Genomic DNA, 72,089 nt, shown 5'->3' on the forward strand with positions numbered 1-72,089 from the left:
TTAAAGGAGATTGTCATATTTGCTCCCAGATTATTACTCCATATTAGTGATTATTCAGAGCTCTGAACCTGTAGATGAGAATTTTTGCACGCATATCTTAGCATATTTAAGCCTGGATATTCAAATGTGGGACATTGTAAATCGCTCTGAATATTTATGCCTCCTTGATGTTGATCTTGTGATGTTTGTGACACCGCCTCGCACATGTACTTGTGAGGTTGCTGAGGGCGATGTAAGAGTCCTCAGAACTCTGGTGCCCGTGTTGGTGTGGGAAATGTTGTACACACATACACACACACACACACGCACACACACACATGCATACATAAATTCTTCTACGTATGCATACGCACGTACAAACAGCCACATACCGTCTTTTAGACAAATGCACACTGGCACACATGCATTTGAATATAAATAGAGGCAGACTCACAAGCACACTCACACATCTAATTACACACACACACACACACACACACACACACACACACACACACACACACACACACACACACACACACACACACACACACACACACACGACTCTTGGTGTAACATGCACTGCCATACTAACATTTTATTAATGTTGCAGCTGTCTGATGCCACAGGACATGAAAAATCATGTAGAGGCAAATTCATGCATGCACACACACGCACACACACACACACACACACACACACACATTCACACATACTAAAAATAACACATAAAAACACCACAGAAAAATGCAGTCACACCAGCACAATGAGACACAACACACACTTTACACAAATACATGAATACTCAACACACACACACACACACACACACACACACACACACACACACACACACACACACACACACACACACACACACACACACACACAAACTTATATAAACAGACTTACCAAAAGCTTACTGATGTCATTGGGGTCTTAGAAGGAATTTAAAGCATGAAAAATCACCGTGGCCCCAATTTTTCCCCACATATTCATTCCTACAAATAATGATTTATTGAACACACTATTTACCGGTTTTGATCAATAATTAAGCACTTTCAAGTAACACAGCTCATATCGCAAATTGCAGATTTTCTTAATCCCAGCAAAGAATTCCCAATGTGGAAAATACATGCAAGGGAGGTTTAGTACGGCACTTAAGAGTTTCATGAGAAGTCTGGATGAGTGACAAGCCCTGACGGCCTCAAGCGCCTTTCATTAGTGGTCCTACTCATCCTTGCCACCCGCGGGGTTGGCATTCAGGGAGAAGTTCCGCTCCAACTCAAATGAGCTTTTTATTCCCACTTCCATATCTACCTCTATCCATTCTGGAAAACCCGGATATGAGCTTCGGTTGAAAGGTTCATTGCAACTGCATCTCCCTTTGTCTCTCATTAGCCTCTATTGGTGGTGAAAACACATGATAGGTGATGTATTATCACATGTGAATATATACTAAGGAGGAGTGTGGTTCCTGTGCAGCTCAATGGGCAGAGCATGGCAGTAAAAATGCTACAGTAAGAGGTTAAATTCCATTTGAAGCCCAATGGCTAAGGCACTGCTCTAACAAAGCCAAGGCTAGCAGTTCGACTTGTTCAGTAAATAAGGAAAAGAAGAAGAAACACACTTTATTTTGTCATGTACGGTCGTTTGATTACAACGAATTTGTGTTCTGCATTTAATCCATCCTATTGTATAGCAGCAGTGGGTAGATGCAGCACCCGGGGACCAACTCCAGTTCTTCTTTCCATTGCCTTGCTCAGCGGCACAGACAGGAGTATTAACCCTAACATGCATGTCTTTTTGTTGGTGGGAGGAAACCAGAGCACCCGGAGGAAACCCACACAGACACGGGGAGAACATGAAAACTCCACACAGAAAGGACCTGGGACGGCTTGGGGTTCCTTCTTGCTGTGAGGCAACAGTGCTAACCACTGGGCCAGCCTGCTGTCTTTTATTGAAATGAATTGAATTGACTTGGACTGAATTGAATTGAATTGGTGGGTCCATCTCCGTGGCAATGCATTGATGGCCCAATTATATTCATATTACAATGGCACTATTGGGCTGTTTGGGTTAAAGTGTGAGCTGGACTTGCATGTGGTATTATGTGATCAGGGGTCGATTTTAAGGATCCCCCCCTTTTTTTCTCCCCAGTTGTACCCACCCAATTACCCCACTCTTCCGAGCTGTCCTGATATCTGCTCCACCCCCTCTGCTGATCCAGGGAGGGCTGCAGACTACCACATGCCTCCTCCGATACATGTGGCGTCGCCAGCCGCTTCTTTTCGCCTGAAAGTGAGGAATTTCCCCCGGGGGACATAGTGCGTGGAAGGATCACACTATTCACCCCAGTCCCCCCCCCCAAACAGGCGCCCCGGCTGACCAGAGGAGGCGCTAGTGCAGCGACCGGGACACATACCCACATCCAACTTCCCACCTGCAGACAAGGACATTTGTGTCTGTAGGGGCGCCTGACCAAGCCAGAGGTATAGTAACATGGGGATTCAAACCGGTGATCCCTGTGTTGGAAGGCACTAGAATAGACCGCTAAGCTACCCGGACTTAAGGAAAATGTCTAGTTATATACTACATGGGGTCGTCCCACACAAAACTGAGCTAAACCACTACAGTGGGTGCTTCATACTTTTATTTACTGCAATAAACAGAGTTTTGAGTATTCTTTGTGTTGCTCAGGCATTTTGTAATGGAATCAAGCAATGAGGTAAAGATCAATACATATGTACATGATATATGTGAAAAGAAGTGTACAAGTGCAAGCACTGGTCGAATGACTCGACTGAAATGATCAGAATGACTGGAACGCAAGGCTGGATGTTTTCAGAAACCATCTCAATTCAAAAACACAGTGCACATCAGCAAGTTGTTTCCACAACTAGAATAATTACATAATTTAGGGTGTAACTTAGCCACTTTCTTGTCCAACAATTGGCTGAAATTATTTCATAAGTTCGAAATTTGGTGATCGAAGCTTAAGACGTGACATGAAAAGCGATTGGACAAAAATCCGGAAGTTGAATTGACACCCCACAATCGGTGACAGTCCATCAAAAAATTGCTGAAAGCTGAGCAAACATGCGGTAGCAGCTACTGATTTTTTTTATATGCCAAACAAATATGTTCTGTCTTTCAAATGAATAATTAAATGAACATTCATTTTGAATAACTCACAGATCTGATGCTGAATATAACTTTGCTTATATTACTTAGTGTTAACAGCTTGTTTGTAGATGTTCAAGGATGCCAAAAGGGAGGTGAGCGGGCGACTGTAAAAGTCAAGCCCTGGTGAGCCACATGTTAAGCCTATCACCTTTATATACTGACTGAGAAATTATAAACACAGTCCTTCACACATGCATTCTGAATATCGTAAGCCTCAGCAAAGCCACAGAGACCCGCATCAAGACAAATCTGTAAAGAGCTCGATAGCCTATTCATGATGTAAGCAGGCAGCTATCAGCTCTTCACCCCGGACCTGATTCAGGAATCTAATAAGCCATGCCAGGGTAAAATGAGAACACTAAGATCAAGGATTTATACATTGCAGCACCATGAGAGCCTACCCCTCACTCACATGCGCACACACACACACACACACACACACACACACACACACACACACATACACACACTCACTCTATGCTAGACTGATAGTGGGGAAGTGTCCTCACAACACTTGATGTTACTGCTGATGAGATGGGGCTCAAGGAGGAAGAAACCCAGGTTCTTTTCAAGCATGAATGGGCACAGGAGCGCCTTATAAATATTTCCTTTGATCCGGCCAAGCTGGCACAAGTTGACTGAAATCCAGGGAGGAATTAGACAACAAAGGGATCTGAATGCGGACAAGCCACATTCATGCCAAGCTTTTGGAGCAGCTGATCGCTCCATCTGGCCTCCTTGAAGAAACGCTCGGTTGATCTACCAGGACGTGAGGAGGCCCATCATTACTTGCCACGTAATGATGGTTGTTACTCTAATGTGGCTGTAGGGACTGGTAGAGACCAGTTGGCTGCTCAAACCTTTAGTTTGGTGAGTTTACACATTCCAAGGATTATCTCGGCTGGAAGGTACCTTAATCTGAACAAAGACTTGTAGGACCAGATCTACTAAGACTTTACAATACAATCCCTCATTGAGCATTAAAAAGCTGCTGTTGATATTTACTATGAAGATGCACTGGGCATTTTGTGCAAAACATGGAAATAAACACTGATGTTTCAAGGCTGTAAGTGGATAAGATCTTGGTGACTATGCAACACGCATCGTCACCAAGTCATTCAGTGTATGTGAAAAGCATGTTTTAACTCACCGCACATCTGATGTGACTGTGATTGTTGTTGCTCAGAGAAGGCACTGTATAGAGGACAGAGACAGCATGTCAGAAAGGACCGTTTTTTCAGCATGTGTAAGATAAAATGTGTGACTATTTTTAAAAAAAAAATTTTTACATGGTGATGAAGATCATGTGGCTCGGGTCCTGTGCTGTTCTGGTGGCATCTAGAAACTGCTTGGCATCCTCCTCATCATATTCTTCATATATCTTATAATTCCATTATAATTCTGTTATCCTCTTTCAGTGTTGTATTCTGTAAACTGTGTTTTTTTTTCTGTACACACAACATCCATTGCATATTGTCTGCGTTGGGAGAGAGATCCCTCCTTTGTTGCTCTCCCTGAGGTTTATTCCTATTTTTTATCCCTGTTAAAGGGTTTTTCTTTTTTTTGTGATTTGTTCCTCATCCAATGCGAGGGTCTAAGGACAGGATGTTGTGTTGCTCTAAAGCCCCCTGAGGCACATTTGTAATTTGTGATATTGGGCTATACAAATAAAATTGACCTGACTTGACTTGACTTGACTTACTCACAGTGGCAAACAAAAACATTGTGAGAACATATCGCCTGCCAAGTCACTCGATTTGCTGGAGGAAATCACAGAAGATCTGTCGCCACAAACCAAAAGGGGTCATCCAATTCCAGCAATAAGTAAACTCTGCCACATTCTTTTATTTGCCTCTGGTTCATTTCGGGGAATAGTGGCTTCTGTAGCTGGTTTGTGACAGTCAGCAATATGAGCCATGCTGTTGCAAGCCTTTAATGCACTAATGGAAATATGTGTAGATTCATATATGGTTCCCGATGTCCATGACGCTCTTGATGCTACCAAACAGGCTTTATAAAAAGCAGACTTCCTAAATGCACTTGGAGCAATTGAAGGGGCACAACCGCAAAACGCTGGTCACATTTACATCAACAATGATTAGCCTGTGTTAATTATCCAGTTCATTTTAAGTGGAGACCCTGCTAAATTGACCACTCCAATCAGTGCCAAACGGCGGCAACCTTACGCTAATTTGCACTTCTCTTGGTAGAGCTGGGTCATAGTGTCATAGATGCAAAGCACAACTGTTTGTTTTGGGGGGTTTTTGGGGGGAGGGGGTTACCCCTTATTCTCCCCAGTTGTACTTGGCCTATTACCCCATTCTTCCGAGCCATCCCGGTCACTGCTTCACCCCCTCTGCCGATCCGGGGAGGGCTGCAGACTACAACATGCCTCCTCTGATACATGGGGAGTCGCCAGCCACTTCTTTTCACCTGACAGTGAGGAGTTTCGCCAGGGGGACGTAGCGCGTGGGAGGATCACGCTATTCCTCCCAGTTCCCCCTCCCCCAAACAGGTGCCCCGACCAACCAGAGGAGGCACTAGTGCGGCGACTAGGACACATACGCCTTCCCATCCGCAGACACAGCCAATTGTGCCTGAATGGATGCCCGACCAAGCCGGAGGTAACACAAGGATTTGAACCAGAGATCCCCGTGTTGGTAGGCAAAAGGAATAGACCATTACACTACCTGGACACCCACTAATTACTTTTTTTATGAAGTGAAGTTTTTTATTATTAAGTTTTACGGTTTTTAACTGTTGGAGAAAGCCAGGTCAAAGTCAGAGTGTCAACCTCAGCATCAAAACTGTATAGTAACTATAAGTGGCAACAAAGAGACATTTGGGGAGCCGAGGTGATATACTAACATAAAATAAAAACGGTTTAATGGGGAACTTGGTGTCAAAGTGGACAGAAACTGAATATTACAAGTGTAATAATGAAGTTATCATTGCATGTAGCTGTGAGGGTAGCATAGTTGCAAGTGTAAACAGGATTTGATTGTGAGTATAATGTTTTCTTTTAACTCTCCAGTCAGATCACAAGTTCAAATTTGATAAAAATCTGAAGTATCTGAAGCATACAGGTCATTCGCACTATCACTCCAACTTTTACAGACGCGCTGGGACACTTAGCACTGATGCTAGTAATTATCCAGAGAGCTAATAAGTCCCCCGTGCAGCCTGGCAGAGTTCTAATATAGTATGTGGACTGAGAAACTGGAGCATTTGATGCATTGGAGTTTTTTTTTTTTTATCACACAGCCCAGAGTGAGCCTTCCAAGCGTGGGTGTCTGCTGGAGGCAGAGTAATCCTCCTCAGCCCCAGAATCCAAACAGACCCTAACATGAAAGGAAAGTGCAATTACCGAACTGTATTCCAGATCAATTGGACGCCACCACCAATAACTGGAAAATCGTGTCCTCATTGGTCCCCGACTGGCCAAGTTATCGTGCATGTGGGTGTAGGGCTCTGTGGGATTCTGAGGACGCAGTGGGAGAAGGCAAAGGAAGGAAACTGAAGTGTGAAACATGTGCCAGCTGCATAACATACCATTACGGCTTTGGTAGGTGTTTCTATCTGAAGTGCCTCTCATCATTAGTTTTTTTATTTCATTTGTTGGTTTGATTTTAGACTGACTGATGTACGATTGTATACAGTCTTGACATGCAAATGAAATGTTTGTGATCTTGTTTCAGTCACCGCTTCACATGACTGATTGCATTGCCTTACCAAGAAGTGTTTCCATTTCCTTTTCTGGTCCATTGCCTTTGTTTACAACTCAGCGTTAAACGTCTCATGGTGAATGAAAGCGACAAAGCTGCAGCCAATCCACAACCATTTGTATGGACCGTTTTCGAATCTTTGATTATACTGACGGCCTCAAGCCCTCCGCAGCACTCCTGTGCAACATTTGTCTCAGCTGTCAATCATCTGGTCAGTCTTTGTATTGGTTGGCTATCGGCCTTTGATTATTTATTTTTTTTGCTTTGATGCAAGCTAGCAGGGTATACGTTTAGCAGTTGCTCCAATTACTTGCCTGAAAAATGTCAGCAATAAAAAAATGGAAAACGACAACAAAAACTGTCAGCGGAGAGTGAAGATCCAAGAGTCAGTTGGGGATTTGCTGTAGAGGCTCTGCATCCTCAGGACAAAACTAAACCTTTTCAAATCAAACCCACGGGCAAAATAATCGACGCAGCTCCCACAGCTCTGCGGAGTCATGGCCAAATCACCGAGAGAAGACGTTACATCTGACCTGACAGAATTTCTTGAAAAAAGTGACTGAGATCACAAGGCCTTACTATACCCATGGAGCGTTCTTTCTCAGTAAAACCTGAGACAGAGCAGCTTTTCAGGAAAGGCTGATCTGTATTGATGAAAGTTCTTTATAGATGAAATTGGTTGATACGTAACCCTCATTTGCACTTACGTAATACCTGTGGGCTGGTGGTCTGTTCGACTTTTGGGCTAATGGGATTAGCCAGTATCTGTTCCCAAGAGTGAAGTAATTAGCCATGCTAATCACAATGTGTAGCTCAGCATAAACTTGTCACTAAAGCTTCTTGTGGAAGTGTATAGTTAACTATGCATATTCAAATTTTAATGCAATTAAAATTTTTCATTTACATTTTCCTCTTCCGTGTGCAATTTTTGGGGGAAAAAAGTTAAAGCGCTATTGAATTATGTTTACATTTTCTACATTCCTCCTCTTCTTTTCTCCCCAATTGTATCCGGCCAAATACCCCACTCTTCCAAGCCATCCGGGTCGCAGCTCCACCCCATCTGCCAATCTGGGGAGGGCTGCAGACTACCACATGCTTCCTCCAATATATGTGGAGTCGTGGGCCTGACAGTGAGGAGTTTCACCAAAGGGACATAGCGCGTGGGAGGATCACACTATTCCCCCCAGTTCTCCCTCCCCCCTGAACAGGTGTCCCGACCGACCAGAGGAGGCACTAGTGCAGCAACCAGGACACATACCAACATCTGGCTTTCCACCCGCAGACACGGCCAGTTGTATCTGGAGGGACACCCAACCAAGCTGGAGGTAACGGGGATTCAAACTGGCAATCCCCGTGTTGACAGGCAACAGAATAGACCGCCACGCCACCCGGACGCGCCACATTTTCGATATTTTTGGCACATAATTTAATAAATAATAGATTTGTTTTTGCATTTTTATTTCAAGACATGCCACACTTTATGGTTCACAAAATTCAAATGTAATTCCCTACATTGATACTATCCTATTTTACCTGTCTTGTGCTTCCTGGTTAACAAAATTCAACAAAATGAATTAACACAAGACAGCTACCACTAGGCCCGAAGTGATTCTTTATAATTAGGCTTGTAACTCACTTATAATTACGTGTCTTGCCTTTGCAACTTATAGGCTATGCATGTCATTTGCTGTGCCTGTGTGTCATTCCCACAAGCGTCACTTTTAAACATCAAATGGTGACAAATTTGAAATGAGCATTAATGCGTTTCAACAACACTCCTGAGTCTCACTATATAATAGATAAAATAAAACCACGAGGTCCAGAAATGGTTTTTACTTTTGCCCATCTTGATAGGAGGGGTATCAAACTGAACACAGATACAGTATGGTGACTGTTGGCAAAAGCTACGTCACCATTTCTTGGATTACTCCACACGAACATCTAAGAATGTATTTTAACCAAGTTTACCATTACATGACAACAGAAGAGTACAACGTAAAGTTTTCGTAGTCAAGGTGCAACCAAAAAAAAAAAAAAAGAAGAAGAAGCACTACTAAATGGAGATGAGGTTATAACTGGCCACAGTTACTTTAACATGTCCTTGTTGGGGCATCCAGGTAGCGTAGTGGTCTATTCCATTGCCTGCCAACACAGGGATTGCCGGTTCGAATCCCCGTGTTACCGCCGGCTTGGTCGGGCGTCCCTACAGACACAATTGACCGTGTCTGCGGGTGGGAAGCCGGACGTGGGTATGTGTCCTGGTCGCTGCGCTAGCACCTCCTCTCGTTGGTCGGGGCGCATGTTCAGGGGGGAGGGGGAACTGGGGGGAATAGCATGATCCTTCCATGCGCTAAGTCCCCCTGGCGAAACTCCTCACTGTCAGGTGAAAAGAAGCGGATGGTGACTCCACATGTATCGGAGGAGACATGTGATAGTCTGCAGCCCTCCTCGGATCAGCAGAGGGGGTGGAGCAGTGACCGGCATGGCTCAGAAGACTGGGATGATTGGCCAAGTACAACTGGGGAGAAAAAGGGGGCAAAAAAGCTACAACAAAAAAAAATCTCCTTCTTAAGCATTTGTTTATTGTGGAAATTGCAGAGAGTAGAGATGGACAATTTGTCTCATTGACTACACGAACGTGTGTATCATTTATTCTTCCATACAAAATCACCATCATCAACAACATGGTGCTGCGCCAACCCACCTAGTCCCCACTCCCTTTCTTAAAGGGCCCGTGTCTACCAATTACGGTGAATTGTGCCCATGTAGTCCGCTACATACATCCCTCCAGAATTCACCATAATAAAAAAAGTCAACAAAAAGTCAACGTGGAGGGGGGCGGACGGCCCGGCCACAACGGCTTCGCCGAAAAAGTGCAGAGGCCGGATTGCCTACTGGAGGGGCCTTGAGGACCCTGCAACAGCGATGGGGTAGGGTGGGTGGTAGACAAACATTAGGGGCCTTGTTGGGGAGTGGGGGCAGGGTAGGAGGGTGCCCCCATCACGTTGACTTTTTTATTATGGTGAATTCTAGGGGGAAGTATGTAGTCGACTATATGAGCACAATTCACCATAATTGGTAGACACAAGCCTTTAAGAACTGTTTCTGGGTTGTGAGGGCGGAGTGAGGACTAGGTGGGTTGGAGCGGCGCCATGTTGTTGATGATGATGATTTTGTACAGAAGAATTTCCACATTGACTGCATGAACACGTGTATCATTTATTCTTCTGTACAAAATCACCATCATCAACAACATGGCGCCACTCCAACCCGCCTAGTCCTCGCTCCGCCCTCACAACCCGGAAACCCTTTATTAAAGGGCTTGTCCACCAATTATGGTGAATAGTGCCAATATAGTCTGCTACAGTATCTTTAAATAAACAGCTTGCAGTCTAAAATTCAACCAAAAACTCCAGTTGAGATTTTGAGTCAGAAATATGGCATATTTACAATAATCAGGGTCGTCAAGTTTGGCCCCATCTAGGTCTACAAACAACAGTCTCTTTTTTTAGATACTATATTGCCTTTGTTTGGCGTCCATGATATTAGCATCTTGAAATGTTCAACCCTGTCAAGGCACGCAGAACCCAAATCTCTCCAAAAACAGCAGCAGTCCATTTCCATTGCTCATTTCTCCTGAGCTGTCACCGTTTTCTTAATATAGCGCTGGGTTCCTCTCCACGGAGATGTGTCTGACAGGTGAGGAAGGCATATTCTCTCCTCTTCAATCAAATGACACTCACTGACGACTTTCTTTTATACCTCACAGGGGTTGCTCTGTACTGAATATGCATTTTTTCCCATAAATGCAGCATATAAATACATATTCTGCTCTAAAGGAACAAAAAGTAAGACAACTTAAGAATAACGCCGCTAACACGAGCTGAACATGGTGAGGCGCATCTAAGTGGACCCAGAAACCGCCTACATTATTTATTCCACAGTTGTATTCAAAACCCAGGAAGACTCCAGAAAGACAAGAATGAGGAATTTTTTCAAGTTTCAAGTTTCCCACTCAAGAACAAACGGCAATCTCCATGCTACATTCTCCTCCAGCGCGCGAGACCTCAAAAACGCAATCAACCCACACGCTGCTCCATTTATGACAAATCATCACCATGCATGTTGAATTCTCCCATCCTTAGAGGCCCTGAAAGGCTGGCGGCTATGTGATCTATCAGCAAAAAACAAAAAAACAAAACCTCTTTATCTCTTACCGAGCCACGATTCCATAGATTCGCCGACGCACATTTGCTCATTTGTGTTTCCTTGCCTGTTTTTTATCCATTTCCTCTCTTGGACACAACACTGCTGCATGAATGCATTACAAGACATAGCACATCACACAAAAGCCAGTGTTGACACGTTACACATGTGACAGTGACATCCATGTACTGCCTCCTCAGGTAACATACTTTAGGTATGTGGATTTGAAACGCTCCATCTTGCAGATGCTTCCTGCTTAACATGAAGGTCTGAGACTCAACGGTGTCTGCAGGATTCATGCTCCTGTATCTCCGTCACCTATGCTGCTTGGTGAAAGGGAGCAGCAAGGCTTTACCGGCAAGACCGTCATGGTTGTGATCATTTTCCCATGGACTTTGGTGTGAGGAAGTGGGATTTTGCCTTCACTGAAATTTGACGAGGAATGACCAGGTAGGATGCTAAAGCAGGCTACATTACATGTAACAAAACAAAATAAAGATAGTATATAAAAATATAAATGTAAAAAAAAAGTGCAAGTAAGATTGAGAGCAGGCAATGAAAAATATAAATTTATAAAATACAGTGTTTCATTCACTCGCTAAGTCTGTTTTTTTTTAATATATATACAATTCAAGGTTGTGGGGGTCCAGAGCCTATCCCAGCATGTGGGAGGCAGGGAGACCCTTTGGACAGGTTGCAAGTCCAAAGTGGACCCTCCACACACACACACACACACACACACACACACACACACACACAAAACCTACTGGCAATTTAGTGACTCTAATTCACCTAAAATGTATGTTGTTGGACTGTGGGAGGGAACAGGGGGACCCAGAGGATGCCTGTCAAACACAGAGAGAACAACTGAACTCCACACAGACAGACTGGAAGCGAACCCAGTATCTCATGCTATGAGATGATAGTGCTAACCACTAAGCCACTTCAATGCCCCAGAATAGAATAGAATAGAAAAGAATTGAGGTTGTTGATTTATTTTATTTATTTAAAAATCTAAGCCGCTGTGCAATATGGCAAATGTGAGCATAAATAATTAGCATGAAGGTAGAGATCCATTGTGGGAGGAGGATGACTGGAGATCAAAGCCTCAGCATGCATGCACTGCTTGGATCCTACATCTTATGCAAATCACCATGCAGGAAAATAACTTGTACATTCTGCAGAAGATACTCACAGAGAGAATCAAGGAACGCACAGGCGGGGACCCAAGTTATATGATGCAACTCTTAAGCCAACACAGCTTGGCTTTTTGGAGACAAAAATTCAAAATTCTCCACTGAAAAAGACATCTTTCATGTCAATAAAACAAACTCAACAATGAATAAAAGTGTGACCTATTTCAACAGCCAGGTGGCTGGCAGTTTTTTTTCTTTTTTTTTGGCTTTGATCAAAAAGACTTGACACCTCTAGGAAGGGTTTTGAGGCCCACTTAGGCACTCGAGGGAGGTGATGCAATGATAATGACTTACTGAAGCCGTAACACGCGTGCTATCGGATGCTGAAGAACACTCCATGACACGACTGTCCCCGGAGGCATGCTCTGCCATTCGTTCATCGTTGTAAAGTATTGCGTTACATTAGCAGGGATGAACAGTATGGATTTGAAAGTGGCTTTTGGTGCATTGTCTACTGTGGCTGCACTGTCATAAAGGGATGTGATGACATTTTGAGAACTTGATATCAAAATTCCCCTGCTAGTATTCTTTGGTTATTTTATAAACTCTTCATCATTGCAGAAATAAACAGAGAATAACCCCTGTTTGTGTGACTGTTTGTTTGTAGAGAACAAAAAGAATCTATCCAGCTTCTACAAAAGAGGGTGAGGCCATTGTGTGGGATTATGTTTAGTTAAATTGAACTGAGGCTGGTTTCTTTTCGAAGGAATATCATTCAGAAAATTTTTAATAAATGACCTTATATGACAGCAAAATATTCATCCTCTTTTCACTGCACATAGTGTGGGGTCTTCTAATGGGGGAGGACATTTTGAAGAAATGTAATAGACATGCTGCTAGCGAATAACAAGGAAATCAAAGCAGGTTACACTGGGTACAGTGCCAATCTGTTGAAGCTATTTCAAATGAGTCCAGTGGAGCTTGATTTCCATCTTTCTCTCCCCAAATCTTTTTTTTTTAGCTTTCAGCTGTAAAAGAACCTTGCACACCCACAATCTCTCATTAATTTTTACTACTTTTCAACATACAGGGATGAGAGTGCATGCTGCAAAAGCGATACCACAGAGAAGTTGAATGTCTACCGAGACACCAGTTTTCAAACTGAGGTCTGAGGGAAATACCCCCAAGGGTGCTTGAGGGGATTTAAGGGGACATCAGCAAAATGGGTTTGCGGATTTGTTCAGTAATTCATTCTCCAGCCCCACTTAGTCCAAGTCAGGGCTGTGAGGATGCTGAATCCTGTCCCAGCATGTACTGGGCAGAAGGCAGGTAGGCACCCTAGACAGCTCATCATGAGTCCACCACTTGATCCACACACATATTCAATAAAGAATGAGTCCAACACCCTCCAAACTATCTTGAGCAGAGCATTTACAGCTCTCCTTTAGTCCAGATCATGTCCTTAAAAATGACAAGTGGTTGCGTTAAGATGCATCCCTGCTTGCCTGAGATTAAAAACTGACCAGACTTCTCTCCTGTGTCTCGACTGTTCTGTCCCCTCTTCACCTTTCCGTCTGTCTGAGTGTGTGTGTGTGTGGGGGGGGGGGGGGGTCTAAGTTGAGCAAGACATTTACATCCCATCTGCCCCAGTGGATCTGCTAACCGCCGAGCAGCAGAAGACCATAGCAGTACAGGCCAGCTCCCAGGTGTAACTGTATGCACTATATGAATGTCAAGCAGGATGAGGCTGAAAAAGCACATATGTGCTCAGAACAAACACTTCCATGAATAAATAAAGAGTAGGAGGAGGCGTCTGGGTTTTGCCAGAGGTAGATAGCACTACTAAACCACCACGAGAACATTCAGTCTCTGTTTAAGGAGCCTTTCCTTGGGCCCTCTGTAGGGGAATATCTCCCATTGGCCTCTCCACCAGTGACTGACCTTTGGCTTGACTGGTGAGCCAGTGTGAATTCACACAGATGCTGCTGATTAAACATAGTCCTCTACAGTTCCCCTTTTACCACTGATAACTTGTCTTCAAGAAAGTGATAACTCTCAAATGATACCTTCAGTAATAAGCTGGGATTCACTACTGTACATCCACGTCTATCACAGAACTTGAGCAAATCTATGTTGTACTTGTATGTCCACAATGGGTGGACTGAATATTCACAGTAGTTATGCAGGAAAGATGGAGGATAAAAGCATGGTGACCACTCCGCCATTGACAGTACTTATATGATTCTAGTAGTACTGCAAACGTTACCAGATGGAAATTAAGAGGAACTTATATGTGGTTCTGATGTGGTTGGGAGGGACCTCGACAGTGCCAATCATTAGTGCTCCTGCAGATGCTGTATCTTTAATTGTTGTATCAAATGCAAGCTTTGTGTTTTCTTTACATAAAGACAAAGTAAGATTATTAGCACTGGAACAATTTGTTTCATTTTCTCGTACGAACCTCTTCCCACTGACAAGAATCATGCTCTTTTGTACATTTCACTCCATCTTCTTATGCTCTTTTATCCAGTCCATTAGCTGAATACCTTGGGTGAGTTTTGGCTTATTGTATTCAGTATGCAGACTGGAACTTCTTCCCTGGAGACAAACAACAGACATGTATAAATAATTGATATTTTTTCCCCAAAACAATTATCGCACTCAGCGCATATTTTATTGTCTGTTTAGCAAACTATTTGAGAATTAATGAAATATTCATTACAAACGGGAAGTATTTTGCTCATCACATAAAGTACTGAAAGCACTTTAAATTGAGAATCAATTCTATTGCCATGCACAGTGACTGTGTCTTACTTGACTTTGATGTAAACACATGCTGACAACTCAGTCTCATGGTGCATACTGACAAACGGCACAAGGACAACAGGACCTAGTAGAGACAGTGCCAACGTGAAGTAAAAGTAAGACATGCTATTCCTTTCTTTCTATCTATCTCTATCCATCTATCTGTCTGTCTGTCTTTCTAATAATGGACAGTAGACAGAACATAACACCCTACACACAAACTACACACACAGCTGTTCGTATAAACAGTCACGACAGTGAGATGATACATAAAGACAACAAAGACAGTGGAATACGGGGCATCCAGGTGGCGTGGCGGTCTATTCCATTTCTGCCAGCACAGGGATCGCCGGTTTGAATCCCTGTGTTGCCTCCGGCTTGGTCGGGCTTCCCTACAGACACAATTGGCCATGTCTGCAGGTGGGAATGTGGGTATGTGCCCTGGTCACCGTACTAGCGCCTCCTCTGGTTGGTTGGGGCACCTGTTCAGGTGGGAAGGAGAACTGGGGGGAATAGCGTGACCCTCCCACGCACTATGTACCCCTGGCAAAACTCCTCACTGTCAGGTGAAAAGGTGCGGCTGGCGACTCCACATGTATCGGAGGAAGCATGTGGTAGTCTGCAGCCCTCCTCAGATCTGCAGAGAGGGTGGAGCAGTGACCGGGACGACTCGGAAGAGTGGTGTAATTGGCCGGATACAACTGAGGAGAAAAAGGGGGGGGAAATCCATAAAAACAACAAAAACAAAACAGGGGATTGTACATATCCTTCACCATTAAACATTCAATAATCCATAGCTTTGTGTGCCTCAGGCGATGGTTTCTCTCGCTGCTCTGTTGTATTCAGAAAGACTCCCTTGTGTGTGAATGTTGACAGAATTTTATACTAAATAGGATCCCCCCCCCCCAAGGGAGAAGAAAATTGAAAATAAGATAACATCCTACCAAACCTCTCCTGAATGTAACCGAGTTCTTATCACCAGTCTAAGATTTAGGAAATGTCTTATACTTGAATTATGTGCCTGTGAAATAACATATTAATTGTCTCACATAAATGAAAACATCTCCAAATGGTCTTGATTTAGTGTTGCTCGGCACGGTTTATTGGTTGAAAATGGTTCATGAGAAGAGAACAAAATCTGAAAATAAACTGAAAATAAACAGATGAGACATTGCAATACTGCAAATATCTCTTACTTCTAAGTGAAGAGGTAATAGGACCAGAACTTCCTGCTGGGCATTCTGGATTTATCATGGACGTGACTCATCGAAAAAATCTCTCATAGGACGTGACCGCTCAAATATATTGATCCATTTGTTATCTGCTGCTCACTGTTTGTTAGCTTCAATTACAGACGGAATATGAGACAATAAACCCCTGTGCAAGGATGCTGTAAAAGAAAAGTTAATAACAGCGACTTTACACAGAGGCTCTGGCTTTATATGCCCCATAGATGATCCTTTGGGCCCCTGGGCCTGCTCCTGGTAGGGCCATTTTAAACAACGCAATGGACATGAATATCTTCAAGGTACAAAGTACAGTCACAGCTTTTGGAAGATGCATACTCCAGCGACCGATAGTACAGTGTCACACAGTTTAATGAAAAAGTTATATTAAATAGAATTAGATGCAGGGGGGAAACAGACAAGCGTTTGAGACACTACAGTCCTGTAACTAAGACGTACCAGAGTGCTAGGTCTGAAGGTTACAGGGTAGAGGGCACGTAATTGCACTTTTACAGGTCAATACAAAAGAACTTGCGGCCATTAATCTTTCTCCAGACTCAAGAACATTTTAATTGTATGTCTGTGTTTCCATACCACTGTGACAAAGGAAGCCGCCACACTTTAGACGCTGCAGCTGCAGTAAACTCCTGCAGCGAACCACCCCTAGAGAGTCACATAAGGTAAGTGCAGTAATACATTACTCAACCAAGAAGTCAATTTGAAAAGTCAGGAGTGTGAATCTATCCGCACACCAGACATAATTTGTCAAATCTCTGAATCTCAGGGAGAACTGTATTGCAAATACAGCAAAAGGAATAAACAAGGGTTGTGATGATAAGTATTTTTCTAGGATGGAAAACCCTTAAAGGAGACATGAAGTGGCTTAGCGCACCAAAAACTTTCCAACTGCCGTAAATAAATTCCCACAAACATGCCTAGAATGCATATTGAAAGATAAATTTAGATACTAACATAGTTACCACATGCTTGGCAGTACGTCTTTATGCATGCTCAATAATCCAGGTAAGAAAATCACAGAAAGTTGAATCAGTCTGTCTGGACACAACGTTTGTTCACAGAAACGTTTCATCACTTATCTAAGTGACCTCTTCAGTCTCAACTGACTGCAGGTATCCCCACACTTATACACAATACAGTGGCACAACGACCGAAGCCAACAATTGGCTTCATATGCAAATTACTGTGACCATTAACTAGAGTTACAATGGTCCTGTGTACAATTCACAGAGGATTGGGGAATGGTTGCAATCACAGCATTGTAAGATGGTGACAGATATACTCTTACCCCCACATCCCACCCCCACCCCCAGTTCAGGGATGGTCGTTCCCTCTTCACATAGATGGCCTCTTTCACACCCCGTTCAAACCAGCGTTCCTCCCTATCAAGGATGTGCACATCCTCATCCTTGAAAGAGTGGTCACTGGCCTGTAGATGGGTGTAGACTGTGGAGTCCTGGCCTGATGTGTTAGCTCTCCTGTGTTGTGCCATCCTCTTGGCCAGCATTTGTTTGGTTTCCTTGATGCACAAGTCATGGCAATCCTCCAGGTACTTAACAGCGTACACTATATTGCTCTGTTTGTGCCAGGGGACTCGATCCTTGGGGTGGACCAACTTCTGGCACAGTGTGTTTTGGGGTTTGAAAGCAACTGAGACGCAGTGTTTGGGAAATACATGTCTCAACTGTTTCGACTCTTCTGACATACAGAACCACCACTGGTTTACGCTTAGGCAGCTGTTGTCCTTCTCCTCTCTTTGGTCAGCTGGTGCACTGTTTGGGTGTCTTCCTGGCTTTGACAAACGCCCAGTTAGGATAACCACACTTAAACAGGGCCTGTTTAATGTGGGATTTCTCCCCTTCCCCAGCCACTGTGTTGGAGAGGATGTTGTCAGCTCGGTAGTAGTGTCCTGATGACTCCTAGTTTGTGCTCCAGTGGATGATGAAAGTCAAACCTTAAGTACTGATCAATATGTGTTGGTTTATCATTAACATCAACAATCAAATGTCCCCCATCACCAATTGCAATTTCATAGTCTACGAAGGCTAGCCCGTCATTTTTCACATCCTCCCTGGTGAACTTGATATGGTTGTCCACAGAGTTAACGTGGTCGGTGAAATGTGGTACATCCTGACATTTAATTTAATTAATGCAAAGGCACCGCCGTCCAACATCAGTAGAGATGAGAGGAAATCTCTCATGGCTCTCAGTAAGGACAATAATATCATCAGCCTTCCGGCAGACAAAGGCAGATGCACTGTTTTATTAAAGCAGACAGACTATCATGAGAAAGTTATGGCGTTACTTAGCGACATGAATACTTATGAGCCCCTGAAATGAGATCCAGGCAGTGGTTACAAGAAAAAGGTGATAGACTGTCTGAAGCGTTTAGAACAGGGCAATGCTATTGACAAAATTTTGTACCATAGATTATACCAACGGGAAGCTACACCTACTCTGATACATAAACAGGATGTGCCATTACCGCCTTTTGTTTTTGCATGATTAACTCAGTGACCTATAACATCTCCAAGTTGCTTAGAGATGTCTCAGTTGCTTTTAAACCCCAAAACATGTTGCGCCAGAAATTGGTCCACCCCAAGGATCAGATCCACCAGCACACACAGAACAATATAGTGTACGCTGTTAAGTGCAAGGATTGCCATGACTAGTACATCGGCGAAACCAAACAGACACTGGCCAAGGGGATGGCACAACACAGAAGAGTTAACACATCAGGCCAGGACTCCACAGTCTACACCCATCTACAGGCCAGTGGCCACTCTTTCAAGGATGATGATGTGCACATCCTTGATAGGGAGGAACGCTGGTTTGAATGGGGAGTCAAAGAGGCCATCTATGTGAAGAGGGAACGACCATCCCTGAACTGAGGGGGGGCTAAGAGTACATCTTTCGCCATCTTACAATGCTGTGATTGCAACCATTCCCAAAACCTCTATGAATAGTACACATGGCCATTTTAACTCTAGTTAATGGTCATGGCAATTTGCATATGAAACAGATCAGGTGCCGCAGCATGGTGGCCTAGTGGTTAGCACTGTTTCCTCGGAGCAAGAAGGTCTTGGGCTCAAACCCAAGGCCGCCCCATGTCCTTTCTATGTGGAGTTTGCATGTTCTCCCCATGTCTGTGTGGGTTTACTCTGGGTGCTCCAGTTTCCTCCCACCATCAAAAGACATGCATGTTAGGGTTAACACTCCTGTCTGTGCCCCTGACCAAGGCAATGGAAAGAAGAACTGGAGTTGGTTCCTGGGTGCCGCAGCTGCCCATTTGTCCTATACAATAGGATGGGTTACAAGCAGAGATCAAATTCATAGAAAGAATACAATTAGTTGTAAGAATACAATGTCAAATAAATTGTCTTCATTTCTTTTTCTTCTTCTTATGCCACTGTAATGTTTATAAGGGTGGGGATACCTGCAGTCAGTTGAGACTGAAGAGGTCACTTAGACGAGTGATGAAACGTTTCTCTCTCAATAAATGTTATGTCCAGATGAACTGATTCAACCTTCTGTGAAGGTTGGCAGTAGTTGTGCTTTTGACTGAAGCTGTAATTTGTTGGCTGCAAAAGCAGCAAAGAGCTTGTTGGTAGCACTTTTCAAGGTGTTGAGATGACAGACATCTTCTTGCTCTAAAGCAAAAGGTGACGGCTCAGTTGTGTTTTGACATCATTCCTCAATGCCAAACTGGATTGTCTTATACTTATGCAGTTGTAAAAAGCCCAAATTATGGATACCCTGCTGATTGTGTTAATACAAAAGTTTTGAGACATTTATTTTACTCTAAAAATTATTGTTTTGACTTTTGATGCCAAGCTTGTCAGTATGTGATAAAAAGATTAATTTCTACATGAGCTTTGTGCAATGTAATTATTACATGTAATTGTTTAAAATTTTGAAGAAACCAAGATTTTTACTTTATGGTGAGTTTGTATCTGGTGATTTTTCCAACAAAGGTTTGAAAAGTTCAATCATCATGTGCAAATGAAACCCTCTGACAGCAAGTGTCAATAAACCAAAGGTTTGTCGATTGAGTCATTTCCGATTCCAAATGGAGAATAGCTTTGACTGACGGGAGAGAGAGGAAAGTACATGCACAAATAAATAACACACCCTGGCCTGTAAATCCACCTACCACAGAATATCCGGTGTATTTGTCAGATACGTGACTCGCCTCGAAGAAATTATTTACCATGCAGCATTGCACCAAAGAGCTCCCTCCATCCATTTCCCAGTCCAGTCGGGCGGTGGGTATTTGAGGGTTTATGCTGGCCAGTCTGAGGCTCATGGTTCCAAAAGGGTGTGCAGGTCAATTTATTTTTCATTGCAAGGCAGTTGCTACGCAACTATTCCAGCAGAAGGGATGACCCAAAGGCCCAGAGTAAACAGACTTTATTCTGCTTTAGCGCTGATAAATCTGTAACAACGTGTGAAAGCCAAATGCGGCTGAGGGCTTCATTCAGCACACGGGGAGCTTTCAAATGGGATGTCCTCCCTGTTTATCTGTAGCAGGATCCAAACGTCTCCCAACGTGATAAGACCATCAAGTGTGGGGTGAAATTCATACAAATTCACGTTTATTCCAGCCTTCCTGTCTCCTGTCTGTCTGTAGTAAGGGCAAGGGGATTGGCAGGAGATATGCCTCTGTCGTTCAAATAAATCAAAGTGGGCCTTTGAATGGTTTGATTTTAACATATATAGTCGCTTGAATTCAAACATAATATTAACGCTCTTTAAGACCTTAATGTTAGTTTTTAAGCACACACCCCCCACCACCATTACTCTTTAAGGAACAAATTTCATGATTAAACCATCCCTTTTTGCTGCCTGTTGATCCAGGAGGCACCTCAATTTTCGATCATTCAAGACCAGATTTATGTGCGAGTATAAGAAAAAAAAATCTATAGATTAGGGCTTTAAATTGTCACACGGGTTATCAGCATAACAAAGATCAATACTACTTCAACTTGTGTGCAAAGTCAATGATGCAAAGCATGGAAATAAGCGAGTGAGATGGTAAAATATCCGATAGTGGAGGAGGAGGAGGCCCTGAATGCCTGCAGGTGCAATTGAATGACATGCCATCAACAACCCTTCCTATGCTGCCAAGAAACCAAATTCACTAATAACAATCTATTTCCTACCCTCCCATGGCATTCAAGCCCTCCAATAGCACCATTTCCCGTGTGTATCTCAGGACTGTTCATAAAGCGATAAGATGCACTCCTTCAAAGATTGAATGAATCTACATGGACTGAAGCACCACAGGAAACAAGGCAGAGATGAGGACGGTGCTCACTGTGGAGAAGAGGCATAGGACAAGGGGTGGAAAAACACTGCACGTAGAGGATTGCAACTAGGAGCATGTAACACTCGGAGAAAGATTTGATTCATTGGAGCTGCACACGGTCTGTGTAGAAGTCAATTGTGTATAGCCTTTGTCCTCTCTGAATTCAATATGGCCTCATTCTACCTAGCAACACATTGTTTAGACCAGTCTACCGGAAAGAAATCTATCTGATGACTTGAGCTGTGAATACTATTGACCCATCTTACTTCATTTACTTCCTTTCAAAGTGACCCGAGTAATTCTGTATCTGTGTATATCTTTATCCACCTTTATCGTGAAAGAGCTTGTTTGCCACTTTTTGACTAGGTGGAATGTAAAGATCCTGTCTTATGGCTAAAAAGGAGAGATTGTGATAAAACCAACATCCTGCTTTCTTTCTTTTTTCTGATTTTCCCCCTTTTTTCTCCGCAACTGTACTTGGCCTATTACCCCACTCTTCCAAGCTGTCCCAGTCGCTGCTCCACCCCCTCTGCTGATCCAAGGAAGGCTGCAGAATATCATATGCCTCCTCCGATACAAGTGGAGTCACCAGCCGCTTCTTTTCACCTGATAGTGAGGAGTTTCGCCAGGGGGGCGTAGCACGTGAGAGGATCATGCTATTCCCCCCAGTTCCCCCTCCCCCCCGAACAGGTGCCCCAAGCGAGCATAAGAGACACTAGTACAGTGACCAGGACACATACCCACATCCGGCTTCCCACCCGCAGACACAGCCAATTGTGTCTGCAGCAACGCCCGACCAAGCCGGAGGTAAGACGGGGATTCGAACTGGCGATCCTCGTGTTGGTAGGCAACAGAATAGACCGCCACGCCACCTGGACGCCCCAATCCTGCTTTCTAATGTTTGAAAAGAATGTGAATTTCTAACATCTATTTTCTACAAATGTTGTCTTTATTGTTCAAGCAAATTTAATCTTGGGGTCTACGATGTTGAGGTTTAACAGGAATTTCACTGACAGTTCACTCATCACAATTTAAGCTCAGTGGCTAAAGGGCTAATCTTTTATACATGGCGCTGCAGAGTGAAAACAGCAATGTTATCTCGTGTGTTATGCTGTCAGCACCTCTACGATTTTGTACAGGGGGATATGGGAGCTTTGAATTAATCTTTTGTTGAGCAATTATGCTCCTCTTCTCTTTTTCAGCACCCTGCAAAGATGTATTTTGTTATTTTTAGTCTTTATTAGACAGGGTAGGAGAGCGAGATAAGAAACACAGGGGGAAGAGAGCAGGGAAAGACATGCATTAAAGGTTCTGAGCCAGATTTGAACCCGGCACACTGTGATCAGGCCTGAGCCTACACAGATACACGCTTAGCTGGTTTAGCCACCGGGATGCCCCCCCCCCCCCCGCACCCATTTTCACATGCTGACAGCTTGGAGCTGGGCGATCCAACCACCGCCTTCTCATGTTGCAAGCGGCGGGTTAAATGTTGGTTATTTCTTGTCTCCATCAATCCCATCATTTCCCAGCTAATGCTACGATTTGTACCAGTGAACATTTTGGTCTCAATCCCCCTCCCCCCTCCCCCGAGCTTTCCAGCTGTGGAAAATGCCTCGTTGCACACAGCTGTGATACTATATCTAATTGTTAGCATCCAAGGATGCCCTAGATGTTGAAGGCCAATTCACTGAAAGAGACAATTAAGCAACAGCGTGCAGCATGTATAGAAACCAAAGCATGCTGGTGGACACCTAAATCCAAAGCCATGAATACAGATCTTTACGAGCACATAAAATTTTCTGGTGTTAATGATTGCTGTGTGAATCAAACACATAAACTTATTCAATGCATCAGTGGGGATGGGGATTATTCCCCAGAATTCAATAGGATTCCTGAGTCAAAAGCTAGGGCAAGATTACTGCCGTATAAGGAGAAATAAAGGATTTTTTTTCTTCTCTTCCACTCCGGCCCAGAGTGTTTGCTCCCTTCGCCTTGTGAACTACGGCAAAGAAAATTGCCTCAGTCGCTTTTCTCGGAAACCATTTGATCAAAATCTTGAATCGATGTGCCAACAGCTGCAAAGCCCAGGGCAAGGGAGAGAAGCGGGCCAGAGAAAGGAACCGGCCAGAGTAATCCCCTCACTTTTAGGAGTTATTTAGTTCAGCACGTTTAACCTTTTTCTTTTGAAATACATCACTCAATCGATTTGAAGGGCCAGTCCATCGCGCCTGCCCGTTCTTGTGGTGACACATTCATGCTAGTGTTATGAAATGGAGGATACTGGACCTGTTCAACCAGCATGATCTTTACTTATCCAGGGAAGATCAACACACAGGCTTTTATCAGCTGTACCATATGAATCTTTAACGATCCCCATGGGGAAATTTGATTGTCACAGCCATGCAGGCTGCAATCTATTAGATGCCATGAGGCTTTTGATAAGGATGGTATAGACTAACAAAGGTGGTAGCACAAGTGGTCATATAAAACAAATGTGTTGATCACGTACAGGTAAGCTACAACCTCTTCACGTACAAGGTTATTGTGGAAGTAGTGATGTGTATCTGCACTGTTGTCACTCACATGCAGCAAGGAGTCAGTGCACATGCACACGTTAGTTTATATAAATACACATCAGTGGAGGACATGCAGGCAGTGCAGCTGCTGCACCAGGGCCCGTGGTCAGAGAGAATCCATGTCCTCATCGTGGAGAGCGGGTCCTTCAGAATTTACTCTGTTCTTGCACAGGGCAGGCTCTTATGTTTTGAGAGGCTTGCAAATATCAGCGAAAACAGAAAAGCTCACAATTTTTACAATACCAATTACTAGCCTGTTTTATTTATCCTCCAATAAGCAAACTCATCTCCATCATGGTTATTATCTTTTTTCTTTGAACAATATCCTTTGATCATATAAAACAGCCTATGGGTCAATTCTACAGAAAATGTAAGAACTATCCATCCATCCATTATCCAAACCACGTATCCTGCTCTCAGGGTCGTGGGATGCTGGAGCTTATCCCAGCAGTCATTGGGCAGCAGGTGGGGAGACACCCTGGACAGGCTGCCAGGCCATCACAGGGCCCACACACACACACATTCTCACCTAGGGACAATTTAGTACGGCCAATTCACCTGACCTACATGTCTCTGGACTGTGGGAGGAAACCGGAGCCCCTGGAGGAAACCCACGCAGACACGGGGAGAACATGCAAACTCCACACACAGGACGACCCGGGATGACCCCAAGGATGGACTACCCCGGGGCTTGACCCCCGGACCTTCTTGCTGTGAGGTGACCATGCTAACCACTGTGCCACTCTGCTGCCACCGTAAAAACTATCAATTTAAATAATTATGGTAATTTCTTTTGTTTGGCATACGTGTTATCTTCTGATATGCAAAGAAATTCAGGGTACTCAGTCTCTCAACTTGCAAAGATGCTTATTGTGGATCATCATTGGGTAACATCTACCTTCAGTGAGGTGTGCACTGTCCTGCGGTTGTCTATGGCATTACCTTTCAGTCACAACAGAAGATCAAAACTAATAAAGAATTACCTGAGGAGCAACGCAGAGCTGGCTATTCGGTCTATTGAGACTCCCAGAGCCCGGGATTTTGATATAAAGGACACTGGAAGAATTTGCACTACACAGGTTTGTCGAATGCCATTCAAATAGCTGAAATTAAGGGCTTTTCTGAGGGGTTTTTAATGGGCAGCCATGGCACAATGTCATAATTTCTGAGATGGAACACCACCAAGTGCCTTTGTCATTGTGTCTTTGATATGATGTGGGCAAAACCGCTGCACAAAACAATATGAGTCTTTTTTGTTTTCGGTTTGATGTGTTGCGCTGTGCTATTCTTCTGTTACTATAGGCCTAGGCTATAGTTATGTTGCCTAAACCTATCAACTATAGTCAGTTGCTTTGTTGACTTATTTGATTTGTGACAGTCTATGTTTCCGGGCAATATGTGTGACCGAACACTATCCGGCATTCAAATGCAGCCTTTCCTTGACCTACCTTGTTTCCCACTAATCTAATGGGTCTATAAAAATCCAATGTACTGGGCATCCAGGTAGTGTAGCAGTCTATTCCATTGCCTACCAAGATGGGGATCGCCGGTTCAAATCCCCGTGTTACCTCTGGCTTGGTCGGACAGCCCTACAGACACAATTGGCCGTGTCTGTGGGTGGGAAGCCGGATGTGGTGGTGTGTCCTGGTCGCTGCATTAGCACCTCCTCTGGTCGGTCACGGTGCCTGTTCAGGGGGAAGGGGGAACTGGGGGGAATAGCGTGATCCTCCCATGCGCTCCGTCCCCCTGGCGAAACTCCTCACTGTCAGGTGAAAAGACGCCGCTGGTGACTCCACATGTATCAGAGGAGGCATGTGGTAGTCTGCAGCCCTCCCGGGTCGGCAGAGGGGCTGGAGCAACAAACGGGACAGCTCGGAAGAGTGGGGTAATTGGCCGGGTACAATTGGGGGGAAAAAGGGGGGAAAAAATCCAATGCGTTGTGTATGCAACCGTCTGGGAGCAGTGAGCGAGGGTCCATGAAAAAAATGCACTGGAGTCCATCATAATTAGCTGTCGTGAGTGATGCACATATCTGTGAGTGTGTGTATGTGTGTGTGTTTGTGTCTACACTTGTAAGGACGGACCTAATGTCCTTATAAGGATTGTAAAAGTCTGAACCGCCATAAAGGTTATATCTGGGCAAGGGTTAGATTGAGGACTAGTATTACAGTCGGGGATATGTTTAGCCTCAGGTCTAGTATTAAAGTTGGGAATTAGACTCAGCATTTCAAGTTTAGGGGTTAAGTTTTGGTTAAATTTGAGTTTTGGGGGGGTCATCTTAGGGTTAAGGTTAATTTTCAGGTTAGGAAAAAAGGGTTTTGAAAATTCTTGGCGTCATGAGTATGTATATAGTATGTGCCCTGTGATGGCCTGGCGGCCTGTCCAGGGTGTCTCCCCACCTGCCGCCCAGTGACTGCTGGGATAGGCTCCAGCATCCCTGAGACCCTGAGAGCAGGATAAGCGGTTTTGGATAGTGTGTGTGTGTGTGTGTGTGTGTGTGTGTGTGTGTGTGTGTGTGTGTGTGTGTGTGTGTGTGTGTGTGTGTGTGTATATATATATATATATATGTAACCCCTTCTTCACTGGCGGGCAATGCCAAGCACATTTGAACAAGACAACATCCTAATGCTACCAGTTACTCAAGTGTTACAAGCAAATCCAATGGCGCAACAGGATCCTGAGTTCTCAGCGGTGGAATGTTGAGCTGGCCGAACCTCCTGTGCACTAGTAGGCTAGTGCCACTAATGACAATAATAGTGACAAATGATAATAGAAATATTTAACCAGGATATTTATCAGTGTAGTAGCGCGGTGCCTCCACTGAGAAAATACTACACTTACCTAAGGCTAGTGAATGGTGTATCTTCCCAGAATTTAAACAAACATATGGTTAAGGCAGATCGTGTAACCCTGCTGTGTACTGAAATACCGTACACGCTTATTACCAGCACTCCAAAAGTAAATGAGCTGCCAATACACCCGAAATATAATTAATAATAATAGGATTTATTGGATAATAATGAGAGAGAGAGAGAGAGAGAGAGAGAGAGAGAGAGAGAGAGAGAGAGAGAGAGAGAGAGAGAGGGAGAGAGAGAGAGAAAAAAAACAGAGTACCACACGAGGGTGGTATTGTTGATCAACTAAACATTAATTAAAATTTCACAGGGTGTGACAACCGTTCACAATACACAGAAAGAAAGTATCAAAAGAATACAAAATACCCAGCGCTTTCTGTTGGGGCCCGTTGGTGCACATTAAACCAGTTCTCTAAGCGCAGGGCAAGGCAGACACCCTACGATGCCCTGGCGACGAGACAAAAGTGCGTGGGTGTGTGTATAAGGGCCCTGTCCAGGTTACTCACGACCCAACGCTTCCACGACCGGGAGGCTGTGTGTAGTTCAGAGAATGGTCGGCGTTGTGCTTGCCGTCGGCTCCCCGGCAGGGCCTCCGATGGTCGGCGTTGTGCTTGCCGTCAGCTCTCCGGCAGGGCCTCCGATGATCGGCGTTGTGCTTGCTGTCGGCTCCCCGGCAGGGCCTTCGTCCGCAAGATGGCCACAGGTCGCAACGTTCCGAAAACCCCGGCGAAGACAATGGTCCTCCGGTGGGAAACGATGCAATCCGACCCGAAACAAACCCCACCAGCAAGCACCCAACCGTGGGCCAATCGCAACCCTCGGGTCCTCAAATGCGGCCAGCAGAGAGAGATAAAAAATGTGACCTCTCTCCGTGGAGTCCGGCTCAATCTCCCAGCTCACCTTTTTTTTTTCCAAGGAGATCAACCATTGCAACCCCACGATTTCGCGGGCAGAACACTCCACATCATATCATTGGCCGATAACAAAAATTCAAATAACATATACATCCCATTGGTCCACATGTTTGGAAACCACACCCACACTGGAAATGTTTAAGACACAAAGCATGCTGGTAAATGGAGTAAAGATTTTTTTTTTTTAGATTTTAACGGTCCTTACATATATATATATATATATATATATATATATATATATACTCACTGGCCACTTTATTAGGTACACCTTGCTAGTACCGGGTTGGACCCCCTTTTGCCTTCAGAACTGCCTTAATCCTTCGTGGCGTAGATTCAACAAGGTACTGGAAACATTCCTCAGAGAGTTTGGTCCATATTGACATGATAGCATCACGCAGTTGCTGCAGATTTGTCGGCTGCACATCCATGATGCAAATCTCCCGGCCCACCACATCCCAAAGGTGCTCTATTGGATTGAGATCTGGTGACTGTGGAGGCCATTTGAGTACAGTGAACTCATTGTCATGTTCAAGAAACCAGTCTGAAATGATTCAAGCTTCATGACATGGCGCGTTATCCTGCTGGAAGTAGCCATCAGAAGATGGGAACACTGTGGTCATAAAGGGATGGACATGGTCAGCAACAATACTCAGGTAGGCTGTGACGTTGACATGATGCTCAATTGGTACTAAGGGGCCCAAAGTGTGCCAAGAAAATATCCCCCACACCATTACACCACCACCATCAGCCTGAACCGTTGATACAAGGCAGGATGGATCCATGCTTTCATGTTGTTGACGCCAAATTCTGACCCTACCATCCGAATGTCTCAGCAGAAATCGAAACTCATCAGACCAGGCAACGTTTTTCCAATCTTCTATTGTCCAATTTTGGTGAGTCTGTGCGATTTGTAGCCTCAGTTTCCTGTTCTTAGCTGACAGGAGTGGCACCCGGTGTGGTCTTCTGCTGCTGTAGCCCATCTGCCTCAAGGTTCGACGTGTTGTGCGTTCAGAGATGCTCTTCTGCATACCTCGGTTGTAATGAGTGGTTATTTGAGTTACTGTTGCCTTTCTATCAGCTCGAACCAGTCTGGCCATTCTCCTCTGACCTCTGGCATCAACAAGGCATTTTCGCCCACAGAACTGCCGCTCACTGGATATTTTCTCTTTTTCGGACCATTCTCTGTAAACCCTAGAGATGGTTGTCCGTGAAAATCCCAGTAGCTCAGCAGTTTCTGAAATACTCAGACCAGCCCATCTGGCACCAACAACCATGCCACGTTCAAAGTCACTTAAATCACCTTTCTTCCCCATTCTGATGCTCGGTTTGAACTGCAGCAGATCGTCTTGACCATGTCTACATGCCTAAATGCATTGAGTTGCTGCCATGTGATTGGCTGATTAGAAATTTGCGTTAACGAGCAGTTGGACGGGTGTGCCTAATAAAGTGGCCGGTGAGTGTGTATGTACACTACCGTTCAAAAGTTTGGGATCACCCAAACAATTTCGTGTTTTCCATGAAAAGTCACACTTATTCACCACCATATGTTGTGAAATGAATAGAAAATAGAGTCAAGACATTGACAAGGTTAGAAATAATGATTTGTATTTGAAATAAGATTTTTTTTACATCAAACTTTGCTTTCGTTAAAGAATCCTCCATTTGCAGCAATTACAGCATTGCAGACCTTTGGCATTCTAGCTGTTAATTTGTTGAGGTAATCTGGAGAAATTGCACCCCACGCTTCCAGAAGCAGCTCCCACAAGTTGGATTGGTTGGATGGGCACTTCTTTGAGCAGATTGAGTTTCTGGAGCATCACATTTGTGGGGTCAATTAAACGCTCAAAATGGCCAGAAAAAGAGAACTTTCATCTGAAACTCGACAGTCTATTCTTGTTCTTAGAAATGAAGGCTATTCCATGCGAGAAATTGCTAAGAAATTGAAGATTTCCTACACCGGTGTGTACTACTCCCTTCAGAGGACAGCACAAACAGGCTCTAACAGGTACTATTTAATGAAGATGCCAGTTGGGGACCTGTGAGGCGTCTGTTTCTCAAACTAGAGACTCTAATGTACTTATCTTCTTGCTCAGTTGTGCAACGCGGCCTCCCACTTCTTTTTCTACTCTGGTTAGAGCCTGTTTGTGCTGTCCTCTGAAGGGAGTAGTACACACCGGTGTAGGAAATCTTCAATTTCTTAGCAATTTCTCGCATGGAATAGCCTTCATTTCTAAGAACAAGAATAGACTGTCGAGTTTCAGATGAAAGTTCTCTTTTTCTGGCCATTTTGAGCGTTTAATTGACCCCACAAATGTGATGCTCCAGAAACTCAATCTGCTCAAAGAAGTGCCCATCCAACCAATCCAACTTGTGGGAGCTGCTTCTGGAAGCGTGGGGTGCAATTTCTCCAGATTACCTCAACAAATTAACAGCTAGAATGCCAAAGGTCTGCAATGCTGTAATTGCTGCAAATGGAGGATTCTTTGACGAAAGCAAAGTTTGATGTAAAAAAAATCTTATTTTAAATACAAATCATTATTTCTAACCTTGTCAATGTCTTGACTCTATTTTCTATTCATTTCACAACATATGGTGGTGAATAAGTGTGACTTTTCATGGAAAACACAAAATTGTTTGGGTGATCCCAAACTTTTGAACGGTAGTGTATATATATATATATATATATATATATATATATATATATATATATATATATATATATATATAATCGCACTTATCAGCTGCTAATATATACATTAGCAGCTGATGAGTGTGAGATGCACAAAACAGGCCTGTACTGCAATGTATTACAACTTTTTTCCTGTATCCGTGTTGATATATATATAGAGAGAGAGAGAGAGAGAGAGAGAGAGAGAGAGAGAGAGAGAGAGAGAGATGGATATATATATATGTATATATACACTACCGTTCAAAAGTTTGGGATCACATTGAAATGTCCATATTTTTGAAGGAAAAGCACTGTACTTTTCAATGAAGATAACTTTAAACTAGTCTTAACTTTAAAGAAATACACTCTATACATTGCTAATGTGGTAAATGACTATTCTAGCTGCAAATGTCTGGTTTTTGGTGCAATATCTACATAGGTGTATAGAGGCCCATTTCAAGCAACTATCACTCCAGTGTTCTAATGGTACAATGTGTTTGCTCATTGGCTCAGAAGGCTAATTGATGATTAGAAAACCCTTGTGCAATCATGTTCACACATCTGAAAACAGTTTAGCTCGTTACAGAAGCTACAAAACTGACCTTCCTTTGAGCAGATTGAGTTTCTGGAGCATCACATTTGTGGGGTCAATTAAACGCTCAAAATGGCCAGAAAAAGAGAACTTTCATCTGAAACTCGACAGTCTATTCTTGTTCTTAGAAATGAAGGCTATTCCATGCGAGAAATTGCTAAGAAATTGAAGATTTCCTACACCGGTGTGTACTACTCCCTTCAGAGGACAGCACAAACAGGCTCTAACCAGAGTAGAAAAAGAAGTGGGAGGCCGCGTTGCACAACTGAGCAAGAAGATAAGTACATTAGAGTCTCTAGTTTGAGAAACAGACGCCTCACAGGTCCCCAACTGGCATCTTCATTAAATAGTACCCGCAAAACACCAGTGTCAACATCTACAGTGAAGAGGCGGCTGCGGGATTCTGGGCTTCAGGGCAGAGTGGCAAAGAAAAAGCCATATCTGAGACTGACCAATAAAAGAAAAAGATTAAGATGGGCAAAAGAACACAGACATTGGACAGAGGAAGACTGGAAAAAAGTGTTGTGGATGGATGAATCCAAGTTTGAGGTGTTTGGATCACAAAGAAGAACGTTTGTGAGACGCAGAACAAATGAAAAGATGCTGGAAGAATGCCTGACGCCATCTGTTAAGCATGGTGGAGGTAATGTGATGGTCTGGGGTTGCTTTGGTGCTGGTAAGGTGGGAGATTTGTACAGGGTAAAAGGGATTCTGAATAAGGAAGGCTATCACTCCATTTTGCAACGCCATGCCATACCCAGTGGACAGCGCTTGATTGGAGCCAATTTCATCCTACAACAGGACAATGACCCTAAACACACCTCCAAATTGTGCAAGAACTATTTAGAGCAGAAGCAGGCAGCTGGTATTCTATCGGTAATGGAGTGGCCAGCGCAGTCACCAGATCTGAACCCCATTGAGCTGTTGTGGGAGCAGCTTGACTGTATGGTACGCAAGAAGTGCCCATCCAACCAATCCAACTTGTGGGAGCTGCTTCTGGAAGCGTGGGGTGCAATTTCTCCAGATTACCTCAACAAATTAACAGCTAGAATGCCAAAGGTCTGCAATGCTGTAATTGCTGCAAATGGAGGATTCTTTGACGAAAGCAAAGTTTGATGTAAAAAAAATCTTATTTCAAATACAAATCATTATTTCTAACCTTGTCAATGTCTTGACTCTATTTTCTATTCATTTCACAACATATGGTGGTGAATAAGTGTGACTTTTCATGGAAAACACAAAATTGTTTGGGTGATCCCAAACTTTTGAACGGTAGTGTATATATATATATATAGACATATAGATATAAATATATATGTGTGTGTGTGTGTGTGTGTGTGTGTGTGTGTGTGTGTGTGTGTGTGTGTGTGTGCGCCCGTGAGCATGTTCATTGATTTTTTGGTTAAATCTGAATTCCTCACCAGTGTTTCTCATCTCAGACTGACTTTGTCCCGGCCTGGAGTCCGATGGCGATGCTGCCTTATCGATGTGCTTCAACACACACTTGGCTCTGCACGGAGCTCCGATACAGCACCTGGTCACAGGCCACCTCTGACAGCTGTCACTTTCAGACGTAGTTTACATGACCGCTTTGAATACAGATGAAGGCAAAATGATTGACTTCTGTCAAAGCTGTCTTCAAATCTACCCTCATACCACCAACAGGCTTTTGCTGCAGTTCTGGACACAGTGACAGAGGAGTTCCACCATAACTCACTGTCCTGCGGAATCATGAATCAAAATATGTCTGGAGTGCAAGACAGTATAATCAAATTTGAATTCAATTATGAAATAGCATCCACGTCTCATCCTTTGAATATTAGATTACATTTGTTATCAGACACTTTTGTGTAGTCATGTCCTCTGGCACTCTGTCCACTCTATTAGTTATGAGGCACACTGTAAACTTTTTCTTAGAAAAGTAGTTCACATAGTTATTTTCATTATTATTAATTTCCCCCCCTTTTCTCCCCAACTGTATCCAGCCAATTACCCCACTCTGCTGAGCCGTCCCGGTCGCTGCTCCACCCCCCTCTACCGATCCAGGCAGGGCTGCAGACTACCACATGCCTCCCCGATACATGTGGAGTCACCAGCCGCTTCTTTTCACCTGACAGTGAAGCGTTTCGCCAGGGGGACGTAGCATGTGGGAGGATCACGCTATTCCCCCCAGTTCCCTCTCCGCCCTGAACAGGCGCCCCGACTGACCAGAGGAGGCGCTAGTGCAGCGACCAGGACACACACCCACATCCAGCTTCCCACCCGCAGACCTGTCCAATTATGTCTGTCGGGACACCCAACCAAGCTGGAGGCAACACGCGGATTTGAACCGGTGATCCCTGTGTTGGTGAAATTGACTAGACCGCTACGCTACGCAAACACCCAGTTATTGTCATTATTGATAATAAATAAGGTTAGCATTGATATTGAAAATTTTAGCTTTCTCAACTCACTTTCCCACAGAATTCCATCAATCCACTATCCAAACCGCTTATCCTGCTCTCAGCGTTGTGGGAATGCTGCAGCCTATCCCATCAGTCATCGGGCAGCAGGCAGGGAGACACCCTGGACAGGCCGCCAGGCCATCACAGAGCCAACGCACGCACACACACACACACGTAGGGACAATTTAGTACGGCCAATTCACCTGCCCTACATGTCTTTGGACTGTGGGAGGAAACCGGAGCAACTGGAAGAAACCCATGCAGACATGGGGCGAACATGCAAACTTCACACAGAGGATGACCCAGGACTACCCCGGGGCTTGAACCCAGGACCTTCTTGCTGAGGCGACCACGCTTACCACTGTGCCACCATGCCACCCTCCCACAGAACTGTATGAGTAAAAACTTAGTTGAGTGAGATTGCAAAATCACTCAACACACAAACTTATTGCTTGCTTAAATTTGCACCTCAACATATTTTGCAGCCAAAGCTCAAGGGCAAATCATTGCCGTCAGCACTGATACTTTTTGACATATCTATACTGTGCTCTAAACCCTTTTTGTAGCTCAGGAAAAACAAACAGTGTTTTTCCATCAGGGATGGCAGCTCGCGAGTCAACATTCAATCAGTCCAAAGCTGTCAACTAAATTGCCTCGGTGCTGTTGTCTCTATTGTTGGCAACAGCTTGGGTAGAAGTGTTTCAGAAAGAGTCCCTGTGAGCTAAATTGCTTTCAAACTAAAAGTAGTGGAAGAGCAGGTCAGAGGATGGGGCCGGATCAATAAAGACTTGTTAAGATCAGCCGGTCAATAGAAGCTCCAGAGAAGCTGATTCCTTGCATCCATGTCTTTTACTTTGCAGATGCAGACCTGAGGCGGGGGTCTCAGTGGAAGATTATGGAGTTGAAAGACAGCGGCTAACTTCTTCGGTGGGAAACGGGCATCTTCCTTCCTAGCAAAAAAGCATCCTTTTGTCATTCGTGACAGTTTATAATTTAAATCTTATTCACATGCTTTCACTGCAGAGTTAGCTAGCAATACATCACCCCTGGAGCCGGTAGGGACTCAAGTGTCTTGCATCAGGTGTGTGTTGAGTAGTATCGGGCTCCGCTGACCCTGGATCAGGGTTCAAGTTATGAATTGCATTACCTGGATGAATGTTTGTTGATCCAAATCTGATCCTATTTTGCTGGACTATTGTTGCGCTAATGTGGTTTTGGAACAACATGCTAATGTTCCACCGTATCCACGGGTTGTACAGGGACAGAACTCGGCTGCTGGAAAAGAGAGACTGAAATTTAGGTGGTAATTAGAGTTAACAGACCCATTAAGACTTGGAGAGTTTATTTTACTCTCAGAGGGAGTCATGCAAGAAACCTGCTAAGAGGGCTTAAGAAATCTATAATAAGGGTGTGTGTGTGTGTGTGTGTCTTTGTATTTGTATAAGTATGTCACAGTGAAAGGATTTGTGTGTGTGTGTGTGTGCGTGCGTATCTTTGTATTTGTATACGTATTTCACAAAGTGTGAGGATTCGTGTGTGTGTGTGTGTGTGTGTGTGTGTATGTGTGTGTGTGTGTATCTGCTTGTGTCTTTCTGTCTGCGAGAGTGGGTCTAAGTCTGTGGTCTGTGTGTATATGTCTATGAGTGGGAGACTGTCAATGGGCACACGTGTGTGTGTGTGTGTGTGTGTGTGTGTGTGTGTGTGTGTGTGTGTGTGTGTGTGTGTGTGTGTGTGTGTAGGCACACACGTGTTTGTGTGTAAGGCACTGATTAAAAGCCTCAGCTTGCTCAGCCCCCCCAGCTGTCACAAGTGCTTAGGTTGGAGTGTCCGTTGGGTTGTACGCTGTGTGCGTGCATGAACACGTGTGTGCATGTAGAGTTGTGTATGTCTTTGTGTACCTCTGACCACATGCAGACACTTGTGTGTATACATGTGCTCCTAGTTAGTAAGAGTTCAACAGTCTTATGGCTTTGTAGGTGGAAGCTGTCATAAAGCCTGTTAGTACGTGACCACTTGCTGCGGTACCGTTTGCCGGACGGTAACAGGGAAATTATAGTTGAAAATCTTTCAGTAGATGGTGTGCAAGAGGTTAGAAGTTGCAATCCCAGATAGCAAATTTGCTGTGGCCCGGACCCGTCCCACACCCGACTTTCATCGTTCTTTCATACGGCCCACATACCGCGAGGAATGATGGGTGGTCTGCTCCTGTTTGCCAGATCGGGACCAGAACCAAGCCATAGCAATGCCGCATGTGCCACATATTTGCCAAAGGTGGTCCATATTTGTTTTGTGATATTTGGGCCATATTCACCCTTTACCACATGGGCCACTTCAGGGTCACATCCAGATTACATGTTGCCAAGAGCGCCGCATCTTTGCCAAAAAAAGGCCCACATTTGATTTGGCATATTTGGGCCACTTCAGGCTCACATCCATTTTGTCAGGGCCAGAAGGCCATCAGTGCCACATCATTGCCTGAAGTGGCCCACATCCGGATACTATCTGGGATACCAGATAGGTAATATCAGCATAAAGCTGGACTCTACTATTGGGTCTTCATATCAAAACAAACACTTGGACCGCAGACGTGTCCGCCATACTAAAGCCCGGAAACCACACAGCGCCTGCGTCTGTGTTAACACGTTGTCTGACCAGGCGGAGACACAGGCGGGATATTTGGTTTTATTTGATGCCCAACTAGCACTGTGCCACGTGACTTTGACTGGCACACCCTCTACTGCACCCCCATGCTCATTTCGGTGCAAGCGATCATGGTAAATTCGGAAATTAGCAAACGGGGCCAGGTGAGAGAAAAACCACCTTGAGCTGAACAAAACTGTCACTATGTCTGCATTGGCGCTAACACCAGACTTGCTCCATCCGGAAGCTAGAGCCCTGGGTCTCTCTCTCTTTCCATTTCTCTCTCTCCCCCCCACCCCTCCTTCTAATTCTGGCTCGCTCGCCTTCTCTGCCCCACTGCCTATCTCCCTCTTGCTTTGTGTGCCTTGCTCGCTCCGTCTTTCTAAACTGCTTCACCCCCGGGAGACCCTTTGCACTCAGCTCATTATTAATTGACAGATGTGTACACTAGGGGGCGCCCGACAGAATATATCAACGTTTTAAGTTATATGAGGAGAAGTTGCTGGCACATATTTAGAAAGAAATTGCTTAACTGGATGTGTGAATCATTTTAAAGTAAAAAAAAAAATCTTTATAATGATCCACCTGTGACTCATTTTAAAGGAAACCTCCTTTACTTTGTTTGTCAGAAGATATCTATGAGATAATGTCCAACTTTTGTTCCCATGGAATATTCTAATCAAACTGGGACCAGTAAGCTAAAACATATGGAGAAGTGAACTCCCTATCAAAAACAGTACGGACAACCTTATTGTTTTTTATGTGAAACAAACCCTTCCACACATTGGTTCATTTGGATGTACTAAAGGAATAACGAAAGGATATTGAGTACCTTGCAATAAGGAAATTGAACCACTGGGGATAGCTGCCATCACTATAGCAAATTAACGGGGTGTTACAGGAAAAGTAAAATGTACAATAAACTCGTCATATGTCATGAGATAACCTTGAGAGTTCAGCAGCTGTCCTACCAATAAAATATTTCTATCAAAGCAGTTACTAAAGAAAATACTCTTGTGCTTCTATAAAATATTGCAGTTGTTCCATATATGAAAACGGTGTGGAGAAAAGTTGTGCTTGTAAATCAGTTTCCATGCCAGTAAGGCTTGCTTGCTGATAGTTAAGGGGGAGTTTGTCAATTTGATAATGGCACATTAATAAGAAGGGAAGATCCCCAACCTTATTGATAATAGTTATAGAGATAATGTACCACATGGATGAGCTGTTAGACAAGAGGTACTTTAACTAGTTAATCTTCAGAGTGTAATTCATAGAAGAAAAATCCAGACAATCTTAACCACCATTCTCAATACAGCTGAAAACTACATTTCCTGATACAGTGGACTCGATTTTTCCATAGAAAATTAATCAATATTAGTGGCATTAGCAGTTTTGTCATCCAAAAATACAGATGAAGCAATATATATAAGCCTGGATATTCCCTCCGTCTTGGATATGACAGTACGCACTTTGTCATTACAAAGAGATTTGTCATTACAGATCTCTTTGTAACCACATATTAAATTTATGTTTTCATTTATCAATCATTGGGTTGTAATTTAAGGTAACTTTGTCCTTGGGGGATTTTAGTTACAACAATCCCTAAATAAGTTACTTTTTTCTTTTACAGGAATGTTGCAAATTGACACCTAATTAAAGTTGTTCAATGCAAATAACTCATACTTATCAAATTTCAGGCATAAAGCTGAAGCTCTAGAGACTACTACTACTATTACTTTCAGCTTCTGCCGCTAGGGGGTTGCCGCAGTGGATCATACATCATTTCTTCGTGTCCTCTGCATCTTTCTGTCACACCAGCCACCTGCATGTCCTCCCTCACCACATCCATAAACCTCCTCTTTGGCCTTCCTCTTTTCCTCTTTGCTGGTAGCTCCATATTCAGCATCCTTCTGAATATACCCAGCATCTCTCCTCCAACACATGTCCAAGCCATCTCAATCTTGCCTCTCTTGCTTTGTCTCCAAACCGTCCATCCTGAGCGGTCCCTCTAATAAAATCATTCCTAAAACTGAAAATCTAGAGGATAAATCCAAAATCTTTATACATGATTCTGAGAGGCATTTTTAAGAAATAATGTTGTATCATCTGCCAACTGACTTATCTGACTTATAAGAAGATTATGATCAGCAACAGAGATACCCTCTAACCTACTGGATTTAGTATAATGGCAAAAAACCTGAGCCACCAGGAGGAAAGGGTAAACAGAAGCAGGGCAACCTTGTCTCACCCCTCTCTGTAGAGAAAATCTTTGAGCTGTCCCATGTTTTAGTTTAAATGAGCTATTACCATTAACACAGAGAATTTTCATAGCATTAAAAAATATGTCCCAAAATCAAAGCGTTATAGACAATAAAAAAAGATGTTTTATGGAGTCAAAAGCTTTGCAGAAGTCCTGGAAAAAATATGAAACTTTCGTCTTGAATTAGACCAGAATAGTCTATGAGGTCTAAGACCTAATATTGTTAATGTCTACCGCTCATGAATCCACATTGATTTTCATCAATTATTGAGTTTGAGACCTGCTTGAATCTTTCAGCTAAAACAATAGCAAACACTTTATAATCATTATTGAGTAAAGTTATGGGTCTCCAATTGTCCAGCAGAAGCAGATCTTTCTTTGGTTTGGGGATTAAACATATTAGTGCTTGTGTCATTGTAGTAGGAAGACAAGAATTCTGGATACTTTCTGAATACACCTTATACTGAGACCAGTAAGCTACAACATATGGAGTGAAATGGTGTGAGTAAATCAGAGAATATTTTGTAAAATTCAGCAGTGATACCAACATTACCAGGCGATTTATTGTTTTTGGGTGAATGGATGCCCTCTTTAATTTCACCTTCTGATACTGGAGCTTCACATGATAAACAGTCCTCCTTTCTTATAGGATCAAATTCATCAAGATGTTGACTAAAAAAAGTAAAGTTACTTTCATTAAACTTTGATCTGTATAGATTAGAATAGTAATCATAACAAAATGTAGATATATCATCTGCATTATCAGTAAAAGACCCATTAATTTCAGCTGTGACAAAATATTATATTTTGCTACTTGCTTTTCTAATTTAAAAAAATAAAATAAAAGCTGACATTTGCTCTCCATGCCCCCTCAGCCCTCTCTATACAAGTCATCTGCAACCCTGCAAGCCTAACAATGTGTTTATCATTCACTTCCACTGGTGGCAAATGAGTGAGGGGAGCAATTTCAGAAGCCACCTTCTCCTCCATGGCATGTCCGCCTTTGGCATAATCACTTCCATACTGCCTTAAATATTTACTACTTGCATATTTTAGGAGCTCCCAATTACAACCAAACAATCCCTCAGCTTGTGCTTTATTCCAATAAAAGGTAATAATCCGTTCCAATTCCATTTTAACAATAGCATGTTTTAGCAAAGAGTTATTAATTTTCTAAAAAGAGCAACCTCTTATACTACAATAATCAGACACAAATCTGGCTTTAATGTAAATGCTTTGTGGTCTGTAAGTGGAGTTGCCATCACCTTGACTTTACACAAATCCTTAGGCAAGTTTTTAGAAACAAGACAGTAATCTACGTGACATTCTAGATTAGAGCCACCCCTGTTGCTCGCAGTACAAACTCTGTCAGTTTTAAATTCCTCTCTCCATATATCTACAATACCAGATCTATCCATGAACAGCTTTAAAGAGGAATTTTGATTAGAACTTTGACATGGGGGGGGGTCACCTGTCAACAGCTTCTTCTAAAACAACATTAAAGTCCCCTCCTATTAGCAAGTAAGCACCTGGATAATTAGATAGCCACTGTTTAAGCTTGCATTCTAGGTCCATTAGTAGGACATCATTACTAGACTTTGAATTGTACCCATAGATATTTGTTATGATCAGGGTAGTATTAAAGCAGTTTAAGACTTGGCAGATGATCAACATAGGTAAAACCCAATTACTTTCATATAACTATAGCCCACGAAGAGAAATTGAACGCAGATACCCTTTGACATGGCAAACGGAGTCTTTCAAATATTTGGGCATCAACATGCCAAAAGATTTGACAAAACTATCAGAATACAATTATTCGCCTATAACTAAAAAAATTAAGGAAGACATAACAGGATGGAACCTAGTTCCTTTCCTTAGTCTCAGTTCAAGGATTGAACCCATTAAAATGAATATATTGCCCAGACTACTGTATCTCTTTCAGACCCTACCAATAGAGATTAACCAAAACCATTTCAATGAATGGGACAAAATGTTGTCAAGGTACATATGGCAAGGTAAACGTCTCAAAACTTTGCAGTTGGCCAAAGAAAAGGGGGGATGGGGCCTACCTTCTATTAGAGATTATTATTTTGCAGCACAGACGAGAGCTATGATATGCTGGTGCAACCCATCATGTGATGCTCAATGGAAAAACATTGACGAAAAGAAATCTTCCAATCCCATACGGGCAATCTTAGCTGATAACAATCTACAACGTTATATAAATACTATGGATAACACATGGGTGAAATACACTCTCAAAATATGGACAACTATTATAAAAGAATATAAACTAGAGGGAGACATAATTCTTAAATGATGTGCATATGACTCAGATTTACACCAAATAAGCTAGATACTAGATTTAAGGACTTGACAGCTAAAGGACTAACACTATGCAATATAATGAAAGAAGGAACACTGCTGAGTTTTGAAATGCTTAAAAAGAAACACTTATCTGAAAAACAAGACTTTTATCAGTATCTACAGATGCGACATTGTTAATATGAAGATGACAAACATAACTGAGGCAAGTACTTGTCTGATAGAACTGTTTAGAAAAGCATATAATTCAGGTACTGATAGAAGAATCATTTCACAAGGGTCTGTTAAATCTTAAAATACGTTCGACTTTATACATTAAAACAAAATGGGAGAAGGAAGGAGAGACAATACTCCTAGATAGTAAGACCATATATTTTGGGTATATACACCAAGAATGGTTGAAATTCTTTATTCACCAGCAATATATTTATTAAATAAATATTTAATGAATATACTGCTGGTGGCTAATAAAAAGACTCTTATGGTTGTCACAGGAGAGCCCAACTTTAAACACATGGATGGAAATTACAATGGACATTTATAAAATGGAGACATATATATATATATATATATATATATATATATATATATGAAAAAAGCACCAGCATATAGAGCAAAGACGTCCCCAAAAATGCTTTCCTAAATGAACCTGGAAAAGAATATTCGCATCTATTGACTCTTTCAGACCAGTCTGATTAAGGTATGTCATGGACTCTCTGGTTGCATTGTTGTCCCAAAGCAAAACACCAAAATATGAAAGTCATTCTGGATTCTTTTAGCTGTTTGTACCAAGATTATTCATTTAGGGACATCTCTTTGGTTTCCAGGTTTGAGCTGTAGAATGGGTCACTTGCCGACTCCTTCAAGGACTGATGGTGTGCTGACGGACTGTATGTCCCAAATGCCGCAGAGATGATGCTGTGCTTTTGTTAATTCATCTTTTAGTTCTTGTTTATATTGGTTTTTCTGTTTTTTTTAAATTATTTTTCTTCTCTCATTTTACTGAATATCCTTCTCCCAATATACCCAGCATCTCTCCTCCACACGTCCAAGCCATCTCAATTTTGCCTCGCTTACTTTGTCTCCAAACCATCCAACCTGAGCTGTCCCTCTAATATAATCGTTCCTAATCCTGTCTTTATTCGTGACTTCCAATGAAAATGTTAGCACCTTCAGCTCTACCACTTCCAGCTCCGCCTCCTGTGTTTTCATCAGTGCCACTGTCTCCAAACCATACAACATAGCTGGTCTCACAACCAGCTTGTAACCCTTCCCTTTAACTCTTGCTGGTACCCTTCTGTCACAAATCACGCTTGACACCCCTCACCCACAGGACAGGCACTGTCAATGAGCTTGTTCAAGGTAGGATCCGCCTGCTGTGCACTAGCCATGTTCTCTAAGGAAAAAGGCAAGCCAGACAGATCAGGCAAGGATAACAATGGCATTGTACAGTCCTCTTTTTTACCACTTAGCTCAAGCTGTGGATCAGTTATAGCACAGCTCATAGCGCGCATCACAGCGCAGGCTGTGAAAACCTCTGGCAAATGTTGTGCACTTTCATCTACCTCCCTCACGAGTGTCGGTGAAGGGCTAACTACTAGAGGTGGTGGCACATTAGCCCATACACATCCCCCAGTTTGATAGACAATTACCCAGAATGAGGCGAACCCCCTCGACCGGTAGTGCTGGGTAGACACCAACTACCACTTCCACCAGGTAAGACATGAGCATCATCTGATGAAGTGGGACAGACTTGATTAAACCTGTGCCCTGTACTTTGGTACACTATCACCGGTATCAGACTTAGAAAAAGGAAGTACTGATTCTAAAATGAGAGAATCTACAGCTCCAGTGTCCCGCAGGATTTTCACTGGGACTTTCTCATTACTTCCCACAAGTGAGACATGACTTTCTGTAACAAATAGCGAGAAATCAGAAAAATCAGGACCGGCAAAGCGGCATGAGGATGCTGGTGGCTGCACCTGCTCCAGAAACTGCGCAAAAGGATTACCAATTTGGATAGAGGTGGCCAACGCTACAGCCTTTCCCTGACCCCTACCTCCTGATAGCTTACTCCTACCTCTAAGAACAGGACACTATGCTTTCCAATCTCCCTTCCCCCGACAGTAATTACAAACTCCGTTGGGATCAAACTTCCCACCTAACGCACGATCATTTTTGCATGCACTGAACTCCCGTCTCGACCCATCCTACCTCATGGAATGCGAACCACCTGCCATACACCGCCGGCAAGTGTGTACATCTCCAAAAGTGTTTTTGTGCGTTAAAACATACTCGTCGGCTAGGACAGCAGCCTCCGCAGCAGTCTTAACTTTATGCTCATTAATGTGGGTGGCTATGTAGCCAGGGACTGAGTCTTTGAACTGTTCTAACATAATAAGATCGGCCAAGCCCTCAAACATTTCCACTTCCAAAACGGCGCACCACCAGTGAAAATGAGTGGCTAGACCCCTAGCGAACTCAGCATGCATCTGCTAATCTCCCTTTCTCCGTCACCTAAACTGCTGCTGGTAAGCCTCGGGCACCAGTTCATACGCCCTTAACACAGCAGACTTCACTTTATCATAGCTACGACTACCAACTGAAATGAGAGCAGCATATGCCTCTTACACCTTACCAGTCATGATGCACTGCAATAACAAAGTCCGCTCCGCATCAGGCCACTGCCTAGCATCAGCAATGTGCTCAAACAGAGAAAAAAGGTGTCTGGCTCCAGTTCACTGAACGGTGGGACAAGATGCACATTGCTGGCATCAAATCAGTCTGGAGAATCACCAGGAGATATATGAAAATCAATAATTGAATCACCTGTCATTCTGCCTGTCTTAATTAAATCCAGCTTAGCATGTTGCAGCTCTAACTTTGATTGTTACAATTTCAACTCGGCTTCGTGTATTTTACTATCATACTCTAGCTGCAACAAGAGCAACTCTTTCTGCTGTTCAAACGTGAGATTACTACCTAAAGGTGGCCGGAGAAGCGGACCAGGCCTCTTCTCTTCCTTACTTAACAAGACCTTCCAATCCAACTGGGACTTCACTGCGGTCCTAACAGTGTCTCTACTTAGCCTTCTATCAGCAACATCCAAAGAATAATAATCTGCTATTTTAAGCAATTGGTCCTTATTAATGCACCACTCTATCCACTCCGAGGGACTACGGACAAACTCACCAATATCTTCCATGCTGGACGAAACTATGAAATTTACACAAGGACAGACAAAAATGGGGAAAACGTGCGCAAATCAAATTCCAGAAGTCCCCCTCTACCTGCCTAACCATGAAGCTATCCAACTCTCCCATAGTCATCAGGAGCTTTTGCATCTGGGCTCTTTAAACACCAAGCCCATACCCCATGAAGGCAACCAGTATCTGGCTTCCCCAGCAGCTACCAAGTGTCCCCGAGACAACTGCTACAAACCGCATCCACACCACACTACCGGTTGTCTCAAAGGAGACACGCCAGGTGAGAGGTCTGAAATTTAATTATGCACAGACACAATTAAATCCCCTTATCTACCTTGATCAAATTTGCATAGCACACAATATACCCACCAGCAACAAGCTCCCCTCACTACACACACCCAAATAGCACCCAAACAAATAATCCAACTCAGGATGTACAGATTTCATATATATATATTAAAAAAAATAAAAAAACAGTGCCCCCCCCCAAATAGTGTAATTAACCAAAATGACTACACAGCCAAACCGAAGAAATACCAATTCACTTATAAGCACCTGCCACCAAAAAGACTCAGGAGGGTCAAAGTGACCAAACAGCACTATACATTAACCAACAAATTACCGAAATACAACATATGCTTACCTGAATTCAAGAAAATAATTCCAAACTAATTAATGTAAAGGACAAGCCCCCATGTTAAGAACCCTGACTCTACAGAGTGCAAGTAAAAGGTGGACACATCAAAACTATTCTACTACTACTATTTTGAGCTGCTCCTGTTACGGGCCGCCACAGCGGATAATCCATTTCCATTTCTTCCTGACCTCTGCATCTTCCTCTATCACACCAGCCACCTGTATCTATCACACCAGCCACCTGCATGTCCTCCCTCACTACATCCATAAAGCTCCTCTTTGGCTTTCCTCTTTTCCTCTTCCCTGGCAGCTCCATATTCAGCATCCTTCTGAATATACCCAGCACCTCTCCTCCACATATGTCCAAGCCATCTCAATCTTGCCTCTCCTGCTTTGTCTCCAAACTGTCCAACCTGAGCTGTCCCTCTAATATATTCGTTCCTAACAGTGGCGCCGGCAGCTGTAATCCTGTACATTTATGTGTACATGTTTTTTATGATCTTGTTCATTTTTTTTTTTTGCCACTCACACCATTTGACGCAAATACATTTGAAGGCTGGTGATTGGTGTTAACGTCACTGGCTAATAGTGCACGGTACGCACCGTGCATACAGGATTGCAGCTGCTGGTGCCACTTGTTCCTAACCCTGCCCTTCTTTGTCACTCCCAATGAAAATCTTAGCATCTTCAACTCTGCCACTTCCAGCTCTGTCTCCTATCTTTTCATCAGTGCCACTGTCTCGAACCCATATAACATAGCTGGTCTCACAACCATCTTGCAAACCTTCTCTTTAACTCTTGCTCGTACCCTTCTGTCGCAAATCACTCCTGACACTCTTCTCCACCCACTCCACCCTGCCTGCACGCTCTTTTTCACCTCTCTACTGCACTCCCCATTACTTTGGACAGTTGACCCCAAGTATTTAAACTCATATGCCTTCATCACCTCTACTCCTTGCATCCTCACCATTCCATTCTCCTCCCTCTCCTTCATGCATAGGTATTCCGTTTTGCATCTACTGACTTTAAATCCTCTTCTCTCCAGTGCATACCTCCACCTCTCCGGGCTCTCCTCAACCTGCACCCACTCTCGCTACAGATGTCATCTGCAAACATCATAGTCCACAGAGACTCCTGCCTGATCTCGCCGTCAACCTGTCCATCACCAGTGCAAACAAGAAAGGGCTCAGAGTCGATCCTTGATGTAATCCCACCTCCACCTTGAACCCATCTGTGATTCCAACCACACACCTCACCATTGTCACACTTCCCTCATACATATCCTGCACGACTCCTACATACTTCTCTGCAACTCCCGACTTCCTCATACAATACCACACCTCCTCTCTCGACACCCTTTCATATGCTTTCTCTAAATCCACAAATATACAATTTAACTCCTTCTGGCCTTCTCTATACTTCACAATTGACATTATCAAAGCAAACATCACATCTGTAGTGCTCTTTAGTGTCATGAAACCATACTCCTGCTCACTAAACGTCACCTCTCCTCTTAACCACACAAACATCAAAACCATTCAATAAACCAAAATGATTTATTACAAAATAAATTATAACCTCAATACAATAAAGTATAGTGTAATGAATGAAAGGTCACGTGTTTAACTTGACCTACTCACGGGTGTACGTGCAGTGCGTGTGACGTATACAGGAAGTGAGAAGCGCATGTTATGAAGGTTGTATGTCGGATGAACGCTAGTAAAAGCTACACAGTTAAGAACCTACGAAGTCGGCTCGTTCTTGAATTATTCTTATGTCAGTAAGACAAGGCGTCTACGGACATTACATGGTGTCAGAATAGTCTGTGTATCTGAACACGAGCGGTCATGCCGAAGTTTAATCCGCCGAGTGAATTCAAGTTTGACTGCCCCGTTGAATGGCCGGAGTGGAGACAACGGTTTTCGCGCTTCAGGCTCGCGACAAAGCTGGATAAAGACGACGGGGAGATTCAAGTGAGTTCGCTGATTTATGCAATGGGCAGCGAGGCTGAAAAGATATTCAGCTCGTTTGACTTCGCGGCGGAGGGTGATAAAGTGGACTATGATATCGTACTGAAAAAGTTCGACGACTACTTTATTCCCCGCCGTAACATCATACATGAGAGGGCGTGCTTCTATCAACGTAGCCAGCAGCCAGGAGAGACAGCGGAGATGTACATCCGGACATTGTATGAGCTGTCTGAACACTGTGAGTTTGGGGACAAGAGGGATGAACATATCAGAGATCGTCTGGTAGTGGGCATAAAAGACAAAGTGCTCTCCCGTCAGTTCCAGCTCACAGCGGACCTTACTCTGGTGAAAGTCATTGAACAAGTGCGCCAGGCGGAGGCAATAACAAAGCAGCTCAGCCTCCAAGTTAACCAACCAGAGGCCCAGCTGGCTAACGTCAATGTTGTCCGATGGCGGGACGAACGCCAAAACAAAAAGGGCGGACAGCGTCATGGTTGCAGCAGACCTGCAACCAACAAAGTAGATGAATGCGGGAGGTGCGGCAAGACGCAGCACACCGATGAGCGGAAGTGTCCTGCAACGAACAGTAAGTGCAACAAGTGTCATAAAAAGGGACATTGGGAGCGTGTATGTCACTCTAAAGCGGTGAGAGAAGTCACTGAAGAGGTTAAACAGCTGTACTTTCTGGGAGAAGTTGGCAAAGAGAGCAGTCAGGAAGATTGGACTGTTAGTTTAACAATAAGTGATGTACCAATAACCTTTAAAATTGACACGGGGGCTGACGCTACTGTTATCAACCAAGGGACATTTAAAAAGCTGAAGCCAAACATAAAACTGGGACCTCCTGACACATGCTTCATAAGCCCAGGTGGAAACATCAGCTGCATAGGACAGTTTCAAGCCACAACCAACTACAAGGAGAAACAATACTCCTTTCCAGTGTATGTGATCAAGGGGAGAGGCAGCTGTCTGCTGAGTCGTCCAGAGGCAGTGGAGATGGGTCTAGTGAAGCGGATGAATGAGGTCAGTGGAGTTTTCGGTTCAAGTGGACTGCTGAAAACAGACCCAGTGAAAATAGCTCTGGTGGAGGGTGCCCAGCCATACGCGGTGCATACAGCGAGACGGATACCGCTGCCACTTGTACCACTGGTTAAGAAAGAACTGCAGCGCATGGAAAATGAGGGCATTATTGAAAAAGTGACTCAGCCCACAGAATGGTGCGCCGCTATGGTGCCGGTGCTGAAACCGAACAAGAAAGAGGTTCGCTGCTGCGCTGACCTCAGGAGGCTGAATCGAGCGGTGAAATGTGAGAAATACGTGCTGCCCACTATGGAGGAAATAATGCCAAGGCTCGCAGGGTCAAAGTTCTTCACAACGTTGGATCCAGCAAGTGGGTTTTACCAGATCCCCTTGCATGAAAACAGCAGGGGGCTCACCACTTTCATCACCCCATTTGGGAGGTATGCTTTCTGCCGCCTTCCATTTGGTATAACGAGTGCTCCAGAGATTTTCCAGAGAAAGATGGCGGAAACTCTGACCGGGCTAGAGGGCACAGAGGTGTACATGGATGACATCCTTATACATGGAGAGACTGAGGAAATCCATGACCGGCGCCTAGCAGAGGCGCTGGGGGTCATTGAAACAGCAGGTCTCAAACTGAACCAAGCGAAATGCAAGTTCAAACAGAAACAAGTCCGCTTCCTTGGTCATATCATCAACGAGGCAGGCATCAGACCTGACCCGGACAAAGTGGCCGGAATAGAGAACTTTCCTCAGCCCCAGAACGTGACGGAACTCAAGAGGTTCCTCGGGATGGTGAACTATTTGGCAAAATACGTCCCAGAGCTGTCCACTGTAGGTCAGCCGCTTTATGGACTGCTTAAAGCAACGACAGAGTGGCTGTGGGGACCTGCACAGAACACAGCATTCCAAGACCTTAAAGCAGCACTCGCCACCGCCCCGGTACTCACCTTTTATGACGTCACTAAGGCTACGGTGGTGTCAGCAGATGCCAGCAGCTACGGGCTGGGAGGCGTTCTGCTCCAGCAGCATGGGGAACACTGGAAGCCCGTGGCCTACTGCTCCCGACGGCTGAGTGACGCAGAGACAAGGTACGCACAGATCGAGAAAGAGTGCTTAGCCAGCGTCTGGGCATGTGAAAGGTTCGAGAAGTACTTGTTTGGGCTTGACAATTTCAGACTTGTCACCGATCATAAACCACTAGTGCCTCTCATGAACAGCAAAGACTTGGATAATGTGCCCATTAGGTGCCAGAGACTGTTAATGAGGCTGATGCGTTTCAATGCAGTGGCTGAATACGCACCAGGCAAAACTTTAGCTGTGGCTGATGCACTCTCCAGAGGCCCAGAGCAGCGCTACGGAGATGGTGCTTCTCATGATGATGTTGCAGCGCACATTGATGCCATCGTGTGCCAGGTGCCTGCCACACCTCAAAGGATGCAGGAGATAAAACAGAGCACGGATGGGGATCTGCAGCTCCAGACAGTGTTGGGCTTCATCAGACACGGCTGGCCTGAGTATGTCGATAAAGTGCCGGAGACAGTCAGAGACTTTTATCAGGTGAGAGGGGAGTTATCTGAGGTAGATGGTTTAGTCATCAGAGGCAGTCGTATCATCATTCCCACAGAGATGAGGGAGGTGATCTTAGACAGAATACACGACGGGCACCAGGGGATAGTTAAGTGCAGAGAGAGAGCTAGCCAGTCAGTGTGGTGGCCCAAAATGACAGAGCACATTACAACAAAGATACAGCAATGTCAATTCTGCAGAGAACACAAGAACACACAGAGAAAAGAGCCTTTAATGTCAAGTGAGCTCCCATCCAGACCATGGCAGAAAGTTGGCATAGACCTGTGTGAGTACAAAAAGCAAAACTACTTGATAGTGTCTGACTATTATTCCAGGTTTTTGGAGATCCTAAATCTACCAACAACTACTAGCAGTCAGGTTGTAGCTAGGCTGAAGGCTACATTTGCACGTTTTGGTATCCCTGAAATTGTAGTTAGTGATAATGGGCCACAGCTAGTTTCAGAAGAGATGAGGAGGTTCAGTGAGGATTATGATTTCATCCATGTGACTTCAAGCCCACACTACCCCCAGAGTAATGGGCAGGCAGAGAGGGCTGTTCAGATAGCCAAAAGCATATTAAGGCAGGAAGACCCTCTCCTCGCCCTGTTGACATACAGAGCTACACCCTCTTCTTCCACTGGAGCCAGTCCAGCGGAATTGCTCATGGGTAGGAGACTCAGAACCACCTTACCCACATTGCAGCATAACCTGAAACCGGCCTGGCCTAAAGAGGAACTGATCAAAACCGCTGACGCCGCAGCCAAATCGAGGCAGGCTTTCTACTACGACCGCAGGAACGGCGTGCGGACACTGCGCCCACTGAACTCGGGTGACGCAGTACTCACCAAACTTGGACAGAAAACATGGACAATGCCAGCAGTTGTTCACAGTCAGAGCTCCACTCCCAGATCCTACATAGTGGAGACAGCTCAAGGTGAACATTACAGAAGGAACAGGCGCCACCTGTTGGCCACACCCAAAACACTCACCTTTGTCAGCAGGGATCCTGACCATGTCACTCCAGGGGAGAGTGGAAACATGGATGAGTCCCGAGCAGCAGAAATGCCAACTTCCACACCATATGTTACTCGCTCTGGCAGGGTGAGCAAGCCTGCAATCCGGCTGGATTTGTGAGGCGTATGGACTTGTGTACTGTGGGGGATTTTTTATTTTTTTTGTGAAAAGGGGGGTGATATACAGGTTAGAAAATCATCTTAGAGGGGGAGATGTAATGAATGAAAGGTCACGTGTTTAACTTGACCTACTCACGGGTGTACGTTCAGTGCGTGTGACGTATACAGGAAGTGAGAAGCGCATGTTATGAAGGTTGTATGTCGGATGAACGCTAGTAAAAGCTACACAGTTAAGAACCTACGAAGTCGGCTCGTTCTTGAATTATTCTTATGTCAGTAAGACAAGGCGTCTACGGACATTACATATAGTGTCTGTAAATCAGTCATGCATGTGTCGGTGTATTTGCTGATGTTGTGCGTGTTGTCAAGAGTAAAACCATAGCAACAAACAAAAGTAGAACAGTGTGGCAGTGAGAGCGCCAAAACTGAAAGCTGGCTGCAGCTTTACGCTGAAGGACATACCCGGGCCCAGGTGTGTCCTCTCAGGTTTGGTAAGAATTGTCTAAACCTGAAACACAATAGAGGGGAACAGAACAATCCACTGGGGGGGGGGGTCGTCACATTTGACTCCAATGTTCAAATGTGTGATCATTTGACTGTAGCATGTCCAATCTGGCCTGGGAATGCCTTGGGATCCCCCAGGAGGAGGTGGAGGGCGTTGCGACCCGACCCCGGAGAGCGGCTGAAGATGAACGAATGAATACAAATGTTCACTTCAATATTCAAAGACTCCCAGTCATTAGCGGTTTCCCAATTACACCTAATGGAGCGACAGTTGAATTTTTAATAAAGATAGAAAACATTTCTGTACCAGTTATGATTGTAAATCGGGGTGATGTACCTCCTGGTAAAGAGATTGAACTATTTGTATTTAGATTCTATAATGTTTTGAAACTCACCATTTTTATTGCTTCGAAGCCGGCATGCTCCACCTTCTTTCTCAATGTCTGCTTTTGGTTGCTGGTTGGATCTTTGCCGGCGTGCAAGGGTCTTTCGTTTCGCGATGAAAATGTCCATTTCCGCATAATCATGGCAGTCAGACATTTCCTTGCAGCGGGCTGAAATAGTTGTTGCTTGTCTTCATGGTGCAATTCTTTTTTCAGTATTTACGTTTTCGTACTCGAGGACGCATAAAAGTTCCAAAAACGACCAAATAATGACAACTAGATGGTGTAAATATATTGTGAAAGTGGGTCACGCCGACAGAGCTTAAAGCATAGACTGTAGATTGTACCCGGGCCGCGTTTCGCGACGGAAATGTCCATTTCCTTGCTGCGCACTGAAATAGAGTTTTTATTTGTCTTCATGGCGCAATTCTTTTTTCAGTATTTAAGTTTTTATTCACGAGGGCGCATAACTAGGCATAGACTGCAAATCGCACCCAGTTCGGCCATCTTGCCCTGGCAACTCCGCGCGCATGCGCATCTAAGACAACTTTTGTGCGCCGAGTTGGAGGGGGTGAATTGCGCATGCGCAGAACAATAAACCTAATGCGCAGGCTCAAAACTAAAAATGTACCTCGCACGCGCAAAACTCAGCATAGTACTGCGCATGCGCGAATCCAAACCCCGATGCGCATGCGCAGAACAAACCCTCTATTGCGCATGCGTAAAATTGCGCGCCTTATTTCAGAACGCAAAATCTGAATGCGCAGAACGAAAATTCTACTGCGCATGCGCGAATTTTTGCGCCGTACTGGATATGCTCAAATTTTTGCACATTCGCATAATGAACATTTTCTGCGTGTGCGCAGGTTTTCGCGCACGCGTAAACCGGAAATTTTAATGCGCATGCGCAAAACGAAAACTACGGTGCATATCTGAGTTTTCCGTGTATGTATAGGTTTGTGTGTACATACATTTTTGTGTTGCGACGGTTGTTTGTAGGGTGAACATATATCTTTGTGTATTCACATCTGCGTTTGTTTACCTTTTCTTACCTATGTATGTCTGCAATTTATGTGCGTTTATATATGTTCGTGCGTCCGCGCGTACGCGCACGCGTGCAACCACGCAAGCATCCACCTGCTCGTGTTTCTCTCTGAGGGTTTATTTGTACATGCAGGTTTTGTGCATCCATGTACACACAATGTATGTATCAGTGTGTTCCATCAAGTGTGTGTCATATGAGTGTGAGGGAGGAAGAGGTGTCATTGCTGGACTGCCGGGGTGATGACAAGTGTTCCGGGGGGGCATTTAAGCCTGGGGTACCAGGTGTCGCTCCTCCGAGAGCCGTTAGTCCCACTTCGTGATGGCTGACACGTCTGAATTTCCATCCAGACTCCTATCATCATGCGCAGTGCTCAGCGCTCTGTCTCTCTCTGTGTCTCTGTCTCTGTGTGTCTCTGTCTCTGTCTCTCTCTCTCGGGGCGGAAGTGCGAGTGAGCGCGGAGTAGCAACGTGTTGCTCCGGTGTAAGAGTTTCTAAAACGCGAGCTTTTTTCTATCCGTCTTGTCCTTTTCGTGTGTGTTTTGTTGTCTTTTAGGTAGTTTTGGGGTTTTTTCCGGTGAAGGTCTAAGCGGAGTTGTTTTATTTTCGGTAGCGATGCTGCCGGCCCAGCGGGGCAATGTGGCTGCTGTGGGAGTTTTTTTTTTTTTTTATTGACTAATTGACAACAAGTTGTACACATGTCACATTTATACAACAGGAGTGACTACAGTACAAACAAACATGCCAGTGGGGTAGGCCAAATAAAAAATAAAAATAAGAAAAAGGATAATCAACAAAAACATTGACACAACAGCAAAGATCACAATTCCATTTACATACACATTTTACAGCAAACACATGCCATTATAGTTTTGTTTTTTGGGGGGGGGCTTTTTATTGGCACTAGAATTAATACTTTTATGTACTGTTCAAAACAATAACTAGGGGTCTTTGGTTTGTAAACCAAAGCCCTGTGATGGCCTGGCAGCCTGTCCAGGGTGTCTCTCCACCTGCCACCCAATGACTGCTGGGATAAGCTCCAGCATCCCTGCGACTCTGAGAGCAGGATAAGCAGTTTGGATAATGGATGGATGGTTTGTAAACCTGCACTTATGCATATAGAATTTAGCTAGAATGATCAATAGATTTAAGATATATGGTCTTTCCTCAAATGTATTGTCATAGTCAAAGAATCCAAAACTATACTCATAAAACAATGCAAAATCCATGTACGAGGAGTCACTAATACATTTTGAAACATCTTTCCATAGAGTCCTAGAATACTGACAATTCCAAAAAAGATGGGGCATCATTTCTGGATGAGCTGAGCAAAAAGAGGCCGCTGTGGGAGGTGGAGGAACGGCGTTTGAAAAGTTGACACGCTGGCACGCGATTAAAGTGGCTCCGGTGGTCAAATGCTGTAGTGCTGCCTCGCGGTGGGTGAACATGTGGGATGTGGGAGCATAAAATCAGCATCCAGAATCAACAGTGCTGTAGTTATGTTTTTCCACACCGCTGTCCGGACAGTGGTGTGGTGATTAGGGAGACATTTACTCCCGTTTTGGCCGCTGGTTAATCCTGCCACGAGAATCACCATCTCTAATGCTCCCCCGTTCATGGGAAATGCAGCTTTGGAGAAGGAGCTTGCGAGATACGGACAGCTAGTGTTCCCGATAAAAAATGGTCTCTTCAGGTTGCCAGTCTCCTCACTTGAAACATGTTGTGTCCCATAGGAGGCAAGGTTTTATGATTCTGAAAAATATTGCGGAGGATTTGGATCTGAAGCTCAAATTCAGGACCGACGAGTTTGACTACATTGTCTTTGTTACATCCGGTATGATGAAATGTTTTGGCTGTGTGGGTCAGAGGGGCATTTAATAAGGTCTTGATTTTCATTGGGAGTGATGAAGAAGGACAGGATTAGGAACGATTATATTAGAAGGACCGCTCAAGTTGGACAGTTTGGAGACAGAGCAAGAGAGGCAAGATTGAAATGGATTGGACATGTGTGGAGGAGAGATGCTGGGTATATTGGGAGAAGGATGTTGAATATGGAGCTGCCAGGGAAGAGGAAAAGAGGAAGGTCAAAGAGGAGGTTTATGGATGTGGTGAAGGAAGACATGCAGGTGGCTGGTGTGATAGAGGAAGATGCAGAAGACAGGAAGAAATGGAAACGGATGATCCGCTGTGGCGTCCCCTAACAGGAACAGCCGAAAGTAGTAGTAATAGTAGTAGTAGTAGACAATCACAACTAGGGATGGGTATCGTTAGGATTTTATCGATACTACTACTCTTATCGGTACTGCTTATCGGTTCGGTACTTTATCGATACTCTTATCGGTTCTTTTTGATTATTATGCAAGAAAAAAAGACACTTAATTAAGAACAGAATCAACATTGCTTTATTATTCTATTATATAACTTTATATAAATATAAACAAATATTATTTATTCAGCAGCAACAGCAGCAGCAATGTTTTAAATGCGTCTGAATTATAGACTTTATAATCAACATTCAACAACAACAAATAAGATAAAAATAAAAGTAGATAAAGATAAAGAAAAAAATATATATAACAAAAATAAATTTTTACAGCAAAAGGCTAACGGAAGTTCAAACAAACAAGAACCTAGAACATTATCCTAACAGTTCTTCTGCAGAAAAATCAACATATCTGCCTTCTCCGGCAGGAGTCGTGATCTCTCCTGACTTATAGTGTCCCCGGCTATTAGCCTAGCTAACTCCGTATCTATGGCTTATATATTTGTAGCTAAACAATTAGCTAAGCAATTATATTTTATTTATTGGCCTATTCGTAATAATTCGTTATTAGCCTAGCTAACTCCGTATCTATGGCTCATACGGCTTACCTGCAGTGGATGTGGATGGAACACTACGAGCAAAGCAGTGGAAAACGCTGCATTTCTGCAGATTAATACCATGTTTCGACAAAAGAGGTTTCGACAGATTGCTTGTATTGCCACCCTTACTGGCAAATGATTTGTTGCACTTGTGGCAACGAGCGTTGTTGTCATCGACTTTTGAAAAATATACCCAAACTTTTGAACGTTTAGTTCTCTCCGCCATGATGAGCACTTGAGCAGAGCTGTCTGTGCGTGTGTGAGCGAGTGTGGAGCACAGCACAGCCCCGCCCCTCGCGCAGTAAGAGAGAGAGACAGAGAGATGGAGAAAACGGCAAACAAGATTATGTTCGCGACGTTTAAATTCCTCGAAAAACACAACTGCCACAATATAAATCTCACTCCATGATTTCTCGAGTACCTACCGACTACCGATAGCAGAACCGAAAACGTCGGATCTTAAAAATGCTCCGGTTTTTACTAATTTAGAACCGGTTCCCGTTTAGAACCGGGTTTCGGGGGGGCATCCCTAATCACAACTAAGGTATAAGGCCATTAAACCAAACCACTGTACAATCTAACATTAGCTGATAAACTAAAATGGGAATCAGTAGCTGGACAAACTGAAAGCAGAGGTGGCTCATCAGTGTGAAATACAAACTTCTTACCAACACGGATCGGCGATTCGAATCCCCGTGTTACCTCCGGCTTGGACAGGCGTCCCTACAGACACAACCGGTCATGTCTGTGGGTGGGAAGCCGGATGTGGGTATGTGTCCTGGTCGCTGCACTAGCGCCTCCTCTGGTCGGTCGGGGCGCCTGTTCAGGGGGGAGGGGGAACTGGGGGGAATAGTGTGATTTTCCCACGCACTACATCCCCCTGGCGAAACTCCTCACTGTCAGGTGAAAAGAAGCGGCTGGCGACTCCATATGTATCGGAGGAGGCAATGTGGTAGTCTGTAGCCCTCCCCGGATCGGCAGAGGCGGTGGAGCAGTGACCGGGGCGGCTCGGAAGAGTGGGTTAATTGGACGGATAAAATTGGGGGGGGGGGTCCAAAAAAGAAAAAAGAAAGAAATACAAACTTCTTACACAGGCACATCATTTCATACTTTGTTTTCATGCACTAAAATGTGATCTGAGCAACATGTTAAGGGAACAATTGTGTCTTCAGGGACGCGAATATGTCTGGCTTTATTCAAGAACTTGTTCCCTCAGCAGCAGCAGAAGGGTTCCTTCACATTTCTTTTTTTTTTTTTTTTGGTTGACTTTGTGCATCGGCTGATGAATTATTGACCTCCCCCAACACTCCAGCCCTCCGTAGCACAGAGCAATAACAACCAGAAGCAACAATATTGCCAAACCCATAAAGAGACAAAATTGAGGGAAAATGAAAGGCGATAAATAAGAAAAATGGAATTTACCCAAGACACAGGTGTGAGAAACCTGTAACATTGCAAAGTTGTAGACAGTCTTGGAGGCGTGCTGCTCTGAAATGTGTCATCTAATGAAAACCACGAGTTTCCTCCAACTGCTGTAAATTTGATATTAACTTCATTCACTATGATGGTCCTAGCAATCAAACGCACATGGTCAATAGTTTGATTGTGATCATGATGAAACAATGAGGGCCAGCTCTTCATTGCACTGACATGTTGAGAATACATTGGGGCTCATAAATGTTTAGCGCAGACCCATAGTCGGCCTCAGCAGCCCCATGCACAGTCCGGTTTAGTGTCTAACAACCCTGAATGCATGATGAGTTTAGCGGGATGCTAATCCCAAATCAGTGCACCTCATCAGCCCAATTGCATCTATAACAGCTACAAACTGATTTTTGTTAAGTACCTAGCTCATCATGTTTCAGGACCAAATCAACACCTCTTCAATGCAAATGCATGCGTTTATGCACGTGCGTGTGCGCAGGCACACACACACACACACACACACACACACACACACACACACACACACACACACACACACACACACACACAAAGTAGCGTCTGAAGAACACTCCATTTGTGAGCGATTCAACAAAGCAAGGAACTCAAAGGAGTGGACGTGAGGGGCAGAAAACACAAATTTCTCCATCTACTGAAAGCAGTTAACGTGTGTTTCCCTGTTTATGAATCTACTAGAATCATATGGCCACTGGACAGGTTATAAACTCGGTGTCAAGAAAACAGCTTCTGTTTGTAAATCAACCCTCTGCACATGAAATTCACATGGGATTCAAAATAAATTAATTTTTTGGGAGTCAACATTACACAAGTAGAGATCACATCAATCGGAAAATTCAAAGAGATATGAAGAGATGGCCAGTTCTTCCATTAGATTTTAGCTCTACAATAGAAATACAGGTAGTCCTCGGGTTATGAACAAGTTCCATTTTTGAGTCTGCTCTTATGTCGAATTTGTACGTAAGTTGGAACAGGTGGGTACAGTTCACATCTACCATCAATTAGTCAAAAGAAAGTTATACGTGCCATATCGTGGTCTGGGGTCTGTGCTCCCACGGACCCTCTTTTCCGCAATTATGATCTTTTAAGGCTTGCTGAATGTATGTTTTTCATAATGCTTGTTTCATGTACCGTGTTATCTATGGAATCAATGACAGACTGTGACCTCATTGAAATTTGCCTCCCTCCTCATGCATTTAGCACCAGCAATAAGCACCTTGCAGCGGGCAAGTGGCGCAGGGTTAGGTGCACGAGCCTTGGTGTGGCGTGTAAAGGCCCACAGGTGTTGAACGAGTTAAGTGACGATTTGAAAATGTCATCGTTCAAACATGTCCTTAAAAAGAAATTAAAACATAAATTAATTCAGAAATATATTGCTGACTAAAAACTTGCTAATTATAGGGCTAGGACTTTAGATTTGTTTTTCGTAGGTTTTACTTCTTTTGTTTTTTCTTTCCTTTTATATCTGTTACTCTTTATGTAAATTACTTTGTTTAAAGTATGGGCCCCCGTCCATAAGCTCTGCCGAGCTTCCTTGGGTGTCCCTTTTCACACCATTTTGTGTATTATATATGTATAAATTGTTCTTTTTGTGTGTGAAATAAAGTTTAAAGTTGAGTTGAGTTTGTCTTAGTATATATTTTACATAAAACATCATGAATAATGCAGTAATAATAATAAATGTAACTACAGTGCAGTATTTATAATTGAGAGAGAGAGAGAGAGAGAGAGAGAGAGAGAGAGAGAGAGAGAGAGAGAGAGAGAGAGAGAGAGAGAGAGAGAGAGAGAGAGAGAGAGAGAGAGAGAGAGAGAGAGAGAGAGAGATACCGGGTAAGGGAAAAACGTTAAGAGCGTTTCGCCTCCCTGAACGCTTTGTTATTTCCGCTTTGGTTTCAGTCATGATCGTTTTCCTTTTCTTCGACGCATCACCATCACTTGCATCAGATTTACGCTCTGAAGCAATGATTAAGGGCGTAAACACGCGAAAAAAAGTCAAGACACACCGCACATACATCGTTTACGCGACCCGACTTAAAATGGCGACGACAGCGTGGCGATTTTCTCCCTTGGGCCGACGAACCGCCTAAAATGCGCAGTGTTTTGAGCGTCGGGCGCCACGCAAAGTAGTCCGTCCGTTCGTTAGTACGAACTATTGTGTGTAACTCCATCCAATCCACCCATCCATTATCCAAGCCGTTTATCCCAATTGGGGTCGCAGGATGCTATCCCAGCAGTCATTGGGCTGCAGGCGGAGGGACACCCTGGACAGGCCACTAGGCCTGTGTAACTCGATTTTTTAAAATAGGCTTTACGGAGGTCCGTTTGTAAGTACGGGCGTTCATAACCCTAACCCTGTAACTAAAATGAATATACCTACATATTACAAAGATTGCTTTTCGTTTTTTTTCTTTTTTGGGGGGGGGGTTCATCTTTTTCTCCCAATTTCTGCCAATTACCCCACTCTTCTTAGCCTCTGCCGATCCGGGGAGGGCTGCAGATTACTACATGCCTCCCCCGATACATGTGGAGTCGCCACTCGTTTCTTTTCACCTGAAAGTGAGGAGCAGAGCCGGCCCAAGGCTTTATGGGGCCCCAAGCAGAATGTGATTTGCCCCACCCACCACCACGCTAAACCCACCTCACACCGCCGACAATATTTTGTCCATGCTTGATCGTTACCATACCATTGTCATGACTTACTACTGTGCTGGAAAGTCTTAAAATAAACCAGCAGACAATGCATTTACTGAACAAGTTACTATTCAATTGCTTTTGAACTGTGCAAAAGTGCAGAACAGTAACAAAGAAATGAATTATTTTCTTACATAAAATGCAAATGCAAAAACAGACAACATTAAAGAATTAAATAGAAACCTAAATAATGACATACAATGAACAGAGGAACTTCTAACATCTAACAATATAACAATAATGTGCATGAACCTGACCCCAGCTCTGACATAGGCATCGGAAATGATTGAACCAGTAGCATTAATTTGTCAGTCTGCTGACAACATGATATCAAAATATTTCGTTTTTTTTTTTTTTTTTTTGGTGATTACTACTGATACATCACACACAATATATATATTTATCAACCTGACGTGTTTGACATTTCAAGCGCTCTTGGGGGCCCCTGCTGGTGCGGGGGCCCTAAGAGACCGCTTACTTCGCTTATGTCTTGGGCCAGCTCTGGTGAGGAGTTTCAACAGGGGGACATAGCGCGTGGGAGGATCACGCTATTCCCCCAGCTCCTCCTACCCCCCAAACAGGCACCCTGACCGACCACCGGAGGCGCTAGTGCAGCAACCAGGACACATCCACATCCGGCACCCGCAGACACAGCGAATTGTGTCTGTAGGGACGCCCGACCAAGCTGGAGGAAACATGGGGATTCGAACCGGCGATCCCGTGTTGGTAGGCAATGGAGTAGACTGCTACGCCACCCGGACGCCCCACATACTACAAAGATTTCTATACCTATTCATCTTTGCCATTAATGGTACCACAAAAGAAGTTCACAATATGGGACAAATGGATTGTGAGGTTAATCTGAGAATTAAAGAAGCCTTGAGTTAGGTATGGGCCGCACGGTGGTGCAGTGGTTAGCGTGGTCACCTCACAGCAAGAAGGTTCTGGGTTCGAGCCCCAGGGTCCAACCTTGGAGGTGTTGTCCTGGGTCATCCTCTTTGTGGAGTTTTCATGTTCTTCCCGTGTCTGCGTGGGGTTTCCTCCGGGTGCTTCGGTTTCCTCCCACAGTCCAAAGACATGTAGGTCAGGTGAATCGGCCGTACTAAATTGCCTCTAAGTATGAATGTGTGTGTGTGTGTGTGTGTGTGTGTGTGTGTGTGTGTGTGTGTGTGTGATGGCCTGGCGGCCTGTCTGGGGTGTTTCCCTGCCTGCTGCCCAATGACTGCTGGGCTAGGCTTCAGCATTCCCATGACCCTGAGAGCAGGATAAGCGGTTCGGATAGTGGATGGATGGAGTTTGGCATGCAGGTTTGCAACTCGCCTATGATGAAGGAGCTATGGCTCTTCTGAAGCGAAAGGAATATTTCTATGCTACACTACACAGAGCTTTGACAAGTTGGTAGAATGCATATTACAGTGAGATGGAAGGACACAGAAATGTGTTGAAGGATGTCATGTCTAATGTTTAATTTTAAACTAAGGGATGTTTATGAGAATGGAAAAAAGATGGATCCCATTACTGCCTGTACATAAGAAATATGGCTCACAGTAGTGAAGCAATATAAAACTGAAGAGAAATAAGATTTCTACATTGGATGGTCAATGATCCAAGATTCAAACCAGGGATTTGTGACCAGACATTCAGAAAATGGATGCATATGGACATTGGGCACCAGTCTCTAAACGAGGAGATTCAGAGTTTTCACAACTCGGAGGAAAAAAATGCGGCCTGGAGAATTATGAGGGTTTTTTTTAAGATATTTAAAAGTGAGAGATATTCTGAGGAAATGGTAAAAAAGGTTTCCTCCAATAAAACAAATGTAGAGTAATCGCTGCCTTCTACCAAGATTTAACGGCATGTAGAGGAACCTTTACGCTGCACATCTAATCAAAATGGGGAGCAGAATTTAAGATACACCAAGAAATGATGAATTGTCCAATATATGTCAGATACATAAATCCACTAGCTCCATGAGATGGAAGCAATTCGGGTGGAGGAATATAATTAGATTTTTCATACAGATCTCTTCATAAAACAGCCATACTGGAGGTTATGTGGCCACGTGACTACAGACCATACCCATGTATTCTGGAGGTGAATGGTGCTGAAGGAGATAATAGGCTATATGAAATACATAAAACATGTACTGTGATGTATTTAGATAATCTGACACAAGAAACTGTATGAGATGAGTCAAAGTACTAGCTACTTGCTGCTAGTAACAACGCAGCTAAAATTACATGGTAGAAACTTGATCCCACAAATCAGAGGCAATGGATGAGATTAATGTGATGTGGAAAGACAATTATTCTGCAAGTGCAAGAGAATCAATACAGTGGAAAAATAGGAGAAATTGAGAGTATACAGAAGCCAACAAAACAATTCCAATTATTGATATTGCACAAATATAAGGAGATTGTAAGACTGTGACTATTTGACATGCACTGGATGCTCAAACCTCATTGCCATACCTAACATAAAACAAGCAATAAGAATCAAAAACTGCTATATAAAAAGATACCTACTGATTTATTGTGGATTTTATATGCTAATAAATGTTCATGTGAAAACATTGCTGCATTGTTATGGTAAACCAACTGATTTGTGCCATTATTAAAACATCTTATGGGCCAGCCCTGTATAGTCTGGGTGTGCAGGGGGCACCAATTTATCCTGTCAAAGCAAAAACAAACAAGGGTATGGGGAGGAGGGGACTCCTGTCAAAAGCATGTATGCAGAGGACACCCAGCAGCTCAGGGGCTGTTCCCTCTGTCACTCTACGCGTGGCTGTCTGGCCCATCAAGAGAACTGGTTTTTGGAGCACTTAAGTAAACTTGGACACCCGCCGATCCCCTCCCTCAGCTGCCGAGCCCCTCCCTCGTCACGTCGAAGCATGTCCTCAAGGGAAACGCCCGGCGGGAGTGGAGTCTTGTTCCTCCTTGGTGTTAGCTCAGATTCAGCAGATCTGTAACCCCCACAGCTGTCAGCATGTTCAAATGAAAGGGACTGGGTCCTTTAAGGACAAGCTTTGAACAACAGGGTGGGCAAAATAACAGTATTTTCTGTTACAACGCTGTAATATATAGCATTTTCTTTGGTTCATTAATGATTCAATGAGCTGTCAATAAAAGTCCACGTGAGTTCATTTTGCTACACATCTGTTTTTGTTGTTTTCCTTGTTCAAGTGCAGTATGAATGGCAACTGACCACAACGACGAGGGGATCTGTGTGAACCCTGGTTGGCTGTCTAACAAACAATGTGCTCTTCAAAGTCAGATTTTGGATGGAATATCAGGATGGATGGAGCGGCACACAATTTTGTTACCTCTTTAATATGCACCCAGTTTACATCTATGTAACAACATGTTCTAGACATTCACAAAAAAAATCAAATCAACCTCCCTCCCCTCTCCTGGTGCTCTAAATGCCGTTTCATGAGACCTTTAAAGCAAGGGCATCCTGGGTTTGATCCTGACGCTCGTATGTACTCATACTCACATCAACAATGTTACTCGGTCTGCACACTGCCACCTACGCAATATTAATTGTCTTCGCCCGTCACTTACACCTAACAACACCACAATACTAATTCACACCCTGGTTACATCCCGTATTGACTACTGCAGTTCTATCCTCTTTGGTCTTCCCCTCAAGTGTCTTCATAAGCTTCAATTGGTCCAGAATTCAGCTGCCCGTATCATTACCTGAACTCCTTCCATAGATCATATCACTCCTGTTTTTCGGCAGCTCCATTGGCTCCCTGTTAAATACCGTATTGACTTCAAGATACTGTTTCTCACCTTTAAGGCCCTTAACAACCTAGCTCCGTCATATCTTTCTGAACCCCTTCATATCCACACACCCTCCCTCACTCTCAGATCCTCTTCTGCTCTCCATTCTCTTCTGCTACACCATTGGCCTGCTTGACTACCGAGGGGGCCAAAGCCTTCAGCCATTCTGCCCCCCGCCTATGGAACGCTCTCCCACGAGACATTGACTCTCTTTCAATCTTCAAATCCCATCTCAAAATGTACCTTTTCAAACTGGCATATTCAGTCTCATACACGCTTCAATGAGTTTTGTGCAGATGATGATTTTATATTTATCTGTTGCATTACTATTACGTGGAGTTTGCACGTTCTCCTTGTGTGTGTTCCCTCTGGGTACATCGGTGTCATCCCACAGTCTGAAGACATGCATTCTAGTTGAATGGAGACTCTAAATGCCCATAGGTATCAATGGTGTGTGTGCAGGCCGTCTAATGAATGGACTGGTGACCTCTCCCTGCCTTCTGCCTGTTACCTTTCCCGGAGGAAACTCACAGATGAGAAACCAACCGCATGACTCGCAGACAAGGAGATTCAGTAATACTCGGTTTAATGAACCAAAACAGTCTTGTACTTGCCACAAAGTTCGGAACATAGGTCATACAGACGAGGCGAACAAAATCCGGCGAGGAGTAGTAGACAAAATCGAGGTCAGGGAACACGAAACTGAGATGAAAACACGAGGAAGCAAGACGCTCAGACAAAAACAGGGTGGATCGTTGGACAGAGGTTACACAGACAAGACAAACTGGCACTGAGCGAGGAGATCAAACAGACTAAATACACTAGGGGGCTAATCAGGGAATGGGGAACAGTTGTGGGATACAACACGGGGTTGACTGAGGACAAAACCAGGGGGAGAAACAGACATAGCAAAACAGGTGAGAACTTAAAAATAAAACAGGAAGAACAGACAATGACTAAGGTAATGGACTGACTGACTGAAACTAAGGAAGACAATGACTGCCGAAAATTACTGACTGAACTAACTTAGGAGACAGTAAAATGACTGACTGGACTGAACTGGGAGACGTGACGGAAACAATGACTGAGAAAATGACTGACTGAACTCAACAAGGGCAGCACGGTGGCGCAGTGGTTAGCACAGTCGCCTCACAGCAAGAAGGTCTTTGGTTCGAGCCCCAGGGTAGTCTAACCTTGGGGGTCGTCCCGGGTCGTCCTGTGTGGAGTTTCATGTTCTCTCCATGTCTGCCTGGGTTTCCTCTGGGTGCTCCGGTATCCTCCCACAATAGGTCAGGTGAATTGCCATGCTAAATTGTCCCTAGGGTTGTGTGTGTGCGTGTGTGTGTGTGTGTGTGTGTGTGTGTGTGTGTGTGTGTGTGTGTGTGTGTGTGTGTGTGTGTGTGTGTGTGTGTGTGTGTGTGTGTGTGTCGCGTCGGCCCTGTGATGGTTTGGCGGCCTGTCCAGGGTGTCTCCCCACCTGCCGTCTAACGACTGCTGGGATAGGCTCCAGCATCCCGCCACCCTGAGCAGGATAAGCGGTTTGGATAATGAATGGATGAGCTCAACTAGGGGACTGAACTAACCTAGGAGACATAGTAAAATGGCTTACTGGGCTGAACTGGGCGACATAATCGCCTTATGCATGCTGGGATACAGGTACTCCAGCCCCAGCACCACTGAATTGGAATAAGTGGGTATAGAAAATGCAATACCGTATTTCCCAGGCTACAAGTCGCAACGGAGAATAAGTTGCACTCAGCAAAAAACGCCTTGTGAGGAAAAACAAAATCGCCTCGGTGAACAAGTCGCATTTATATGGTGGTACCATAGAAACTGAATGACCATAGAACGGACATTCTAATACATATCTAATACCAACCAACGCCCGTCGCTAACAGAGCCATAGATATGCGTGGCTCTCCTGTGCTCCAATGTCCAGCCGGGCCCGTCGCCATCGGAGCTATAAACGGGTAAGCGGGTAAACACCGGGACACAAAGAGCCATGGACAACTATAGCTCTGACAACGACTCCTAGAGGATAAATTCTGAGTCTCATCACCAGCCAGTCAGACTAGCTTGGTCTAGTCAGAAAGGCACGAACTGAGGAAGCCTCTTGGATGAGAGGCGAAACGTCTTCACGGATATATACCAAGTCCAGTTGCACTTGATTCAACTCCTTTGGATAACCATGACCTGGATGAATGAGAACATTCACAGACATGTCCTGTCAGCGTGTCATTGAGTAAGACATCCATTCATCCAAACTGCTTATCCTGCTCTCAGGGTCACAGGGATGCTGGAGCCTATCCCAGCAGTCATTGGGCGGCAGGCGGGGAGACACCCTGGACAGGCCGCCAGGCCATCACAGGGCCGACACACAGACACACAGACACACAGACACACACACACACACACACACACACACACACACACACACACACTCACACACACACACACACACACACACACACACACACACACACACACACACACACACACACACACACACACACACACACACACACACACACACACACACACACACACACACACACACACACACACACACACACACACACACATTCACACCTAGGGACAATTTAGTACAGCCGATTCACCTGACTTACATGTCTTTGGACTGTGGGAGGAAACTGGAGCACCCGGAGGAAACCCATACAGACACAGGGGAGAACAAGCAAACTCCACACAGAAGACAATCTGGGATCACCCCCAACGTTGGACAACCCCAGGGCTTGAACCCAGGACCTTCTTGTTGTGAGGCGACCGTGCTAACCACTGCGCCACCGTGCTGCCCTGAGTAAGACATACTAAACCCCAATTTACCCACTTATTTCAATTTACTTCGGTATGAGGATTGGCTGAATGTCTGAATTATGGATAGTTTGTCACAATATGTTTGGAGTGATTACCAGCAGTTAAGAGAAGAAGAGAAAGAATCTATTAACAGCTATTTTCTTCCTGATATGATATTTACTTCTTTTAACACAGTTAAATCCTGCTCACGCTGCACAGAAATCTGGAGTTCCCTTGAGGCGTTTCTCTCATTTGTCACTGACTCCTCCAACATGGTAGCGTATACCTCATATTAACCGTTGGGAACCACTCACATTTGCCATGACAGGCCACAGCAGACAAAACTCAAGGATCTGACTTGACTGTCAAGGTGGACACAATGTCGCCATGAATTATAAAACAACAAAGACTCACGAGATTATGGGATGCTGTAACCCAAAGCAATCAGGAAATTGTGACGTATTGTATAGCACAAAGTATTCAAAGGGTTGAGAAATGCTATAACACAAGTGATATTAGGAATTGGGGCAGGTTGTAACAACAACGATTCTAGTCATTGCAATAAACTCGAAGCAAAAGATTTTAGTGGTTGTGATAAACCGCGGCACAAATTGGGAGGACAAAAAGAGGATCCATCTCTCCCACCAGACTCGATTAATGAGCCAATAATGTTGCTGTGCTCTGTCTCATTACACACTGATCTGCTCGCTACACCCACAGATGCTGGAACCACTGCTATCTAATGGCCCGGAGGAAACGAACAAATACTTCCCCCACAACAAATGGAAACCCCTTTGTTTCAAATTTGTCTTTTGAAACTTCTCCTCCAAACCGCGAGCAGCGAGCAAACCCTGGCTCATATGCTCCTGCAGTACAGGGAAGGCGATAAAAAATTAATTCCACCCCTTATTATTGCAAGAGGTTTTCAGATTAAAAGTAAGGCATCAACGGGTAATGGCGGGAAGATGAAAGACGTTCATTTATGTTTCATGGTGTCGGATCTTTTCCAAATATACCATTTCTAAAAATAGATCATGGGTCTGCAGTCTTGGAAATACTTGAAGAATATCAAATCTACAGAAGGTTGACAAAGTGCAAGTGCCCTTTTTTTAGCATCTGCATGACAGATGTGGAAATGGGAGCTGCCCAGTATCCCCATACTGTTTCGCTGTTGGTCAGTTAGTAACTCGGCCTGCACAGTAAGAGCTGAGGTGTTTTGCTCAGCGAAGGGAGCACACTTTTCATTCATTTTGCCTGATCAGATTTGTCCAACTTGTCCGGCTTTCAAACTGGATTTTCAGGGAGCCTTTTTCCCTCTAACTATTTTACTGGCACTTCGTCCGGGTAACGCTGGTACCGATATAGACAATTTCCAGTGTCCGAGCACAAACTGGAAATGGATGTACCCATTTTCCAAGGGCAAAAGTCTTCACTTACAGTGCAAAGTGATCATAGAAGACATACAGAGGAAAGTAGGACGTTACATATCTCACTCTACGTTGAAAAATTAAAGCCGGCATCCCACGTCAGTTCAGTAAGAAGCAGAGGGGAATGGTGCCAGCTTCACGTGATCCATCCAGACAACTCGATAACAGCTGTGAGGCAACTATGGGAACACTGAGCTGGACATGGGTGAAACAGAATCTGAGAATAATTCATGCAGTTTGTTTAAGGGTTCTTAGAGAGTCGGACAGGAGGGGTTACATTACTTTAGGAAAACTGATGGCTAAAAGATAGCTACGGCAAACCACAAAAGGTGGAAATGCAACACAAATACTTGGGACGTACCATATGTACAATGTGAACGATCACAAAAAAGATGCTTTAATTTAGAGAGCAAAGGAAAAAGTTGCATGAAAAAAATGGCATGTTGCTTTCTTTGCAGGGAAAGAAGATTGTGGGGATGGGGTGAAAATTCTCTGCCAAAGCGGGAAGATTCATAATTAATTTTCACAATAACACGTCTTCTTCCTTTTAATAGCTGTTACCCAAAGGCACCAACATTTGTAGAAAATAATTTTCTCAAGTGCTTTGACAAACATCAGAGGACCGGAGTCTCTCGGCAGTGTCAAGACACTCCAATTTGCATTTTGCATGACCAGGGCAACGAGGAGGACAGTGAACTCAATGTTAGCAGTCATAATGTCCAAACAAAAGGGACAGAAATGTGCCAGTACAGAATCAGAAGCACTTTTAAAGGCATTTATTGATGAAATACACACTTAGGTTTTGACAAAAGCTTCCGTAGTACTGTACGTAAGAAATTCCAGCCCCATTTCTAAACCCAAAACTCCTTGAATCAAATGTGGTAATGGAAACCATTTCATTACATGTGCAATAAATAACAAAAATACAAAAGGAGGCAAGGAAAAGGGCACCTGAATTAAGTGCCCGCGTTAACCCGAAGGAAATAAAAAGAAAATTGTGTCACAAACTGGGAAAAAAGAAAAGGTATTGAGACAAGACCAAAATAAAATCCAGTCATCTTGTATTTCGGGTGCATTAGTGTATGTTCTGAGATTTCCTGGTCACCCTCAGGACCAGAAGGCATTTAGTGACCTGAGGAATTGACTGGAAATAAAAATGGAGACAAAGAGAATTGGATTTCTACGCTGAAACTTGGAGCCATCTGAGAAACGTATATTGCACATTTTCCTTGCAAATACAATTAGCCACATTGCCAGATTTATGATCTATTTTTCCTGCCCTTGACCCCAAAACTTAAAAAAAAAACCTGTTTTTTTATTTTTTTTTGTTTGTTTGTTGTAAATAGACAGAGCATTGCGTAGACATGAAGACACTTAGAATAATATAAAAAGGGCGTTTCATTACAAATTCATAATTTAAGAAGTAACATTTCAGAGTCCGGTATGTGTTGTTAGACAAAGAGAAGGAAAAAAAAATTTTTTTTTTTGAAAGAAATGATACAAATTCAAGAGCACAAAGGAGAGCCAATCTCCTTAACCAAAATTCATTAACAAGCAAGCTACTGCAGAAGTCATTTCTTTACAGCATAAATAAATAATATTAATACAAAAATGGACAGATTTTTTTTTTCATGACATCAGCTATGGCTCATGGGGGCATGCCACTGTGAGGGTTTGTAGCTGGCAGACCAATTTCCCAAACTACGTGGGAATTAAAACCAGAGGTTCTCAATGGATTATTCATACATACGTGTCATTGATCAACCACTGCTGCTTTGTGACAGGGCGTTCCTTATCTAAACACATGTAGCCCTGTAGAGGTCAGTGACAGTGCAATGTCTCGAAAAGCATCAGTCGCAATGGAAATTTGATCCTGGACTGTGAACGCATGTCCAAAAAAAAGAAGAAAAAAAAAATCTAACCAGAGTTGCTCTGAAAACTGCCAGTACAGAACTTGATTCTGTGCACTTGAGCATGGTGCCTTTACAGAGCCAAACAAGCTTCTTAGAGCAGGGGGGGCAGTGGTGCGATAACCCCACCCCCAACCCCCCTCCAGGCAAACAACCCATACACCTTTTTATTTTGTGGAGTGCATCTTAGTCTTTCTAGCTGTTTCGGTGACCCCTGTGGTTTCTCTTTTGCATGCACGCACACATACACGCGCATACACACACAGCCTGATTGTGAGATTACCAAGCTTGCCAAAGGATTTAGAAATAAAGGAGAAATACAGACCTCGGCAACAAAAGAAGCTACCAAACTCCCAGAGTGGACACAGAGTGGAGTAAACAAGCAGAGCCATTTGAAGTCCCCCGGGAATGGTTTGGGTGCCATCCTTGGCAGACACGAAATGAACCTTGCTGCTTTCAGAAAACCGTCCGAGACTCTGCCGAGTTCAGGCAGAGAAGAAGCCTAGACAGGCCGTTTACAAGTCTACACAAATATGGTGCTGGGTAGACTAACAATCCCCCGGTGCTGACAGTCCACTTGGGAGGGAGGTTGCAAAACCGCCTCGGATAAAAATTCCACACCAGCTCCCCCTCCCTGAGCACCAGACGGATGCGGGGTGGGAGATAACGAAGGGGGCTGACAGCTGGTCAAGGTCAAATCAGAGAGCAGGAGTGCATGAGTCGATGCTCTGACAGGCTGCGGCCTCTGCTACATGCAGGAAAACTTTTCCGAGCTGACACCGACTCATGTTAGTCGGTGAAGCGGAGTCGGACCTCCTGTAAGCCTCTTAGCCTGGCTCTCAAGTGTAGCGGCACTGATGTCTCAATGTTCGCGATGATAAAAGCGTAAACATCGATCCCTTCCGCTGCACAGGGGATGGAATATGCAGCCAGCAGGATACGCTAACGCACGTGCACACACATACACACACTCTCTTTTGAGGCTTGGTGAAGATCTAGTCTCGAGGGAGCTGGAGTGAACTTTGGAAAACACCGCCTTTCTTAGCTGTAGCTGCTCCAGACCTACAAATCTGCTGAGCCAATTATCTACGATAAGGTGAGGAAAGCCCAAATCTGCCTTGGTGCAAACGCAAACATTTCACCGGTGACACTGTGGTTTGAACTGTGACTGCCGAGAGTCCCGAAAGAAGTGCAAGTTTCTCTTTGAAGCAGGAAATAACACGGCCTATTTCTCATCGCTATTCGTTTGTTTTTCATAGCACCGGCACCAGTCCGTGACTTACTTAAAATTCTCTGTGTCTGCTTCCTGGCGTGAGCCCCGGCCATCGAGTACAGCAAACCAAACAAAAAAAGGACAAGGGAAAGAGTCAGAACCTTCTTTATCTGCACAGCAAGACAGCTGTGACAAGTAAAGACACCCCAAGACTCTAGCGTGTATGGCCTCGGCACAAAGACCTCTGGGGAAAAACAAACAAAAGAAAAGAGGCATCACCACAGCTCATGACAAGAAGCCTGCCCCCCCCCCCCCGCCCCCATTACGCCAACTCTTTGAGATGTGAACAGTTTGTACGAGAAAGAAGTTAGCACCGTAAAGAAGCACCGTGTTGCACAGAGACAGGGACGACCCCCAGACCCCCTCCCCAACCCCACCCCCGACGGCCCCGAGGCCCGTTACCCTAGAGCCCCTGCTCCATGCTGGCAGTCAGAGGGCTCTCTGAACACTCACAGGGGACAAAACAAGCAGAGTCAAAGAAAAACAAAACAGCGAGAAGAATTCCCACGAGCAGTCTTTGTTTCAATGGCAGCCACTTGTACAGTACCAAGCAGAGAATGTACTGCATGGCAAACAACATCATTGTTTGTTTTGATGGGGGGGGGGGGGGTTTCTTTAGTAATGGTTATACCCAGTAGCACCTTAAGGTCATTCATCAGTTACAATACTTGAAGTGAAACTCTGTTGTACATGCATAAGGGATTGCAAGAGCTGCACACTTAAAACACAGGGCGTTTTGGATGGGCCAAGGTCAAACGGCATGATGACACGTTAAGGAACCGAATAACAGAAAAAGATAAACCAAAACACACCATGACACTCACTGGTTGGTCAAACAGTCAAAACGGCATTGAAGCAATAATTTTTATGGTTTCTTTGGAGTCCAATCAGCTGGGCTCTTTCCATTCAATGTTGCAACGCTTTCAGGAAAACCACTACGCAGTACGATCGGGTGTTTTGCAGGAGGAAGCACTGCAGAAGTCTTTCACATCTTAAGACTACAAAGGAGATGACTTATGTGCGACACACCATTATAAAATCAGGCGTCAATTGCCAACGAGGATCTTACAACCCTGTGTTGTAACCGATGAGAAGGTATTAAAAGTACAATGCAAGACTGTTAGTACTTAATGAAAATACATAATGCATAATGTTTAGCATCACCTCAAGTACATCAAGTATTAAGATGTTCCTTAAGTACTGACACGCTGTTATCATGTACATTATTAAACAGTTACTACACAGGTTTATTCACAGGACTGAGGGATGGTACTACAAAAGGCCAAACATTAACACATGCGGAAAATGTTGGTTGACGACTGTTAGCCAAACAGTTTTGGTTGAGCTGGTTTGGTTAAGACCTGTATCGGTCTCTGTTTATTTAATGTGCATGCCATAGCCCCTCAACAGTTCCTCACTTCCATTTTGCGATTCACGATCCCATCCTATGTCAAGACCTTAATCTCTTGACTAGAGTTTTGTGACTATGCTGATGGTGCACGGGTGGTGTGACGGTCTATCAATCACCTTTT

Source organism: Lampris incognitus, chromosome 1 (assembly GCF_029633865.1).
Source record: "Lampris incognitus isolate fLamInc1 chromosome 1, fLamInc1.hap2, whole genome shotgun sequence".
Taxonomy (NCBI): Eukaryota; Metazoa; Chordata; class Actinopteri; order Lampriformes; family Lampridae; genus Lampris; species Lampris incognitus.